Genomic DNA, 72,089 nt, shown 5'->3' on the forward strand with positions numbered 1-72,089 from the left:
CAAATGATGTCTCTGTGTTGAAACCAGAATTAGCCTGAGCAGCGAAACTAAAACTTCAGCATTTAATGTTTGTTTCTGGTCTTAAAATACAACGTCTCAGTTCACATTAAAATGAGGGTTACTGCCAAAAAGAAAAGGGAAGCATAATCTCACACTGAAATAGTGTAAATTTCCATCCATCACTTCCTGTTGGGGAAATGTGACCATTAAACCAGTTTCGCCTGAGCAGCTAGAACAAATCTAAAATTTCTTGAGCAGTCTTGAAATGATCAGCTGTATTGCACTTCTTTCTTGTTTAGATGGGTTTACATGATACCATAACTACTATCTGACAGTAAGTTAAGGTTCATCAATGAGGTCGATCAATGGAGCACAGCCCTTTTGCATAACGTCCCTAAGAAAACCAAACATTAGATGTAATGCTCTATTTGACTTCTATTACATATTCTATTTCCTGTTATTTGTCCTGTGGTGATTACTAAATTTATTATGGTGCTAAAATATAATTAATCAAACCGGACCAACATTTAAGAATGGAAATTTATTTCAACATCAGTAACAGTACATTCATTAAAAGGTTTCTAACAGTGTAGTATTGTAAAAAAAATACTCTCAACAGCACATCGTCTAGCTTGACAGTTTAAAAGTCAGAACATAGCAGTACACTTACAGTAGGATAGTCAATCACATTTTTTTTAACCAAGAGATGCAAATGGCAGGGAAAGACCACTGACCATTGATAAAATACCATACTTAATGGACTATAATGGCATCAGACACACATAACAGAAACAGGAGAAATCAATATGACAGCATTAGGACTGCAAATCTGGGTTCATACACAGGGACATCTAAAAAATGAAATGAAGGAAAAATAAGTAGATTTGAGATTAGTTGACTCTGCCAGTCCATCCATTTTTATATCAATACAAAATGGACTCAGTAGCTTCACAGTGCTTTATCACAAGAGTTTCTTTAGCTGTCTCTCTGCTTTTAACACTTCCCATCTATCACCCAGCTAAGCAAAGGTTGTTGTCACAGCTGTTAGTGGAAAGTTCATACTTGCAAAATATGTGCTGTCTGAAAATGAGAAAAGAGGAAGAGGAACTTCTTTTACTCTTCGGACTTTCTTTCTTATATTCTTCTAAGTTAGCCACATAAGAGGATTTACGTGTTTTTTTTTTTTGTTTTTTTTTAGCCAAGCAGTGACGGGCATGCCAGGACATTTAGACTGAAGTTCTTTAAGCATTAGCAGCGCAGACCATGTTTTGTTTTGCTCGAAGATGAGGAACAAAAGAGAATTCTGCAGATTTTAGTCTCTTCAGCTGGTCATACACGAGGGTGTTTGGCACTGTGAAAATGGGTTGGTAGATGTTAGAAAATGTTAGAAAATGGTTGACTTTCTAAGCCTGACTGTCAGGCTGGACAGTTTTCCACCCAGTTGCTAATAGCTGCGATATACCCTGTGCTTACATTAAAATTTCCACTCAGACCACAGCAAATATGAAGATTTTAGCTCCATGGTGACATGTGGAAAAGACTTATTCTGATAAAGAATGTCACATGTTTGTACTATTTGTATTTATTCTTTGTGCACAAATCTTTTTCATCATTTTAGACTTAATACCCTGGTGAAAATGAAACCTTTGTGGTTTACTAACCAAAACCAACAGCCACTTATATAATACTCTGCTAAACATTAAACTTCATATATAACAGCTGGTGAAAAGGGAAGTTGTAGAGCTTTACAGCCCACTGCTCTAAGAAGGAAACATGGCCTGAAAAACCTGAACTAGTTATGACCACAGGGATGTTAAAAATATAACGCGGCAGAAAATGGTGGAGTTTGGGTGAGAAAGTTGCAAATACAAAAGACTGCTACAGTGTGTAGCTCTTTTGAAAAGCACACCTTCTGTCAGAAAGGATGTTTGGTACCAGGTGCCACTTCAGCTTGCTTGACCCAATCTTAACATTAGCCAGTGTCCTATGGAAGTTGGCATACTGCTGCATCCTCACTGTCAGTCAGGGCTTTTGTGTCATGCTTAGTTAAACCCCACTCTCTGGAAACTAATGGAATGAATTCCCTTTGACAGAAGTTTTACTGTGTCTGCTGGATGTTCACAATGCCTATGTTCCTTAGGGGCAGTTGCTGCCCCCAAGTGGACAAAAACTTTAATTTACAGCTGATAAAAACAAAACAAAACAAAAGAATTTTGGCAGAAAAATTCAGTTTAATCAGCAGAAGCCCATTACCAAATAGTCTTTGACGACTGGATCACATGACTACTTGGATGAAAACAGTTGCTTACTGCAGATAATAATAACCCGATGGTGTAGATTCTGTTACTGTAGCAATCTGGAGTTTTTGTTAGAATTTAGCAAGTAAAATATTCATTTTACGGCTCACAACTGCACTGAAAATACAGTTTTGATTTGCCATTCTTATCAGTTTAATATTTAGCCACAGCAGAGAGCTGTTCTAAGGAAATGAAGATCTATACCCACAATGTACTTCCTACCACGCAGAAAGCTGTCTGTGAAAGTAACAGAGAGTTTAGCAGCTAAAGAGTCAGATATTTCCCTTAGCAATATGTGGAGAACCAGAACTAAATCAAAAACTATCCGGCTAGACTCAGAATCAGATTGGCTGATGATGGCTGCACTCTGTTTCTCCCCTCTGTAAATTATACCTGTACTGGCTTGTTGTACTTTTTACTCTGAAATGGTTAATGAAGAGTTCTTGCAAAATTACCAAGTCAGTGTGACATCCTCTTTATCTAGGGCTTTTCCTCTGATCTCATTGTGATTTTGAGCTTCCTCTCCCGATGGTTGTCTGGGGGGAACAAAAACAGAAAGCATTTCAGAGTGCTTTTTTTGTGTGAATGACAAATAACAGAATTAGAACTCAACAGAAAGTAGTAGTTCATGAGAAGGTAATAGGTTTTTAACTTAAAAAGAGGTCGGATCCTAAATCATCAAAAAAACAATCTGGATATGTTGGAAAAAATCTGCTTGTCAGACACAAGTGCAATTGAGACATGAATGTGAAACAACTGGTTGTATTTATGCCATACTCCAACAGGGCGAAAGACAAAGAAAGTAATCATTCTAACTGACATGGTGTCACAGCGGGGTGCGCCGGTGTGTTTTTTGAAACAGGACCCAAAAGCAGATGTGGACGAGGAGTTGCAGGTTTAAACAGAAAGCGATCCTTTATTTGGATGATAGCAGGAGTTAAACATGGAACCCTAAACAAACTAAAAAAAACACTAAGAAACAAATACTATTAAGTTCTATGACAATGACTAAGCCAATGGTGGAGATAACAGACAACCTGACCACGACATTCAGAAAACAGAGGACTTAAATACACACATGAGGCGATCAGGGGAAGTGGAGACACATGAGAGCACAGCTGACTCAAATGAAACATAATGACAATACAGGGGAGAGTAACACTAACTACAATGAACAAAGAACACCAGACTCTTACAAAATAAAACAGGAAACACTGAGACATAGACATGGAGATAAAACATGACATGAACTTAACATAACCACATAGACATGAAACATAGACGCAGGAACCAGGGAGACTGGGTACAAGGGGAGATGATAGAAATAACTAAGAAATAAGGTCTGAACAGCAACCTAGAAATTAACTAGATTGAAAATGAATACAAAAATACATAAAACTCAAACACTGGGTCACACGACCTAGTACCGTGACACATGGATTAAAAACTATCAACATTTTTTTCAGAAAAGTACTTTTTCTACGTTTTTTACAAAAAAAGTACATTTTTTGTTTGAAACATAGGGTTAAGCTTAAGAGCTGGGGTTGGGGCTATGCCAGGTAACGATTAAAGCAGAAGTTGTACTCTCTGGAAAGTGATAAAATGGTAGCTTACTACCACAGTCTGTTGATCTTTATGATCAAACAGGCTGCATAGTGCAGTAAACACTTATTTCAGCCACTACTACCATATTTGCCTGAGTATGTCTGCACAATTATAAAGACCAACTCTTGGACCATCGCTTTGTACCAAGCTGACCAAAGTATAAAGTTTTCCACTCTATGCCGTAGTAGTGTCTCTTTTTCTTTGTGACAGTTTTCATCACATCTCATCAAAACCCGCATAACATTTGTGGTTTGGCTTTATTCCTGATTTTTCAGGTATGATGACGCATCGGCACACTCTGTAACTGGTTAACTTGCGCTTGAATCCAAGTGTGTATAGTTTAACTCACTTAAATGGTGCATCTAGGGAAACAGCCTTCCCTGCTTTTTTCACAGACACTGCGTCAGATTTGATTTAGATTTTAGAAAACTGAACTGTCAATTCAGTATTGACTTTTCAGAACTACAGAGCTAAAATACCAGAAAAAAAGAGACATAAATGCTCTGCAATCCCTTAGACAGCAGGCGATCTGTTCGCCCTACTCTGACCAAAGTGTACTCTAGTGAAACATCCCTGTTAGATCTCTGGAGAGCTATTTCTAAGAAACCTTTGAAAAAAAGAGAAAAGTATGGCGTAGTGATTAGTATGGAGCCTTATACTGAAGGTGATACAATTTACTATCCACATTGTCTTTTTGTTGTTGTTTGGTCATTTGTTGCTGTGTGTGTTTGTAAATAGATAAAATTAAGACATAAAGGTGACAGTTGTTGAGAAGGTTTTCCATCCATGCATCCATCCATGGCCAATTTAGAATAACTAATTAAACTTTTAATTGATGTATCAATTAAAACTTCCTCCCATAGTTCAAAGATGTGGACTATGGAAAACAACCCACACAGGTACTGAGAGAACATGCAAAATGTATGTACGTCTGTATGGTGTAAGGCAGCACATACAAAACTTATGCACAGGCTGACAGACATAAAACTCTAAAAATATTTAGAAATGCAAAATGTAAACAATGACAAACAACAGCAACAATAATAAAAAAAATAATTCTGTCAATTTATTTAATATAAATTGCCAAGCCAAAGATATGGTGTAAAAAAGGCCGAAAGAACTACATTGATGATGACCTAAACTTAAACCTATCATTTTAGTTCTTTTTGACGTTACTCTCCCATTTTTTCCTAATTATCAAATGTCTTTTCATTATCAAAAGTACTTTTTCTCTGAAATGTAGGGTTAGAATTGGGGCGAGGGGCACAGAAGTCAAAATGTATGTAGACCTCATGAGGTAAAAAAAAGAAAAAAAGAAATCTGCTTAAAGCCCACACTCAAGACAGAGATAACAAAACTGAAGAAAGGAAAAAATATCTGAAAATAAACAGGTGATTACTGCTGTCTGTGTTGGAATCTCTGTCTGCATCTGTCTCCACAGATGCCCTTTTCCTTTTGGAGCCCTGATTGCTTTTGTGTCCTGACCGGTTGGCTTCCTCGTCCTGCTCATCAGAGCTGGTTTCTGGCTCATCTGTCGCCAAAGATGTCTGTTAAAAAGAAAAGGATGCACAATTGTTCACAAAAGAAAGAAGTGTATATAAACTAAAGTCAGCTGTTTTTGGTTGTTGTTGTATTTTTTCAATAAAAATTGTAATACAAAATGAGTTAATGTGCTAACAAAACCTTCACGTTCTCTGTTTTGTTTGGGCGAATTACCTTGCCATTTGATGATAAGGAATCTTGCTTTTGTAGAGCTGGGTTCAGAGTCTCCAACACCACTACTGCTACAAAAACATAATAAAAACTATTCACTTGTGCATTGTCAATTTTTAGTAACCTTGGTTTAAAAGCAATATTTGACTGAATTTCAGGAAAAATCACAGAGACATCCTACTTTACCTGGCCGTAATGATAGAGTGAGGATAGGCACCTTCTTCCCCTTGCTTTCATCTGTCTTTCCATTCACCTCCTCTTTCTGATCCTGCTCTCTGACTACCTGCAGGTAGAACATCCCCACACCATGAATTTAATTTGCCCCCTCTTTACTTCAGCCTCTTCTAATTTTATTGTAAGAAGTAGAAGACCTTAAATTACCTTGTGGTTAGGATCCTTGTCAGGTGCTTGCTCTTCTGTCGTTGCACACGATGATGAAGGAATGACAATAGATGAAGATGATGATTCTGCTATGTCTGCAGAAGAATTTGTGTTTACCTCCAATTCAGGGCTCTTTTGAACTCTTGTTCCATCTTGTAAGGCTGAGGATGAATCACTTTTTGGCACTTGACTGGATATGGACTTCCCCCGATCAGATAAGTCCAAAGGCCCATCATTTAACTCTTTTAACCCTTCTTCAGACACCCTCTCAACCTTGGGTAGCAGGTTTTCCTTTTTCTCTGTTTTCTCTGTGGGCTTTGTTTGAATCTCCACATATTCTGGCAGATTTGTCAATCGGAAAACCACAGTTGGCTCTCTGGCAGGGGGCTGAACGCTGCTCTGCTTAGGAAACGGAGGACTAAAAACCTGCCTTCTGGGGCTGGCCTGTTGCCTCATTGGGTTCAAGCTGTGAAAATGTTGTGAGTGTGGATTGGGTGAAGTTTGCACTACTGGATTGGTGCCGGCAGTAATCCAATCAGATGATTCAGATAGAGACCAGCGAAGAGAAGCAGAGTTGCTGTTGATTGCTTGAGGATGTCGGGCGACAGGAGCATGGACAACATGTCTGCCGGGTCGCACATCTCCAGCAGCTGGGACAGAAGATCTCCTAAGCAGAGAATTAGTAGGCATGGAGGAACACTGGTCGAGTCCTTCAACATTTTGAATTCTAAGGTATGAGAAAGAAAGTCAAGTCTGTAGGAAAATCTTTTGGCAGTTAAGGTTTAATTGGTAATGTGATGCAGTACTTATTTTTCTTCAGTAATGATTAGAGCAGAAGCTGCCTCTTGCCTTGTTATAGCTATAATTACTGTAAAAATGGATGAATGGATGGATGGATGGTTGGATGAGGACAGTGGTTCCTAAATGGTTTGGTGTATGAGGCTATGAGGCCGTAACATGTTGCAACAGGTGCACATCATGAATAAAATAACTAATGTGTTAAGGAGCTCCTGTAAAATGAAACCCAACTTCATTTTCACAGTTCTCAGATGGTAAGAATTAGGTTTGTGTGACACATCAATAGCCCCGACTGGGAGCACAAGTATACTGTCCCAAGCCCAAATGTGTTATCTGAGGGAAGATGTTTGCTCAGGCCAGGAAAACTAAAGAGGCCCAAATCTTGGACAACTAAAGTCCCGAATCTTAAGCAGAAGTGGAAAGATTATTTGTTGGATTGGTTGAAAGTGTCAGATAAGGCAGTGGTGGGAGGTTGGGAGGGGGGAGGTTCTATTGCAAAGTAGAATAAACCTTATAAAACAGCAGCAAGACTCTTGTTATTAAAATAAGAAAGGAAAATAAATTGAGCTTAAATTACCCCATACAGATGTTGGCATAATGACTCAATACAAGAACAAAATTGTAGTGGAGTGAATGAGGGAATGTCTGAAAGGTGATGTAGTTGTTCATTTTTGGCAAGTAAAGCATGCAAACTGTAAGTTTTGTGTTCTCCTTAACCTTTATGGATCAATACTGGTGCAGAAATGTGGGAAAGTGTAATATTCAGACTCTATATGTAGAAAAAAGTATTGACTTTGGAGCACATAATCACTAATTTGATGAATCTGCTGTTACTCACAGTACATATCCTCATACAGTGGCAGATTAGCCCATTTCGTGATTTCCTATGTCTTACCTCTTCTCTCCAGCACGAGTCACAAAGTGTTCTTTCTTCCATGACGGCAATGTGAGGGCTGACAATGGAAGAGCATCCTGTTTGAGCAGAGAAGGGCATGCAGCAAAAGAAGTCACCATATTACATTAACCAATGTTTTGTCAGTTCAGAGAACAATTTGAATTATCCTCAAACATTTTTGGTTTATCTAATTTGTAAATGCAAAATCTGTAGCTAGTTAGCTTAGCATAAAGTAAAAAAAAGAAAGAAAATAAACTAAGCTACCTAGGTAGCTGTCTTTGTACCCATCACAGAATAAATAGAATAAGACAAAATATGTTAATATTTAAGGTTGAGGAGAGCTAGGATTTCACTATTTTCAGTCTTTAGGTTACTGTGTGCACTACCTAAAGCAACATTTTGGCTCGATTTTGAGAATAATGCTTTACAGAGGAGACCAGAAAATATAATGTAATCAGTCTGATTCATAGTATTTCATGTGCTAAGCTTGTACAAGTTGCAGGTAAAAGGCAATGGGAACTTCCAGAAAGAAAGGGAACAATCATAAATCTATGATATGAGACTCAATGACGGAGTGTTGTAAAGAAGCAGTGTACATGTGTATAGGCAGCTTCTTATTTAAAGTGTCATTGTTAGTGTGAAAATGGACTAATGGACTTTTCTGTATTTGCTTTTTCATTACTGAGCTGCGTCACCAAGTACAACCTTATATTATCATAATAACCAGCCTATTGCCAAAATGTCCTTTGGAACCTGTAACTAAAATGTTAGCTAAGCTTAAGAAAAACTCCACATAGAGGGGTTAGGTACAACACAGTCTTACAAGTTCCTTCATACAGTATAATGATGGTGATATGAAAGCAACACATTTTTTGACATGTGGCTCTATCAACATCTGTAGCTCAAATGATTTGGAAAATCCACTGAAAACAGACTAATACTGACGGATAAAAAGAAACATAGCTGATCTTTCCCCTCACTCAGTCAGAGCAGATGGCTGACCAAGTGTCTGCTGAATGTCTCTTTTCATTAAAAGGGGGTTCTTCCTCCCCACTACTGCCAAGTGCTCTTTAGTATTGTAGGGGTTTTAATTTGTAATATAAAAGGCTTGAGAAAAATGTTGATGTTAACTGGTGCAGAGGAAAAAAACTAATTACCAATATAAATATAAATAATGATAAATTTAAGCATTCATCTTAATGAAAAAATAATTAAGGTGAACAATACATCTTCTTGTAGGGTTTTATATGTTCAGTGAGAGACTGAAAAGCACCACTGAACGACACAGGAAATCATTCCTGCCTGTGGCCATCTCCCTGTACAACATATCCACTTAACACACTGTTTATGGCAACAGCTACACCCTTTTTGCACATGTTCTTCCTTTTTCAGCTATTTATTAATAAGTGACCTTTATGTATATATATGCCTGTATATATTGTGCTATTCTTAGTTAGTGTATTGTCTGTCTTTGTTAATGGCTGTTTATAATGGAGCACTGTAACGAAAAAGAATTTCCCCTAGGGATCAATAAAGTATTCTGATTCTGATTCTGATTATAACCCATTCATGGTTGGTCAATGGTAAGATGAGGGATGTTTGGCAGTTCTACATCTCTTATTTATCTATCATGTATGCATAGAATCATAGATACAATAATAACACTTGAAAGCTTTTTAAGACATCTTAGAGCTAATGTTCCATCACTGGTTACTGGGTAAGTTGTTGTCACTAACAGTGTAATCGTACAAAAAACAACTTAAACATGTGTGTCTTGATTTTAGCAGAAATACATTTTGCTTCTTTTGAGCTCAAATATCATTAAATTCCGTAGAAAAACACAACAAGTTTTAGGTTGTGCCACATGCTTCTCTCATGTAATTCAAATGGCATCACTGTCCCTTAAGATGATGGAAAATAAGCATACATATTTTTCTGGTGGTAATTGTTTCCCATTTGTTCTCTTCACTTTAATATTATTTTAGATCTTATATCTTATTCTTTCATACCTATCTGCAAATTTGGATTATTTACACTTGGTGCTACAAGTTGTGATCTGAATCGTTTTGCTTAATAGAATAGTGCAACTAGCAATTAATTGAATACTGAAATTGATTATTATTCAAAACAAATGTATGATAAAAATATGAAAAAACAAACTTACAAACTGGCTTCGGTTGATTCCTCTTAACTGTCTGCCTTCAGTTTCTGTTTGATCAAAGCCAGAAACTGCATGTATTTATTAAGTAAGATGACAGAATATAATCACCACTATTGTTCATTTTTACCTTCAGTTTTCAGTTCGACATCAGGCTTTACTGAAATGTTGCCATCTGCTGGCTTGTTGCTTGGCCTGCTGGTTGTTGTATTGGACAGGATTCCAGATGCGGGTGAAAGGGCAGGGGAAGAGTTGGGCTTGACCTCTGTGGTGGTGCTACTATTAGAAGAGTTGTCACTGTGACCTTTGCTACACAAACACACACACAGGCACAGAATGACGACGGTTTTAAATTTTGTCGTGCATCAAAAAATACAAATATGCCTAAAACAATGTTCCTCATAAACAGAAAATACTAATATAAGATGTATCAGCATTAGTTTTAAATTAAAGATTAGAACAACCATATCGTTAAATAGCATCTACTCACTCAAGTGCTGCTTTTAAGTTTCTGTTTTCATCTTTAAGTTTCTTGTTCTCTTTTTTCAGGTTGTTCATCTCTCCAGCTGCAACACAAGCAAACGACATGATCAGAGTACACATCAATAGAATTGTCCTTAAACAGCATTTTTAGTAGAAAATAAACTGGGGAAACATTAATGGTGTCAAAGGTTAAAGAACAGACAGGAAATTCACTGTAAAGGAGTTTCGTAGAGATGCAAGATGGATAGATGGATTATTGAGTAAGAATAGAATACCAAGTAGAGAGATGTGCTGGAGACTCTGAATCTGGGAGGCTTCAAATTCCTGTTGTCTTCTCTTGGCTACCTCTTGAGTGACCGTACATCTGTCACACAGCCCAGCCCTAAGCCTGCGCAGGCAGGAAGAAGTCACTTAGTAGCACACCTAATAACTAGGCTGATGTGACAGTAGCTCACATTATGCAACAATTGAAATGAGTTTTTTTTCTTTGACAAAACTAAAAACAGCTGTAATTAGTCATTAGTTGGGTTAGTTGGTTTTTGAATTGCCAGTTAACCTAACCTCAAGCATGTCTTTGGATTATGGAAGTAAGCCAGCAGAAGGCACCCCTGTGGAGTGCTGGTTAGGACTGCAGCTTCATAGCAAAATGGTCATGAGTCTAAATCCAGCATGTTGCCTTTCTGTATTAATCAGTCTATATTAATCAATTTACACAAAAACTAGAGAGAACAATTTTATATAACTTACAGTTACAGGTAATTAATAAGTACCTGTTGAATTTTGATGCTAATTTTATGTTATATGTGATCTCTTTCCAATAAAAAGAAATTACCATAAACATTAGATCACTTTTTGTTAGTGAGCAAACCACTTTATTTCTAGTGTTTTATACAAGAAAAGAAAAATGCAATGTAACATTGATACCTGTTTTCCAGAACCTTAATGTTTTCGGTGAGTAATCTGTGTTGTTCTTTCATCTGTTGGTTTCTGGTAAAAAGTTCTTCCATTCTTTTTGTGTCACTATTGACGCAAAAGAACACAAGGTGGTTAGGCTTCAATACTAAAAAAATGTGTTTCAGAAAGATTGTATTTCCTCATAGTTTAAATATTATCGTAAGCTTGTATTTCCGTACCAGCCTACATAATGTTCCTCTTTCCAAGTGAAAGGTAGTTATGTTATAAATGTAAGTTGTATATGCATCATATAGGTTATTATGGAGGTGGATGAAACAATGGTCTTTCATTATGTTACATCTCTCTTTACTTGTGTTCCAGTCACTGAAGCAGTGTAGGTAGTTCATAAGAGAGGTCTGTATCTTCATTCTAAATATTTGACATTCAAGGGCGAGTAGTACTATAGGCAGAAACATGGATGTGCCATGGGGAAACATTGCAGAGCGACTGGTTCAGGATACTACCAAATAAGAAAGAGATTGTGATACAGAAATTGGATCCTTTATCATCTAGTGTAAGTGCCACCACATGGTTATGTTTTTTTTTTTGAAACTGCTGTTTTTTATAAATGATGCAGACCAAAATTGCCATTAGATTGGCTAATTTGGAGGTCCCCAAAGTGGGGGGCAGGTCCCTTTGTGGGCAGAGCCATTGCCTGGGGGGGGGGGGGTTTGCAAATATGTTTCCAAACCAACTTCCTTCCAAGCCAAAGACTACAAAATATGATGAAGCATATCTTGCCTTTGGCTTCATCTGCACAAGTGCCAAGGTAGTGATCCCCGGCAGAATTGGTTTCCCTGCGTCAGGAGCACACGCTGGGCTCTCCAAATCACAGACAAACAGTATCCCACAGTTGTTTATGTTTCTGAACCCAGTTTTTCACAGAGGGGCTTCTTTGAGGAAAAAGTATTGATGGCAATCTTGAATATTATTACACAGGAAAAAAACAGCTACACATAAACTAATTACACCATGACGCCTCTGTCTTTCTAAATGGAGGGACAGTAATTGAGTGTGTATATGTAAGCGTGTAAAAACTGCAGAGAGTAGAATTAACAGTAACAGTATTTTGTATATCCGCCGTTCTAGAAATTCATCTCATGTAAACAATAATGTGGAGCACAGCTGATGTGAAAAAAGCACACACCTTTGACATTGCATGATGAACTCCGCATTCATTGTCCACACGTAAACGCAAAAAAGAAATTTTTGAAAATCTCCAACCTGGCAGGAGTTTGAAAAAAATATATCAGTTTTCGGTGATTCGCAACGCTGGTTATGTGTGTTATGTGCGTTTTCAAAAATACCCGTGTAGGTGTGGACATAGCGTAAAAGACTTAATAGTTTATTTTATTGCTATCTGTAATTTATTGCAGTTTATATATGGGTGTGTGTGGTTGGAGAATGTGGGGAAGACCACTGGGCTAATTGATCAATAATGATGCTCACATTAAAACTAAGCAGCTGTCTTTTTAAATACTGCAGTCATATCAATACAATTTGCTGTTTCATTACATGAAGGAACCTTTCAAATACAAGCGTACTCATGCTCACAGGTGTACACGCGGGTGCTCACAGACACAAACTACACCCTTTTTGGCTCCTACCTCAAAGCACACTGTGCGCTGTCAATCCTGCATGCTGCACAATAATATTCAATATTTAGTATTTACTGTTATATTCACACAGATCATCGCGATGATGTTGTTTATTATATTGCTCTGTTTTTTTTTGCTTGTTTTCTCTTTTTTCTTTCTCAACAGGTGATCCAGGTGATTGATAAATGTATTTTTTGTCTGTTTATTTTGTTGGTTTTTATTTTTTGCCCTTTATCACCATTTCTCTTCCCCGCTGTTTTTCTTTCCCTCTTTCTCCCTTTTCTTTCCCCCAGTCATGTCTGTCCCGTGTGCAGCAAGTGAAAAAAACAAACAAAAAAAACAAACAATAAAAGCAAAGGTGAATCAAATAGACCAATACGGCAAGGCTGGGATGGTCCATTTGGTAAAGTAAATCCGTTTGGCATCTTTCTTTGCCTTTAGACAATAATTCTGATGGCAAAAGAACCAAACGAGACAGGCGAAAAAAGTACATAAATAAATAAACAAATAAAGTGGAAAGTGTTAGGCAGGGCCTTGAGTTTTTCATAATTCTGAATTTCTTTTTGTGATGCTGCATATTTAGCAATGTATTTATTAATTTGTGCAAGAAAATAACAAAAATACTTCACAGAAAAGTACATAAAGTACAGTCACATACATAGTGACATAAATTATTTTGCACATCCTGAAATAAAATGATTGCTGCACCTATCTAGAATACTGAAGGAAATCCATCTTATACAGTGTCATTGTCATGGTCTCCGCTCCTCGACAGCTGACAGCTGTCAGGTGCTTTGTTTTTGTTTCCCTTTCTCTCTCGCCCTCTTCCATTCTCTCTTTCTCCTGCCGGGGCGGAGCTCAGTATGGGCTCCTGCCCCTGGCCTACACACCTGGAGGTGATCAGCACATCTGTTGCTGATCATAAGAGATTGGAACCCTTCTTAAGAGGGCGAGTCTGCTCTACTCGTCGCTGGATCGTTGAGCCATCAGCGTCAGTCGTCCTGTATTTTGTAAAGTCAGTTTGTGAGCCTGTCTGAACCAGGAAACTAATGTTTTTTTTCTGCCTGTGTATAGATCGCCTCTGGACCTGTTCTTTCCCTGTGCATGGCGACTGAACGGAAGCAAGAGAGATAAAGGAAAGGAGAGGAGATGTGCGAGGGCTGAATGAAAACCTTCCCTTCCTGGACTCCTGCCTCTTTCACTCCTGGACCCTGGAACCCCGGCCCCTTTTCCCCTTGACATCACTATATGTATATATGAATTCCACTGTAGAGGAACACTGTAAATAAATGCACCTTTTGAAGACACGAGTGGTCTGCGCGTGAGTCCGATCTACAAAACTTGACAGTCATGTTATGATTTTCAATGACTTAAACATCAGTATGCATTGAAAGAACATTGGAAGAAGAAATAGAGGTAAACTATGATGGCTTAACTTCAAATGAGAATAAGGAGCAGAATGGAGCAAAGTAATAAACTATTTCAATACCGGTCATATTAGTGAAAGATCAGGAGATGTTTACCAAGTTAGCAGGATTGTTTAGGTTCACCACATGAAAAATCAAATTCAATAAAATTAGTGCTCTAATGTTGCATATGTTAGTTATGGCTGGGTTATACCCCCAAGCAGTCAATGCATTGATGCCAGTGCTATGTTTTTGTTATCTATAACATTTTGCAGTGTGGACCTTTCTACTTATGTTTTAGCTAACTAGAACCCTCAGCAGCTTACCAGCCACATGGAAACATTTCTTGTTTTCTTTAAATTTAACGCCTGTGTGTTTTAATGCAAAGAAACTGCAGAAACATAATTGTTCCTTGTTAATATTTGTCGTCATGTAATAACGTAGATATAGTGTTGTTTTGTGTTGCACCATGTGTTGATAGAGTACTGATTTAACATTAATAGTGTGTTGTATTTTCACTGACTGGCTCAAAAAATATATTTGAATTCTATTAAATATTCCACATGTGCACTGCATCCAACATGATCATTATTTGAAAGCCTTTGTTGGAAGACACAGTTTTGTCAACTGTGCTAATTGTGAGCTAAAATCCACAAATATTAATGATTTCTGTTTCTTTTTATTAAACGAGTCATTGTCTTTACTTTTGTTTAATGTTACTATTTACAGCTTCAGAAATGTAAGGTTGAACATTACAAAAATGTTGTATAATTTTTTTTTAATGTTGATGTGAATTTATATTTACAAACTCTTTTTATTAAGTAACCTAATGTAGATATAAGAAAATAAGAAATCCATGTGAGGCAATTCCTCCAACGCCTACTGGAAAGTAGGCTATATGTGAAGGGGGAGAAGTGTGAATTTCATGTGGACTTGGTGGCCTTTCTGGGGTACTGTCAAGGCCCAGCGGCACGAGGGAACAGAGATGGACACAGGTGCAGAAACCAACCCGGAAGCGAGACGATAAGGGAACAAAGGATTTATTTCCGCCCACAGGCAAACACAAGCAAGAAAACTACGCGCCACTAGTGTGGTGGCGTAGGATAATCTAAGATAACGGAGGGTGACCTAGACACCTCTAGGAGACGGCTGAACAGCAGAGGCAGCGGGGAGGTGGAAACAGGACTAGGTAGGGGCCGGGGCATTGGTTTCAGGGGGAGGTGACAGGTGGGGCAGAAGGCGTGGTCGTGGTCGAAGCGGTCGAGGCGTGGGGAGGCAGGCAAGTGAGTGGTGGGCCGCCAGGCCACGTCGTATCAGCAGCAAGCGGCCCAGGTCCAGGAAGGCGGGAGTGAGGGAGACAAGACCTCCACTCCAGATGCTACCTATGGGGATAGCAGATACTCAGGCGATGAATGGTTGAGAGCGCAGGTCTGATATACTGCCGGAATAATTGCTCACAGGTGGTCAGCCAGGGAGGAGCAACCGAACTCCGCCTAAAGGAGGAGGGGCCGCTGTTGGAGACCTGCAGGTACCCACCCAGACCATGACAGGTATATTATTGAGCAGGGGAACCTGAATCCTGACGCAGTAAAGATACAAGCTGTGCTTGAATGGCCCGAATCCACTAACTGCCGACAGCTCCAGCGTTTTTTCTCGTTTGCCAATTTTTGTCGCTGGTTTATAAGGGACTCTAGCAAAATCGCTCTACTAGATTCTAGTATACTTCTCCCAAAGTTTCCTTTCAGTGGGTTCAGCCTGTTCGAAAAGCCTTCTCCCATCTCAAGGAGTGGTTTCCCATGGCTCCCATTGTACGACAGCCAGATCTCAGTCCTCAAGTCATGAACTAGGTGGATGCATCAGACTGTTACAATAGAGAAACGGTAAGCTCCACCCATGGGATTTTTACGCTCATCATCTCTCCCCAGCAAGCAATTATGACATCAGAGATGGGGAGTTTCTTGCCATTAAGCTCGCCCTGGAGGAATGGAGACATTGGCTTGAAGGCACTGCACAGCCATTTAGCGTTTGAACTAACCACAAAAACATGGAGTACCAAAAGGTTTAACTCTCGACAGGCCAGGTGGGCACTGTTCTTTACCTGCTTTAATTTTTCTATCACTTACAGATCTGGCTCGTGGAATGTGAAACTGGATGCCTCCGCAGGATCTGATCCCTGATCCTGAAGCCGCCTCTTGCTCGGTTGGAGCAGTAACTTGGGAGATCGAGTCAATTATGTGGGAGGCACAAGAAACTAACCCCAACCCTGGGTCTGGCCCACACAGCACATTTTACCTGCCACCCTGGGGTCCAGCGCTACTTCTGGTAGCCCACACTGGCAAAGGACACCAGGGAATATGTGACCGCCTGCATCACCTGTGCTCCAAACAAACTTTCCAAGCAGTCTCCGTCCGGATTACTTCAGCCTCTTCCCAAGCCTGGCCGACCGTGGTCCCACATCTCTCTCGATTTCATCACTGGGCTGCCACCCTCCGCAGGTAACACCACTATTCTGACAATAATCGACTGGTTTTCCAAAGCTGCCCACTTTGTCGCCCTCCCAAAGCTCTCCACAGCCATAGAAATGGCTCAGCTGCTCACCACACACGTGTTCAGCTCCATGGCATTCCAGAGGACATCGTCTCAGACCGAGGACCCCAATTTAACTCTCGGGTATGGAGGGAGTTCTGCTCCACCCTGGGCGCAAAGGTCAGTCTATCTTCTGGTTGTCACCCCCAGAGGAGACAGAGTGGACCAATCAAGAAATGGAGGCTGCTCTATCGTCGTTTCTCAAAACCAAGCCGCCTAGAGTGAACAACTGCCGTGGCTCTTGTATGAACACAATAGCCTCCCATCTGCCACGGGGATGTCGCCCTTTGAAGCATTCCTGGGGGTCCAACCTCCCCCTGTTCTCGGAAATAGGAGCACAGGGTCACCTCTGTGCAGCATAACCTCTGCCGGTGCCGCTGCGCTTGGTGAGCCACTTGGGCCGCCTTGCTCCAGAGCAGATTCCCTGGAACCGGCCTGTAACCCCTGTTTCCCTGGATGCCTGAACGTGAGTGTGACAGTCTGGCAAAACGTGTCAATACAGAGGGGAGAGGATCTCAGGAGCACAGTGAGTGAGCAGAAAGCAGAGTGAGAGGAATGAAGCGAGTGGAACACCTTTTTCCCTGTCTACCCATGGACCCCTGGAACTATTCCCCCCACCTTGTATATATTGCACGTGGTGTTGAAAAATAAAGAACTCAGTGTGTGCCTGAGAATGACCTGCCAGTTAACAAAAATGTATGTATGAACATTATATATTTATATGTTAAAGTGTCTCAAGACAAGTAGATAGAGCATTTTAAGGGGGGAAAAAAAAGAATAAAAGTCACATTTTTGAATATATCACCACACAATCAGCCATACTTTTGAAAAATCACAAAAATAAACAAATAAACTGCATAAACAAATACATATACGAATATTTTGTTTTTTTTAAAAGAAAAAGTTCTCTTTACTTACTTTTCCACAGAAATTAAGCAAATATTTTGTGAGTCATTATCTCACAGAATAACTTGTTGCAACATGAGCTTCCTTCCAAGTTTGTGAAATGTGATGTTTGCGGGGGGCATAGGACCAGCATGCCTACCTGTCTGATTACCTGCCTGTCTAGTCAACAAAGACTTGAGGCCTACTCTGGATGAACCTTTTTATACATATTTTCAGCACTGTCTAAATGTGATTGCCCATATCACAATGACTCACCAGCCTTTCTTGTTGGACAGCTCTTGAACTTTCACCTGCCATCCTTGAAGAAAAAAATATAAAAGACCTTTTAAGGAGCACATGTGTTGGAATTATCTTATGGAACTCTTGGATACCCATTGCAATCATTTAATTTTTTTTTTATTCCACTTACCTTCTAGTTCTCGCTCGTGGACCTCCTTCAGTTTGTGGAGGAGGTCATTGAAACACTCCATTTCTACAGCAATCACCTTTGCACAGAACATGCAAGATTTTAGTTAGTTAGAGTTGTTAATTTTAGCTATTTTTTATGAATAACATAACACATTCTAAATCGAATGTTTTTAACTAAAACTTTACTAAAACAGTAAAACAAGTCAGTTGAAGTGCACAGGCGTTATAGCCGGAGGACTTTCTGTGCATGTGAGAACTGAGCATAGGACACTTTGTTGTTATTCACATGTGGGAGCAAATTCTTACTTATTTCAGGTCTGATTAAAACTAGTTCAACCGGTCCTGCGAGGCATGGGATTTAGTTCTGCAGTATGTGTTTCTAGTATATGAAAAACAGCCATGAAACTTTTGAGTGCTCATGTACTTGCAATAACTTACAGTTTTACCACTGTAAATACTTTGTAAACAACAAGTGATACTAATACATATTGCTTTTTTGGGGAACTTAATTCTTCATCATTAGGTTTTTGTAGACATTATACCATTTCGTCTTGGTTCAGTTCTGGTTCCTGAAATGCACCAAACTAAAGAAGTATGACCTCAATGACAGAGAGACTACACAAAAATATATTCCATGATTGGAAAAGAGTAGGGAAGGTCATAAACCTACATAGCTATGCCAATGAATACGTTGAATTTGTCTGTTGAGTTTACTGAGTAATCAAAGACCTATTATTAATGTAGTTCAAATACGTATGCCTCCATTTTTATGTATACTTAACTACTCACACTATAGTGTGACACTAGTGCGACATACTTTGACATAGTGTCACACTACTCACACTATAACAGTTTTGGGGTGGTGTATTTGACCCTCCTTTAATCAGAGCCATACCCTTTTTCTTTTATCATGACTATTGTGAAGGCGCATGGTAATATATACACTTGGCCTTTGAGGGTTTATCTGTAGTAAGTGTATGCTGTCAGTCCACTGTTTACCTCAGCTGTCAGTATGTGTCCACATCTATTTAGTCTTCAGGAAGCTGTAAAACTTTGTGAAAGGAGTCATTGAAGCTCACTTCTGTTCCGTGACAGTGATACTGATATTTGTTGTTTAGGACCTTCTCTTGGTAAGCACTGCTTTTCCACTGTTAGCTGCTGGTATCCAGTGTTAGTGGTGCTTTCTATGAGTGGATCAAACATAGGTGGGCTTGGACACTTAATGAATAAACTCGTATATGAAGCCATTCAGCCTGAGCTGTCCCTCTGATATACTCGTTTCTAGTACTGTCCATCCTGGTTACTACCACATGAAAACCTTAAAAAACCTTCAAGTCTGCTGCATCCAGCTCTGCTTCCTATTTTTCTTTTGTCAGTGCCAGCGTCTCTAAACCATACATCAGAGCATGACTCAGCAGTGTCTTATAAACGTTCCCTTTCACTCTCACTCCTGCGCTTCTATTGCAAATCAACACCTCTCCAGACTCTGCTCTCACCACAGATCACAATGCCATCTGCAAATATCATAGACCCCAGAAAACTCTTTCTGCCATATTGCTGCTCACTGATTGTCACCAATTTTCCTAACATAGCTTCAACAACTCTGCCCCATGGCTTCATTTCATTTAAATTTTCATGGTGCAATGTAATTTTAGCATTAGTAGCATTAGCATACTAGACTTCTCTGGAGTAGCTGTAGATTAACTTTTGTGTGAAGAATTTCGTAGTTTATAAAACTACCAAGTAATTTCCCCAACACATGAACTCAGAGATTTCTTACCTTACACATTCACTTTATATTATGAACAGTATGTGAATTATTAGATGTTAGCACTGGTTATCTCTGGTTATATTTTTGTGATAGGTTACAAAAGTTAGCTTAGCTAGATATTTAGCTTTTTATGAAACATGATAGGGAGGTCATTGTAAAAGGTTCTGAAAAAAAAAACTGACCAAGAAAAGTTACTCGGGTGGTGGGTCATAGCCTCTGTGTTTGAAGAGCATTTTTTTAATGGCCAGCAAGAATCGATGTCTTTAGTACAAAAACAGATGTCGATTATGTATTAAATTAGATTGTGATCTCAGTTACCTATTTTAAGTCTTCTTTAATATAACGTAGTATTGATTTTTGTACATGATGCTCCTATTAAGAGTATGAAACATAATAAAGCAGTTTGTGTATGCTTTAGTGCGTGGCTATGGTGGCTGTAGATCGGGAGCAGGTCATCTACTGATCGAAATGTTAGTGGTTCAATTCCTGGCTCCCCCAGTCTGCATGCCAAGTGTCCTTGGGGAAGATACTAACCCCAAGTTGCTCTCTAATGCATTAATCAGAGTATGAACGTTGCTTTTTGTACGGCTATTTCCGTCATTTCCTTGCCTAAAAATGGCGGTCTTGATTTTTGTGAAGGAATCGCTCTCATGACTCACTGAGTGAAGTCACTGCCAATTGGTGGCATGCAGTCTGTGGATGTGACTTTTTCGGATGGTCTCCGACTATTTGGAGCTGAATAGGTACTCAAAAAGTACCTTGTACCAGGTGCCACCACTTTAAAAACCAAGTCGAGCTGAGCCAAGTAGGTGGAAATGGGCTCAACTTCTTAGATTTGCTGGGTTAAAGTCAAGTTTTCTGTATCATCAAAGCTGGTTCCTTTTTTACCTGGCTAAATCACCCTGGTTTCTAATGCTGAACGCATGAACTGGTCAAAAGCTGGTTATGTTCTAAGTTTCAGTTTAAAATTGTCTGGAACTGCCATGTTTTAATTAATTATTTTTTTGTGCAGCATGTCTGAAGTTTGATTTAGTTATAGATTCCCTGCTGTAGGAGCACTTTTTAAAAATGCAACTTGATAAGCCGTACCTGATTAAAATGAGGTAAATGAAGCTCAGCTGTAATGTTACAGCTGCATACAGGAGTTTGTATGCAGTCTGTTGGTGATGCATAAAATATATAAATGATTTTAAAGTTGCAGAGGTCTAATGTACAACAACCACATTGGAAATAAATATGCAGCGTTAAAAAGTTTACAGTTTTTTATTGCTCTGTGCTCTAAATCCCAAGATAAACACATCGCTGCAACATTACTTTCTTATTTGTCAAAGTGTTGCAATTAACTATTATGTTTGTTCTTTTTATCATCATTTAATTACCATCTGATTGGCGTAGGCAGCACTTATAGGGATCATGTTGTGCAGAAGCTCTTTTTGATGTGACAGTGCCTGAAGCAAAAAGCTGAACAGTGAAACCAACAACTATGACTGCAATACCCGTTACCTCTGACTAGAGTTTTAGGCTTTGTCAAGTCATGTTATGAATGTCAGATAAGAAAGCCTGACTATGTAAATTTACTTTGTAGTAAATTTACTCAGGTCACCACTAACCTGTCTATCATAGGGTTAGGGTTAGGTAAATGTACACATCTTTTTATAGAATATTTGCCCCTTTGACCACATAAATGGAATGAAAGCTATTAACTGACAAAATGAGATGCTCATCTTTTGGCTGAAACAAAAGTCAGACTTAAACTTGAAAGGACAGAAGAGATAGCTACCTATACATACTTGTCTAGGTGGCTATCTCGTCTGTCCTTTCAAAAAAGTTTCCTGATATTTTTGATGGAATTCAAAGCTGACATGCTGCAAACTAAGTTTAAAAACAAATTTCCTTTTGCCATCAATCTGCATATCCCAACATTTTCATATAATCTTTTTATTTCCAGTATAGCACAGTTCCTTGAGGCCTAGGGCATCATTAGCAATGACCCCAATTCAAACTCCATCGGCTATTTAAATATGACATTTTCTTTCAAAAAGAAGTTCTCCTGAGTCTTGGCAACCAAGAAACAAAGAAAGCAGTCATGGCAAGTGACATAGATCAAAATCCATTTACATTAAAAAACAAACAAACAAAAATCAAACCTTTAGCTTGAGTCTAAGATCTTAAAGCATTAAAACAAAAACAAATACGTCGGTTTGGTTATCCTTGATTTGATGAAGAGTCTGTTGGTATCTTCTTCCAGTTCCTTGTAAAAATTTGGTTTGCTTTCCTCGGTTGTCTGATGATTTAAAACGGATGCATTTAAAGGACTCTGTTGTCCAGCAGACATTCGGCTCTCCCTCTGCTTATTCATTTAATAATACAAAAACCCTAGCCTTAGACCTGGGACCTTAACAAAAACCCTATTATCAAACCCATTTTTCATACCACAATTTACCTCACTGCATTTTACTGGCACAGTGAGTGTGAAAAGATTTAACATGAATCATACAAGTTTGCATATTTATGCAGATGCATAGACATGATCGCTAACAGCACAAATACTGTGATTTAGCATTTTGATCGGCGTGGATTCGGCTCTCTCAACGTGTCAGGATATGTTAGGCAACTGGCTGTTCACATCACCTCAGCAGAGCAAGAAAAGACCTGTCTGCTTTTATGTTCCTGCTCTGCTATCGGTAGATCATTATTCACTCTTACACATACACACACACACACACACACACCCCTACATGCACACACCTACGCATGCATGTAAACACACACACACACACACAAATTATTATTTATGAAATTACACTGAATTTCCAGGCTACTAGCTCTGACGAGCTAACTGCATCACACGTTTCTGACTGTTGACAGAAGTATTAGCACGTTATGTGCAAACACGTAGTTCTAGATGGCACACACCTTAAGAGAGAGATAAAGAGCACACTGGAGGCACATTTCACTACTGCAGCTTTAACACAGGGATTAAAAACACCTCCCATCAGCACAGGACATTTTCTGTTCAAAACCAGAGGTGAGCTGTGTGTGTGTGTGTGAGAGAGACAGGAAGTTTTGTGGTTCAGTCCTCAGTCACTGCTGTCGCACAATGTCAGCTGATGCTGTTCGAAACAAATAAGAGCAGGCAGGGTTTCTGCTTGCTAAGCTAGCTTTAACCGTGCATGTAATAAGACCATATACTTAGATTGAACTAATTCTGAATGATTACAGAGACATTTTAATTCAAGACCACAAAGCTTCTAAATACATATCTTTTCTCTGAACTCCTAAAATAAACCCTAGAGGTGTCCTTATGAAAGAACCCTGTGCCTTTGTATTTATTTATATTTATGGGTTGTAAATGAATACATTGTGTAACACAATGTGAAGTAAATGTGTAATTGCCCCCAAAGTAAGGTCATGATTGTTTCCTGTTCTCTGTGTTGGCTCAATCCCTGCCAAAGCTGCTCACTTGTCAGCAAGTCTATCCTCGTCCTCAGGCAACAACTCAGAGCCAAATCAATTCCCACTTACCAAAACAGCCAGTGACTGCCTCTCTCTCAGCCGCTTCTACCTTAGCCAACGCTTCTTTTCCACAGCTGGACGTAGTGAAATGCAGGCGGCGGGAGACCAAGTGTGATAAAGAAAAGAATGAGAATAGAATGAGTTGAAGGAGAACGCCCCACATACACCCTCCTCCTCTTCACACTCTGCCTCTATCTCTTCTCTCCACCCCAGAAAACCGGTCAGGGCGGTCGTCCCCTTGAGGAGCAGAAACAGAGAGGCCTGGGCAAGTTCTCCCTTGATATTCCTGTTCTGCTGAAATCCCACATAACCGGCTAAACCGGTCCCCTAAAGCCCTGTGGTAATAGAGGGACAACTAACTCGAGAACAGAAATGTCCAATGCAGACACCTGCGGTTGTATATTTAAAGCAGAAGTCAGAGACTTGAGAGTTTTTATACAAATAAACAGGAAAAAAAAGGCATGGTTCGTAAGCATAGCATAGCAGGTTGTTAGTATAGCAGAACCTGTAAATGAACTTCTTAACAGCTGTATGGAAGTTTGATCAGTCTGCAGTGTCCATTGTTCTAACTTCGATGTTGAATGGTGCCTTTGTGAATGACACATGGGCAGCTGTGTGTGTGAAGTGAGCAGCAGGGTGTGGTGGACTCATTGACAGTGGTACTGGTATGTAAATTCGATGGCAAACAACAGACAATAGCGAAGGCCCATGTGTCGTCTCGGAAACTAGATGCGATGCCACTTCCTGATTCCCAAACCAGATTCCTTATTACTGGCCTGACTGGGTTACGATGGATATCTTCATCAATGTCGTCATCATCGTCAAGTTTCTCTTCCTACAAGCTGCCACTCCTGCAGCCCCAGGTACCATAAATATCAACATGTAACACTTAACACTGATTTCTGTTGTCCGTTTTCAATAATATACACTGCAGCCACATGTGGTGGTGCCTTTAAAACTCTTGATTTTTAATCATTTCAGTGAAAGTTTTCTGGAGAAAACCACAATGCAAACCTAAATTTTAATTAAGGCCTGTAAACTTGGATGACTAATGCTGACATTTAGCTCATTCATACTCATACTGAAAACGTAACCCATCTGCATGCAGAGCAGTGTTGTCATGCTTGGTAACTGACAGAAACATTCATACTCACTGTTGTTCCATTTTTATCAAACATCAGCATGTACATCCATTCAAATCAACAGTTGGCCCAGAAGAAGGTACAAAAAGCTATCCTCAAATCTAGAGAGTCAGATAAAGAACAGCAATCTGAATGTAAAAAAAAAAAACAATGAATGAAGAATATAATTCTAGGAAGCAGTTGAGCAACCTCCAGGTATTGCCATCAAGTTTGGAACTGAGCCACATGAGCTCCTCCCATTCTGAAGAAAGATCGCACAGAAGAAAAACATGTGGAGAGAGGGAGAAGAGGCATACCAATTCTGATGTGATTATGGCTGTTATACACCAAACACAGGGTGAGTGCAGAGTTTTTATACTTTTCTTCAGACGCTAACCTAACCAAGGGACCAAACGAGTTGGTGGCTCAAGTCCTGAACCTCTCAACACTGTTGTTGATAAGTCATTCAAATAATGATTAAAAGGTTCAAACAGAAAAACAAACAAACAAACAAAAAAACCCCAACCAAACAAAGGGAAAAACTAAACAAAGATAAACAAAACTGCCACAGGGAGGGCCAATATTAGACAAACCATCTACAATGAAATGCAAATTACACACTGATGCAAAATCAGTCCAAACGTGGTCATTGTGCACCATAGTAGGTGCACAATGACCACGAAACACACAAAATAACCATAAAGAGACACAAAACTTTCAGGAAGAGATACAAAATCACAACATGATTAATTAATAATGAAGTAACACTACTTATATAAACAAAAACTGAAACCTGCTGTGGAAACCACCGTGTTGGCTGATGATTACCCTTTGACATATGGGTGTGATTATTGGCATTTGGTGCCTAAGAAGACCAGAATGGGGAAAAAGGTTTTGGACAGGAATTTTCACGTGGTAGATTTTCAGGTGAGAAATGCAGGAGATCAGACAAGGTTTATAGTCTGTGCTGAGAGTTTCACTTTAAAGCCTAAAGCAAAGAATTGTTCGGGAAGTCTGAAGTTGGCAATGTGTGTGGGGTAAGGTTGCCAACTTTTTAACTGTCAAATAAGGGACATTCTGGCATGCCAGAAGCACAATGTACAGCCATGTGAGCATAATGTAAATATACACTGTTAGTCCATATTCTTATAATAAAAATGCAGTAAATTGTTGGCATTCAGTTTAATCAATGCCTCATCCAGAACAATAAAGAAAAATACAGTAAATGATAACAGAAATCACATGGACCTTTCCTTTGAAAAATAAGCAAATATACATGTTTATTATGCTATGCAGACCAAATGGCACCTTATTTTTATGAATCATGAGTTACTCACATCTCTCACTGTCACTGATACCTGTGACTGGACACAAGAACTCCTCTGATACAAACTGCAGTCAAATGAGATTTGGTATTTGTAAGAGTGCCATCTGTTAGTCAGAAAATGGCATTGCAGGTAACTGTCAGAGATGGGCAGTACTTTTTTCAAGTAACGAGTAAAATAAGGGATTACTATTGCAAAAAAGTCATTAGATTACTGATACTTTCCTGTAAGCACGCTGCGTTACTAAACTGTGATTTTGTTTGTGAGAATGTCGAATGACAATGACGTACGAGTGTGCGACGTCCTTGGCAACAAAAGAAGTGTGCAGATCAACAATGGATAACATGGAGTGCAGGAGAGAGTACGACTATGCAGCATTTAAAGCTTGGAAGTACTGACATTATTTGAGTTTGATTCTGTAAAAAGTGACAAAAACATTAGTGTCTGCCGTACACTCTGCATGGGAAGGAAACTTTCTAGAGAAAAAAACTTCAAATCTGAGCAAGCACCTAGCACGTTGCCAGAAGAATGTGAAATTCACAGAGAAACTCACGACGGGGGACATGGACCCGTACAAAGCCGCGTCATATTACGTGCGGAGGGCGGTGAAAGAGGCGAAGCAGCGCTACGGGAGGAAACTAGAGTCACAACTCCAACAGAGAGACTCTAGGAGCCTGTGGCGGGGACTAAGGACTGTCGAGCTGCATCACTGTGTGGTTTGGAGCCTGCAATGCGTCCTGCCATAGAACCCTCCAACGCATAGTGAGAGCTGCAGAGAGGATCATTGGTGTCTCTCTCCCCTCCCTCCAGGACATTTACAGCACCCGTCTCACTAAAAAAGCCCTTTGCATAGCGGCTGATCCCACGCACCCAATGCAAAGCTTCTTCAAGCTGCTGCCGTCAGGGAGGAGACTGCGGAGTCTCCAGGCCAGGACCAGCAGACTGAAGGACAGCTTCATCCATCAGGCTGTCAGGAAGCTAAACTCCCTCCCGATTCTGCCCCCCTCTCCCCTCTTCTCCACCACGGTCTCACTGAACTCTGTCACACACACACACACACACACACACACACACACACACACACACACACACACACACACACACACACACTCACTCTCTGACGCACTCACTGGCCTGCTCCAGTCACTTTGTGGAGCATTGGACTGCCATTACCTCATAAGACTTTGTTGTTACACTATCTCTTACCGTACACTACTAAATCTCCATTTGCACTATTTGCCTATTTTGCACCACTATGCCTTCTTACTTGAATATTGTATATTGTATATTGCATAGCTTTTTTTTTTTGTTATACGTAAAATTGTATTGTATTTATTTAAATTTTTACTCTTTAATTATTTTATTTGCATTTTTCTAATCACTAGGGTTTGAGAGTAACGCAATTTCTATTCTGTGTATGTCCTCTACATGTGGCAGAATTGACAAATAAAGTTGACTTGACTTGACTTGACTTGACTTGACTAAAGCACCAACAACCGGTATGACGAACGCGGCCGTGACTCTGGCAGACGAGCTGAACACTTTCTATGCTCGCTTCGAGGCTGCAGCTAAGGACTCCAACAATGCTAGTGCTAGCGGCGCTAACGGCTGCAGACAGGAAGATACTGCCAGCACCGGAAACGTGCTCGTCATCTCCGAGCATGAAGTAAGGAGAGCCTTCAAGAGAGTGAACACCAGGAAAGCAGCAGGACCAGACGGCATCCCAGGTCGTATCCTCAGAGACTGCGCATACCAGCTAGCTCCTGTGTTCACTGAGATATTCAACATCTCTTTATCTCAGTCGGTGATCCCCACATGCTTCAAAGAGTCCATCATTGTTCCTGTCCCGAAGAAACCCCACCCTGCTTCTCTCAATGACTATCGCCCTGTAGCCCTCACCTCAGTAGTGATGAAGTGCTTTGAACGCCTGGTCAGAGACTTCATCATTTCTTCACTATTAGACACACTGGACCCACTACAGTCCGCTTACCGTCCAAATCGTTCCACAGACGATGCCATCTCTCATCTCCTCCACACATCACTCACTCACTTGGACACTAGAAGGGGGAATTATGTTAAAATGCTCTTCATAGACTACAGCTCTGCATTTAATACCATAATTCCCTCCACACTCACCACCAAGCTGGAGCATCTGGGACTCAGCTCATCTATGTGTCAGTGGATCTCCAACTTCCTAACTGGCAGACCACAGGCAGTAAGGATGGGCGGACATGTCTCAGCCTCCACCACTCTCAGCACTGGAGCCCCCCAGGGGTGTGTTCTGAGCCCCCTGCTGTACTCTTTGTACACATATGACTGTGTGGCCACTACCAGCTCCACCACCATCATCAAGTTTGCTGACGACACCGTCGTGGTGGGCCTGATCTCTGATAACAACGAGACGGCCTACCTGAAGGAGATTAGGAATCTGGAGAACTGGTGCCAGAGGAACAACCTCCTTCTAAACGTCAGTAAGACAAAGGAGCTGATAGTGGACTTCAGCACTAAGCAGGAGAGGAACTACCAGACCCCTGTCATCAACGAGTGCCCAGTGGAGAGAGTGGACAGCTTCAATTACCTCGGAGTTCACATCACGCAGGACCTGTCATGGTCCTGTCACATCAACACCGTGGTGAAAAAGGCCCGTCAGCGTCTCTACCACCTCAGACGCTTGAGAGACTTCCAACTGCCCTCCAAGGTGCTCAGGAACTTTTACTCGTGCAACATAGAGAGCATCCTGACGGGAAACATCTTAACCTGGTTCGGGAACAGCACCATGCAGGACAGACGAGCTCTACAGAGGGTTGTGCGGTCAGCTGAGCGCACCATCCGCTCCGAGCTTCCTGACCTGCACTCAATCTACAGCAGGCGGTGCTGGACCAAGGCCAGGAAGATCGTGAAGGACCTCAGCCATCCCAACAACAGACTGTTCTCTCTGCTGAGGTCAGGAAAGCGATTCCGCTCCCTGAAGACCAACACAGAGAGACTGAGGAGGAGCTTCTTCCCACAGGCGATACTGTCTCTCAATCACACCACCACACAGTACTGACCCACACATATGGTTCTTACACACACACTGGACTTTCTGGACATTGTTTTCACTTCATCACTTAAATCACTTTAAGCATATTTGCACTGCACAAGACATAATGTGGATTGCACAACACTGGTCACTACATTCTTCACTTCCAGTTAATACTTGTAGAGCTGCTGTTATTGTGTATATATTTATTAATATTTCTTCATACATTCTTATATAGTTCTATATTGTGTATTGTGTATTTTGTTGTACAGTTATTTTATTTTCAACTTTAATTTATATAATTTATCTTATTCTTTCCCAGTTAAATTTACCCTTCATTCTAATTTGTTTTGTACAGTTATTTCATTTTTAACCTTAATTTATATTTTATTCCTTCCTAGTTAAATTTACCCTTTTTAATTTTTCATATTTATTTCATATCTTATTCATAGCCTTTTCCTTTTTTGTTTTCTTTAGGTCACGAGCAGTTGTCCAAGCATTTCACTACATATCGTACTGTGTATGACTGTGTACGTGACAAATAAAATTTGAATTTGAATTTGAATTTGAAACCCCCGGATCCCCCCACTGACATGAGGGCTGCAGCAATTCAATTAAATTTACAATTCAATTTTATTTATACAGCACCAAATCACAACAACAGTCACCTCAAGGTGCTTAATATTGTAAGGTAGACCCTACAATAATACATACAGAGAAAAATTCAACAATCGTATGACCCCCTATTAACAATAGGTTGGGGAGAAAGAAGGAAGACAGGATAGAAGACATGCTGTGGAAGAGAGACAGAGATTAACAACATGTTTGATTCAATCCAGAGAGGTCTATTAACACATTGTGAGTGAAGAAGGTGACTGAAGAAGAAATAGTCAATGCATCATGGCAGCCTACACCTACTGCAGCATAACTAAGGGAGAATTCAGGGTCACCTGGTCCAGCCCTAACTATATGCTTTAGCAAAAAGGAAAGTTTGAAGCCTAATCTTAAAAGTAGAGATAGTGTCTGTCTCCCAAATCCAAATTGGAAGCTAGTTCCATAGAAGAGGGGCCTGAAAACTGAACTCTGCCTCCCACTCTACTTTTAAACACTCGAGGACCAGGCAATCCTCCACTGGCCCCACTCCTGCTACAAATTGTGGTAATGGGTTCGGAACACACAGGATGACACACTGGATGACACAGAACAAACACAGTTATGTCTGGGCAGCCTGGGATATTTGCAGTGTTGGGAAGGTTACTTTTAAAATGTATTCCATTACAGATTACAGAATACATGCCCCAAAATGTATTCTGTAACGTATTCCGTTACGTTACTCAATGAGAGTAACGTATTCTGAATACTTTGGATTACTTAATATATTATCATGCTGTTTACAACTACGTGAATGTACGATTGCTGTGATTTATTACTGTTACTGAAGGTTCGCGGCTCTGAACCGTAGTAAAGGGACCTCTGGCTAATACGTCGGGTTCCGTGTCGGGCTCGTAGCCGAAAAATAGCTTTACTTTGTTCTCTGGGTCAACTTTGCTTTCGAGAGACAGAGAGGCGTTGAAAGGCTGCTCCAACGGAACTTATTGTTTCGGAGGAAAACACGAACACAGCTTACAGTCGAGTCTTAATAGCTTACTTACAACTGGGCTCGTCAGGCACTCTTCTTTTGCTTGATTACAACTCGTACTTTTCCTTTTTCTCCCTCCCTCGCTCACAGACACATAACGTGTATGACAGTCCATTTTCCCTGCAGCACGGACTACACTGTCTATGATGCTACATTCTTTAGAGCTATGCCTGTAGCATTCTGCCTATTAGCTTAGCACAACAACAACACAGAGAGAGAGAGAGAGAGAGAGAGAGAGAGAGAGAGAGAGAGAGAGCGTCACCCTGTAACCATGGCAACCGTAACGCTGCCGCCTGAAACAACAGAACATAGCTGTCAAACAAAACTCAAACAGTCCTGACCCGCGACAATATGAAACAGGGAAGTACCGCCGTGTAATCCATTTATTTCAACAAAGTAACTGTATTCTAAATACCACCTTTTTAAACGGTAACTGTAACGGAATACAGTTACTCATATTTTGTATTTTAAATACGTAACGGCGGTACATGTATTCCGTTACTCCCCAACACTGGATATTTGCACTCTCAACTTTTCCCAACTGAAAAGTTGGCTTATAAACAGAAAACATGGACTCAATATCAGAGCAGGCAGAAAACACTTGTCCTTAAGGTCAACATTAATAAAACCTTTAGTATCAGTAATGGCTGAGCTGGAAACACAGGAAACAGCAGCTGGCTTAAAAACCTCTGACACCACTTCATTACACAGTCTTAATAACCTGAGCGATTTCATTTTAAGTTTTCTCAGAAATGCAGAATTGTTTAATTGCAAATGGCTCTGAAACATTGCACAACCCTTCTTCATGAATGGCAGATGCAAGAGCAAATCATTGTCTTTGCTTGATTAAGCTCAGGAATGAATGTCACGAATACTGAATCTTTTAAAACAGTGTTAACAGAAAGGATCTTACTCATGTGTCTGGCCAGACAGCGGGATGTCTGGGGTGCAGAATGGCAGTGGCGAGGCTGGAGAGCCGAGCGGTGATGGAGAGAAAGTAGAAGGAGAGAATCTTTCTTTCTGGCTGAGGATGGAGAGGTCTGGGAAGGCTCCTCTCTGACTTGCCAGAAAGAGAGCTGGGCCAGGAGGAGGGGAAACAGTCAGCTTGGGTAGAGACTCTTGGGAAAGAGGGTGTTGTGATGAGGAGCTACTGAAGGAATGAAGCAACTCTAGGGCTTGTAACCTCTCTCCAGCTGAAACCTAAATGAGCATACATTTTGGCAATTATTGGAAACCACCATCATCCCTCCTGATGATAGCATCCATGGCTGCCAAACCAACTGACAGTCTTTAGGTCCATAGACCCCTAATTCAGTCTCTCCATCTCCTCACTGAGCTCCATGAAAGCATCCACTTGGTCCATTCAGATCAAAGCATTAAGTCAGAGTATGCAAGGTGTGCATGCAGATGCTGGGAGGCAGGAAGAAGATAATAAACGGCCCACCTTCAGTTAAGGCTGATTGTGAAATAATACAAAAAAAAAAAACCAACCCAAAATTGAACAGGGAACTATAAAAGAAAACGTAAGCCCATTTGACAAAGGCACCTTTGCTTTGGCAAACAGCTGGGAACACAGCAGGAACAATTTTGACAAAACAGGACAGGGGGAAGTAAAACTAAACATAATGAACATGGACTACCAAAATAAAATAGTATAGCATGAACACTGAGAGTCAAAAAGGACACACAAGCTTGACACTGAGACTGTGAAAAACACAACAGCCTGGGAGACAAAGGACGAAATACAGAAGAATATGGGTACTGCTGGAAGCCAGAACGGAAGTGGACCCAAGAGCAGATGTGAACGAAAGTTTTATTTACAATACATGAAACAAATACTAGGAATGAGAACATGAACTAGAGGTATGGACATTGTTGAGACAACACCGGTCTCTGCGATTCTTTTGGTCCTGGTAGAGATCATGCTCAGATGTTTCCATGTTTTACACAATCCTTTTATTACCCATTATTCTTACAGATGCATCTGGAGATCAGCACACTGCATTCCTATGCAGTCCTATGTTAAAGGCTGATCTAAAGAACTCCACACAACAGTTACAGTTATAACCTCTGGTCTCCTCCCCCCTACAGTAAACACCCCCACAATGGAAATACACTAGTACAGTGGCCAAGGGTGCTCACACCCTGACCCCCATCTCCTTTTATGGTAGTGCCCGTTTGCCCTTTTGTTACGTCCCCACATGACAACTAGGTGAAGGGAGTGGGGGAGAGTAACAGTTGGATCCGGGTTGAAATGAAAAGGACGCCAGGCAGAGGAGTGTAACACAAAATAAATCTTTATTATAATTAATTAACCCAATAATCATATAAGCAGTAACAACAAAAAGAGACAGCAACGCTGCTTTAATGATAACTTAGACAGGCCAACCCAAAAAGATGGTGGCCGCTTCAACTAAGAAAACAACAAGGATTCAACAGAAAAAGACAGCAACGCTGCTATTAGCAATAACCAGGCAGGCCAAACCAAGAAATGGAGGCCGCCGTCACTTAAGCAAAACCACTGCCCAGTTGAGCTATTCACAACAAGCCACGCACAGTGGGGCTGGTCACGCGCGCGCGCACACACACACACACACACACACACACACACACACACACAGCAGGCCTTTTCAACACCTAGACCAGACTCACACACAGACCAGCACAGAGGAAATCCACCAGAAGCTTCTCCCACCTCCACACTGCTCTCCTCCAGGTTAAATTCACCTCTGAGGGTAATTGGTGGTAAACGAGGGCAGATGAGCAGCAGGTGTGTCCTAAAAGGAGAAGGCAGGGGCAGAGAGAGACAGGGGAGGGGCAATAAAGAAGGAGGAGGAGAGGGAGAGGACAACACAATGCCCACACACTCCCACAGCCTCACAGGATGTAACATCCCCCCCCCCTTACATTCACACAATACAAAACACAGAACAAACGCATCATTATGCGCTGTGCGAGAGTGGAACAGCCACCAGATTCTCAGTCCCTTTCTTGTGTTGGATAACCAGATCATAATCCTGCACCAGCAATGCCCAGCGCATTAGTCGCTGGTTGTGGTTGTATATACGTTGGAGGAAAGTAAGGGGATTGTGATCTGTATACACCGTTACTGGAAAGGAGCTAGAGCCCACATACACAGTGAAGTGCTGCAAGGCCATCAGCAGCGCTGGAGCTTCTTTCTCTATGGTGGAATAGTTTAGCTGATGGCGCTTGAACTTTACAGAATAGTAGCAGACTGGGTGACACACACCCTCTGCGTCGTCCTGTAACAGCACCGCACCAGCTCCGGTGGCACTGGCATCAACTTCCAGTTTGAAGGGCTGAGAGAAGTTGGGGGCTGCCAGAACTGGGGCACTGCAACGGAGAGATTTTGCAGACTCAAATGCGTGCTGGCATTCCCCTGACCACTCAAAAGGGATTTTGGGGCTACATAGCTTTGTCAAAGGGGCCACAACTACCGCAAAGTTCCTACAAAAACAGCGATAGTATCCAGTCATGCCCAGGAACCGCTTTAGCTCCCGGCTAGTGGTTGGGGCCGGGTAGCTGAGGACAGCCTCGACTTTTGCCTCCACCGGGCGAACCTGCCCAAAACCCACCTGCTTTCCCAGGTAGGTGACTGTTGCTTTGGCAAACTCGCACTTAGCAAGACTGAAAGTTAACGAGGCTTCAGCCAATCGCTGAAACACTGGTTGTAGAATGGCCACATGCTCTTCCCACGTGTCTGTGTGCGAAGACAACATCATCCAAGTACACATTACACTGAGGCACACCCCCCAACACCAGCTGCATTAAACGCTGAAATGTGGCCGGAGCATTTTTCATGCCAAACGCCATCACGGTGTACTGTATGAAATGGTCGGGTGTGACAAATGCAGAAATGTCAGAGGCTCTGGGGGTCAAAGGCAGGTGCCGATACCCTTTAAGAAGGTCCAGTTTGGAAATGAATTTGACAGGACCTATATTGTCAATGCAATCCTCCATACGAGGAAGTGGAAAAGAATCAGAGATGCATTTACCTTCCGGTAGTCGGTGCAGAAACGTGGGGTGCCATCAGACTTGGGCGTAAGCAAACACGGGGAGCTCCAAGGGCTGTGGCTGGGTCGTGCCAAACTGTTCTCTACTAGATAGCTGACTTCCTTCTTCATCACCTCGCGCTTTCCCATGGGACAGCGGTACGCATGCTGTTTGATTGGGGTTGCATCACCAACACTGATATCATGTTCACAGACACTAGTACGCGAGGGCACATCACCAAAGAGAGAAGTGTAAGAGTGCAGTAGGCTAAGCACATCTTCGCATTGTGAAGGGAACAGATGAGACAAGTGAGACAAGCTTACTTAGCCGTTACCTCGGCTAAGTAAGCTGAATTCGCCAACCGCCCACACTGTTGTCCCTCAGAAAGCATATGCAGATTGTCGTCAGCACTGGCCTATACGCTAGGGTTGCCAACTCCCTGAAAAATAAATAAGGGACACCTCGTGGCCAGGGCCGGGCGACCCAGTTGTCTTCACCCTTCCCAGTGTGGTGAATTTTCTAGCTCTTTTTTTGTGTGTGAAATTATTTTTTTAACCATTTGACTTGAAGTTGATTTAAGTACATGCATATTCTATTCTTTGTGATATGAACACATGTGAAACAAATGATCATTTAGCCATTTATTTTTAGCTCAAAATGACAACATTAACACAGTAAAACAGGTCTCTTTCTTAAACAGAAGCCTGTCATGCTTAACTTTTGAGAATATAAGTAAATCTTTCTTTAAAAGCACTCTGTCCTGCTTAACTTAAAATAATAGAAAACAATAGAAAGAAAAATATTCTTGTAACAGTGCACATATAGTGCATTTAGTGCAATTGGCTTCAGTTGAGGTATTATTTCAGCTTTTCTAATGCTAATCAGCTGCTCCTGTTTGTAAACCCGCTTGTTCCCATGATTACGCATCTTAACTCATCATCATTATTCATCTATGTATTACTTTTATGTATTAGTCATCTATTTGTTGTAATCATCTATCCTTGCAGTTGTTTATTACACAAAATAAATTATATTATCACACTTCTGGCCACATAGCGCTGATATTCACTGCACATGCCCATATTAACTTTTTCCAGCCAGGTGTTTTCCTTTTCCCATTCTTCCCTTTCTCTGAGGGGAACAAACATTGCTGCTCTAATGCTGGGCTTACACTGTACGGTTTTTGGCCCATTTTGAGCCGATTTTTGAGTGATCGGACCGATTTTGGCCTTCATCGTGCGTCGTGTAGTATACGTGGGGTAACGAGAAGTGATTAACTCCTCACGACCAGCTCCCGATCATCAATCGCTCGTGAAGGTGTCACCACAGGCGCTCACACTGCTCACGCGCAAACACGTAAACGTCGGTGAAAATGACGGAGCAGCACAGCAGTGCAGCGTGTGATCTGGACACAAGCGATGGAGGCACTACTTGTAGAACTTCGAAAAGGCTCGGATGAGCTTTCCAATGTGGCCTCACAAAATGATCACGACCACAACAACTGTGAAAATAGTTGGATTTACATTGCTGCTCAATCACAGCTGCCTGATCAATGTTTTTCATTAGCAATTTAGCAAAGTTGATGGTGGTGGTGGCGTGTCTGTGTGAGTGAAAGACAGAGAGGGAGAGGGAGAGCGACAGATTTTCTGTTATAACCTTCATTTTATGGAGGCACAGTGTGAGCACTCAGGTCGCATCAGAGCATCGGGCGGTATAGTGTGAGACCTGCATCGTGACCTACCAACTTCTAACCCCTGCGAGTCAATCGTGCAGTTTGAGCAGGAGCTGAATAACGTGACTGAAAAAATCGCACAGTGTCTGCCCAGCTTTAGGTGTACTGGTGTCCGAGACTTGCACCGCAGTGTCAGCGTTTGTTTCCCTGTTGGCCATGCTTGTTGTTGTGGTCATCTGTTGTCTTCCGGTATTTTCTCCGTAAGCGACCTTTCCTCGACCAATGAGATGAGCGGTAATCTGAATTGTCATACTCGAATTGTCATAAGTGTGGTGTCAGCTCATTGGTCACAAAGCAGGAGAGGGGCTGGGAATTATGTTTTCAAACAAAGCGTTAATTCCATTAACATTTATAGACTACTTTTGATTCTCACTGTATTACGGGACAAAGTGCGTCCCTTATTAGCTCAATACGGGACGTGTACTTTTGTTTCGAAATACGGGACGATTCCGTATTTTAAGGGACGGTTGGCAACCCTACTATACGCTCAGCACGATGGCAGAGACAGAACTGGGGGTTGCTGCGCTGGCAACAGTCTCATGGGTTTCCCTATCATGGTAGGGTTTCAACATGTTAATGTGGCACAAGGCGAGTTTTCCTCCTGCGTTCTGGGGTACTGAGGACATAATCTGTTTCAGAAACCTTCCTTACTATAACATATGGTTCAGCAACATGGGCCGAAAGAGCAGAACCGGGCAACGGTAGCAACACTAGGACTTTGTCTCCAGCCTGAAAAGGTCTTTTCACAGCCTTTCTGTCATACAAATTCTTCATGCTTGCCTGGGAGGTGGCGCTGTCACTTGGTGTTCGCTCGCTCTGCGGTAGAGTATCACTTCCTGTTCCTGCTCAAACACAGTGGTGTTTCTGAGTAGCTTATTTGCTTAGCAATTTAATTAACAACTTTTAAATACATTCTTCTTTCATAGTATAATTTTCACGTGCTTCATCCGAAGCACACTTTCTGTGTACTCACTACCTAATTTATAGCCAAAGTATTCACTCACTGTCTCTGTACTGTTTCGCTAGCTTAGCTTAGCTCGTAGCCGACTCGTTAGCACCATGGCTACTTCACCTGTCCCTCCTGCACTTTCTTGCTCATTGTGTCAGATGTTTAGTTACTCCTCGGCCTCCTTTAGCAGTAATGATATCTGTAACAAATGTAGCATATTTGCAGCTCTGGAGGCCAGGATTACTGAATTGGAGACTCGGCTTCGCACCCTTCATTCACCTGTAGCTAGCCAGGCCCCTGTAGCTGGTGCAGCCGAAGATAGCATAGGCCCCGCTAGCTGTTCCCCGGCAGACCCCAAGCAGCTGGGGAAAGAGGGCGGCTGGGTCACGGTGAGGAGGAAGCATAGTCCTAAACAGAAGCCCCAGGTACACCACCAACCCGTTTATGTGTCTAACCGTTTTTCCCCACTCGATGACACACCCGCCGGGGGTCAAACTCTGGTAATTGGTGATTCTGTTCTCAGACGTGAAGCTAGAGACACTGGCAACCATAGTCAATTGTCTTCCAGGGGCCAGAGCAGGTGACATTGAAGGAAATTTAAAACTGCTGGCTAAGGGTAAACGTAAATTCAGTAAAATCATAATTCACGTCGGCAGTAATGACACCCGGTTACGCCAATCGGAGGTGACTAAAATCAATATTGAATCGGTGTGCAACTTTGCTAAAACAGTGTCGGACTCTGTAGTTTTCTCTGGTCCCCTCCCCAATCAGACCAGGAGTGACATGTTTAGCCGCATGTTCTCCTTAAATTGCTGGCTGTCTGAGTGGTGTCCCAGAAACGATGTGGGCTTCATAGATAATTGGCAAACCTTCTGGAGGAAACCTGGTCTTGTTAGGAGAGACGGCATCCATCCCACTTTGGATGGAGCAGCTCTCATTTCTAGAAATATGGACAAATTTATTAAACCCCCCAAAATATGACTATCCAGAGTTGGGACCAGGAAGCAGAGTTGCAGTCTTACACGCCTCTCTGCAGCTTCTCTCCTCCTGCTACCCCCCCAAAAACCCATCTCCATAGAGACTGTGTCAGCTCCCAAACAGACAAAAAACAAATTAAAAACCAGCAACAAACGACTTAAACATAAACAATTACAAAGAAAGAACAATACAGTATCCACATCTGAACCAAAGAGTAAAACAGTGAAATGTGGATTATTAAATATTAGGTCTCTCTCCTCCAAGTCTCTGTTAGTACATGACTTAATAATTGATCAACAAATTGATTTACTCTGCCTTACAGAAACCTGGTTGCAGCAGGATGATTATGTTAGTTTAAATGAATCAACACCCCCGAGTCATTCTAACTACCAGAAAGCTCGAAGCACAGGCCGAGGGGGCGGTGTGGCAGCAATTTTTCACACCAGCCTATTAATTAATGAAAGACCAAGACAGACTTTTAATTCATTTGAAAGCCTGATGCTTAACATTGTCCACCCCAGCTGTGAAACTCAGAAACCAGTCTTACTTGTTATCATCTATCGTCCACCTGGGCCTTACACAGAGTTTCTGTCTGATTTCTCAGAGTTTATATCTAATTTAGTTCTGAGCTCAGATAAAATAATTATTGTGGGTGATTTTAACATCCATGTAATGCTAAAAATGACAGCCTCAACATGGCATTTAATCTGTTATTAGACTCAATTGGTTTCTCTCAAAATGTAAAAGAACCCACCCACCACTTTAATCACACTCTAGATCTTGTTTTAACATATGGCATAGAAACTGAACATTTAATAGTGTTTCCTGAAAACCCTCTCCTGTCTGATCATTTCCTGATAACATTTACATTTACAATAATTGATTACACAGCGGTGGAAAGTAGACTTTATCAAAGTAGATGTCTTTCTGAAAGCGCTGTAACTAAGTTTAAGAATATAATTCACCCACTGTTATCATCTTCAATGCCCTGTACCAACACAGAGCAGAGCAGCTATCTGAACGCTACCCCAACAGAGGTCGATTATCTTGTTAATAATTTCACCTCCTCACTACGTACGACTCTGGATACTGTAGCTCCAGTGAAAACTAAGGTCTCTAATCAGAAGTATTTGACTCCGTGGTATAATTCTCAAACACGTAGCCTAAAGCAGATGACTCGTAATCTGGAGAGGAAATGGCGTGTCACAAATTTAGAGGATCATCATTTAGCCTGGAGAAATAGTTTGCTGCTTTATAAGAAAGCCCTCCGCAAAGCCAGAACATCTTACTATTCATCACTGATTGAAGAAAATAAGAACAACCCCAGGTTTCTCTTCAGCACTGTAGCCAGGCTGACAAAAAGTCAGAGCTCTTTTGAGTCAACCATCCCTTTAACGTTAACTAGTAATGACTTCATGAACTTCTTCACAAATAAAATTTTTATCATTAGAGAAAAAATTACCAGTAATCATCCCACAGATGTAATATTATCTACAGCTACTCTTAGTACCATTGATGTTAAGTTAGACTCTTTTTCTCCAATTGATCTTTCTGAGTTAACTTCAATAATTACTTCCTCCAAACCTTCAACGTGTCTTTTAGACCCCATTCCTACAAAACTGCTCAAAGAAGTCCTGCCATTAATTAATTCTTCGATCTTAAATATGATCAACCTATCTCTAATAATCGGCTATGTACCACAGGCCTTCAAGCTGGCTGTAGTTAAACCTTTACTCAAAAAGCCATCTCTAGACCCAGCAGTCTTAGCTAATTATAGGCCAATCTCCAACCTTCCTTTCATATCAAAAATCCTTGAAAGAGTAGTTGTCAAACAGCTAACAGATCATCTGCAGAGGAATGGTTTATTTGAAGAGTTTCAGTCAGGTTTCAGAGCTCATCAGAGCACAGAAACAGCTTTAGTGAAGGTTACAAATGATCTTCTTATGGCCTCTGACAGTGGACTCATCTCTGTGCTTGTCCATCTAGACCTTAGTGCAGCATTCGATACTGTTGACCATAATATCCTATTAGAGCGATTAGAACATGCTTGTAGGTATTACAGGTACTGCACTGCAGTGGTTTGTATCATATCTATCTAATAGACTCCAATTTGTGCATGTAAATGGAGAGTCCTCTTCACACACTGAGGTTAATTATGGAGTTCCACAGGGTTCAGTGCTAGGACCAATTCTGTTTACATTATACATGCTTCCCTTAGGCAGCATCATTAGAAGACATAGCATACATTTTCACTGCTATGCCGATGACACCCAGCTCTATCTGTCCATGAAGCCAGATAACACACACCAATTAGTTAAACTGCAGGAATGTCTTAAAGACATAAAGACCTGGATGGCCGCTAACTTTTTGCTTCTTAATTCAGATAAAACTGAGGTTATTGTACTCGGCCCTGAAAATCTTAGAAATATGGTATCTAACCAGATTCTTACTCTGGATGGCATTACCTTGGCCTCCAGTAACACTGTGAGGAACCTTGGAGTCATTTTTGACCAGGACATGTCCTTCAAAGCACATATTAAACAAATATGTAAGACTGCTTTCTTCCATTTGTGCAACATCTCTAAAATTAGAAATATCCTGTCTCAGAGTGACGCTGAAAAACTAGTTCATGCATTTATTACCTCCAGGCTGGACTACTGTAATTCATTATTATCAGGATGTCCAAAAAACTCACTGAAAAGCCTTCAGCTAATCCAAAATGCTGCAGCAAGAGTACTGACAGGGACTAGAAAGAGAGAGCATATTTCTCCTGTTTTGGCTTCCCTTCATTAGCTTCCTGTTAAATCCAGAATTGAATTCAAAATCCTGCTCCTCACATACAAGGTCTTAAATAATCAGGCCCCATCTTATCTTAATGACCTTGTAGTACCATATCACCCTATTAGAGCACTTCGCTCTCGCTCTGCAGGCCTACTTGTTGTTCCTAGAGTATTTTAAAAGTAGAATGGGAGGCAGAGCCTTCAGTTTTCAGGCCCCTCTTCTGTGGAACCAGCTTCCAGTTTGGATTCGGGAGACAGACACTATCTCTACTTTCAAGATTAGGCTTAAAACTTTCCTTTTTGCTAAAGCATATAGTTAGGGCTGGACCAGGTGATCCTGAATCCTCCCTTAGTTATGCTGCAATAGACGTAGGCTGCCGGGGGATTCCCATGATGCATTGAGTTTTTCCTTTCCAGTCACCTTTCTCACTCACTATGTATTAATAGACCTCTCTGCATTGAATCATATCTGTTATTAACCTCTGTCTCTCTTCCACAGCATGTCTTTTATCCTGTCTTCCTTCTCTCACCCCAACCGGTCGCAGCAGATGGCCGCCCCTCCCTGAGCCTGGTTCTGCCGGAGGTTTCTTCCTGTTAAAAGGGAGTTTTTCCTTCCCACTGTCGCCAAAGTGCTTGCTCATAGGGGGTCATATGATTGTTGGGTTTTTCTCTGTATCTATGAAGCGCCTTGAGGCGACTTTTGTTGTGATTTGGCGCTATATAAATAAAATTGAATTGAATTGAATTGAATTGGGATGCACACAGGGCCTCTTTTGATAATGGGGTAGCATGTTGCCAGCGATCCCTACACGTCTTCACAAAATCTGCCACGTTAGTTTTTGGAACACCACCGCTAAGGAACCCCTCTTTCAACAACTTTAGTGGGCCCCACACATCACGGCCAAACACAAGGGTAGCTGGGCTGAACCCCACGGACTCCTGCTTAGCATCGCGTATCGCAAACAGCACAAAGGGGACACCCTCATCCCAACTCCTGCCCGTGTCATGGCAGCACTTTTTCAGCATCGCCTTAAGCGTCTGGTGCCAACGCTCAAGTGCACCCTGCGACTCTGGGTGGTAAGCACTGGGCACAGAGCGAGAAATGCCAAGGGATTGTAAAGTCTATTTAAATGCTCGGGATAAGAAGTTAGTTCCCTGGTCCGTTTGCACTGTTTTTGGGAGACCAAAGGTGGTAAAAAATTTGATTAGCGCCTTAGTAATGTTTGCAGTGGTGATCCTCCGCAGAGGAATTGCTTCGGGGAATCTCGTGGACAAACACATTATGGTCAATAAAAACTGATTATCTGCCCGTGTTCTTGGCAATGGACCAATACAATCCACCAAAACGTGTTCAAATGGCTCACCAACAGCAGGTATTGGACATAGTGGGGCGGGGGGCACAGTTTGGTTTGGTTTGCCCACTAGTTGACACGTGTTACAGGTATTACAATACCTTGCAACATCTGCCTTCATTGCCGGCGAGAATAAGTGCTGCAGAATACGGTCATACGTTTTAGTTATCCCCAAATGTCCTGACCAGGAATGATCATGGGCTAATTGTAGCACATGCTGACGGAGACTAGTCGGGACCACTATCGGTTGGACTACACTTCAGTCCTCCCCTGGCTTTGAGGTCCACCTGCGCATTAACAATCCATCACAAACAAAAAAATGTCTGCTTCCTGTCTCCTGTCGGACCATCACTCTCATCTATGGCGGCAAAACATTTGGCTAATGACGGGTCCTCTTTCTGAGCATCATAAGGGCCCCCCGTGTGAGGAGGGGGGGGGGGGGGCTGCGGGTTCAGGAGCAGGCTCAGCTACCTCTTGAGCCAGTTCCTTGGCATCAGGACCCACCTCCTCCTCGGAGGGCATCATATCCTTTTCCAAAATAGAGCCAGTCACCGACTCTGACAAGTCAACCACTTCTCCCTGCCGATGGGCGTGTGACCGGGTAAGAACACCTACAGGAAATACATCCGGAATGGCTAACTGAAGGCCGGACGGTCCTGATCCCCAAGGACCCCAAGAAGGGACCGGTCCCCTCCAACTACCGACCAATAACCTGCCTCAGTACTACATGGAAGCTCCTGTCAGGCATCATATCGGCTAAGATGAACAGGCACATGGGTCAATACATGAGCGGGACACAGAAAGGAATTGGCAAGAATACCAGAGGTGCAAAACACCAGCTACTGGTAGACAGAACAATCAGCCGAGACTGCAAGACCAGACTGACCAACCTGTGCACTGCCTGGATTGATTACAAGAAGGCCTATGACTCAATGCCCCACAGCTGGATACTGGAATGCCTAGAATTGTACAAGATCAATGGGACCCTAAGAGCCTTCATCAGGAACTCAATGGGGATGTGGCGTACAACACTAGAGGCCAACTCCAAGCCCATAGCACAAGTTACCATCAAGTGCGGGATCTACCAAGGAGATGCTCTGTCCCCACTGCTGTTCTGCATAGGCCTGAACCCCCTCAGTGAGATCATTAACAAGACTGGCTACGGATACCGACTACGGAACGGAGCAGTTGTCAGCCACCTCCTGTACATGGATGACATCAAGCTGTATGCCAAGAGTGAACGAGACATCGATTCACTGATCCACACTACCAGGCTATACAGCAATGACATTGGAATGTCGTTCGGACTGGAGAAGTGTAGTCGGATGGTAACAAAGAGAGGGAAGGTAGTCAGAACTGAGGGGATTGAACTACCAGAAGGCAACATTGCAGACATAGAGGACAGTTACAAGTACCTGGGGATCCCGCAGGCAAATGGGAACCATGAAGAGGCCGCTAGAAAGGCTGCAACCACCAAGTACCTGCAGAGGGTCAGGCAAGTCCTGAGGAGTCAGCTGAATGGTAAGAACAAGATCCGGGCCATCAACACGTACGCCCTGCCCGTGATCAGGTACCCTGCTGGGGTAATAGGCTGGCCAAAGGAGGAGATAGAAGCCACTGACATAAAGACAAGAAAGCTCCTGACCATGCATGGAGGGTTTCACCCCAAGTCCAGCACCCTGAGGCTGTACGCTAAGCGGAAGGAAGGGGGCCGGGGACTGGTGAGTGTCAGCACCACAGTCCAGGATGAGACAAGGAACATCCAAGAATACATTGGGAAGATGGCCCCAACTGACCGAGTGTTCAGTGAGTACCTCAGGCAGCAGAAACCCAAGAAAGAGGAGGGAGACGAGGAACCATCATGGAAGGACAGGCCCCTGCACGGTATGTACCACCGGCAGATAGAGGAGGTGGCTGATATCCAGAAATCCTACCAGTGGCTGGACAAAGCTGGACTGAAAGACAGCACAGAGGCACTAATCATGGCAGCACAAGAACAAGCTCTGAGCACAAGATCCATAGAGGCTGGGGTCTATCACACCAGGCAAGACCCCAGGTGCAGGCTGTGTAAAGATGCCCCAGAGACAATCCAGCACATAACAGCAGGGTGCAAGATGCTAGCAGGCAAGGCATACATGGAACGCCATAACCAAGTGGCCGGCATAGTGTACAGGAACATCTGTGCCGAGTATAACCTAGAAGTCCCGAGGTCAAAATGGGAGATGCCCCCAAGGGTGGTGGAGAATGACCGAGCTAAGATCCTGTGGGACTTCCAGATACAGACGGACAAAATGGTGGTGGCTAACCAACCGGACATAGTGATGGTAGACAAACAGAAGAAGACGGCCGTAGTGATCGATGTAGCGGTTCCGAATGACAGCAATATCAGGAAGAAGGAACACGAGAAGCTGGAGAAATACCAAGGGCTCAGAGAAGAGCTCGAGAGGATGTGGAGGGTGAAGGTAACGGTGGTCCCCGTGGTAATCGGAGCACTAGGTGCGGTGACTCCCAAGCTAGGCGAGTGGCTCCAGCAGATCCCGGGAATAACATCGGAGATCTCTGTCCAGAAGAGCGCAGTCCTGGGAACAGCTAAGATACTGCGCAGGACCCTCAAGCTCCCAGGCCTCTGGTAGAGGACCCGAGCTTGAAGGATAAACCGCCCGCAGGGGCGTGCTGGGTGTTTTTTTTTATTTATATATGTGTGTATATACATATGTGTGTATATACATATGTGTGTATACACACATGTGTGTATACACACATATATATATACACACATATATATATGTGTGTATATATATGTATGTATATATATGTATGTATATGTGTGTGTGTATGTATATATATGTGTGTGTGTGTGTATATATATGTATACGTGTGTGTGTGTGTATATACACACATATATGTATACATACACACATCGATGTAGCGGTTCCGAATGACAGCAATATCAGGAAGAAGGAACACGAGAAGCTGGAGAAATACCAAGGGCTCAGAGAAGAGCTTGAGAGGATGTGGAGGGTGAAGGTAACGGTGGTCCCCGTGGTAATTGGAGCACTAGGTGCGGTGACTCCCAAGCTAGGCGAGTGGCTCCAGCAGATCCCGGGAATAACATCGGAGATCTCTGTCCAGAAGAGCGCAGTCCTGGGAACAGCTAAGATACTGCGCAGGACCCTCAAGCTCCCCGGCCTCCGGTAGAGGACCCGATCTTGAAGGATAAACCGCCCGCAGGGGCGTGCTGGGTGTTTTATATATATATAATGTTCTTCCTCTACACCCCCCCCCCCCCCCCCCCCCCAATTTTTGCACATGTCGAGGAGCGTGTCAGGCTACATTTCACTGTGTGTTATACTTGTATAACTATGCATGTGACAAATAAAGAACCTTGAACCTTGGACCCTTTGTGAATATTGCAGGGTGACTTTTTCAACAGTAGGTGGCGCCAATGTCCCATTTAGCGGGATTTAACTTCAACTCTATTTAACTATGTTACATAATCAGTAACAACAAAAAGAGACTGCAACGTTGGCCGACACTGAAAGTTGGCCGAGCAGTCATTTACTAATCATAAGAATCTAACCTTTTTGAAGAATAGTAAAGGCTGAACTCTCAACAGGCACATTGGTCCTTGTGTTTTTTCAAATGTAACATATGCTTTTGCCTGGGTTCAACGGATACTATTGCCAGTTGGCTGACAACAACAATAAGATGGAGCCTAAAAAAGTCCTCCCATCAATCTGCACTGTGGGGGCACTAACCTGGGACTTGGAAAATACCATTCAATGGGCTCTCCTGGTCCAGGCACTGGCCCTCCCAACTGTCGCTAAGTCCTAGCCATAGCCTACTTGGATCAGCTGTTCCCAATACTCTTGTGTTTACTCCTCCATAAGCTCAGACCACTCAGACCTTCTTCGAGACCACCTTCTGTTACAAATCTTTGTTGTAAATAATGCTTTTGAACTCAGTCAAGCTGTCCCAATCAAGCTGGCATTTGCTACGACCTGAACGGCCCTCTCACCTGTATAAAAGACTGTGTAGATCAGGTAGGGGCTCCAAAGTTCAGCAGGAAACGGAAAGGCTACTGAAAAGTCTTATTGTCTTCTATGAGATGTCTTTGTTTATTAAACCAGGGGTTCTACATTCCTATATTGTTATACCTTTTGGTTAATGGCAACGATGTAAACTCAATTTGGGCCTCATACAGCTCACTTTGACCTTAAGTGACCCAGACCAGTGAAACTCCCGTTCCTTATAGTGTAAAGAAATCTAACCATGAGATATCTTCATATAATTCTAAGTAACCGATTACTATAATAAATTTGAGAAAGTAGTAACTCACTGTCCAGACTTTTCTGATTTTTTTCTGAGGATCAGAGACAAGTGTTAAAAATACTCCAGTAAAAGCTGAATGAACTTCGTTATTCTAATAAAAGTAAAAAGGTGCAGGCTCTGGAGTGTACTTAAAGTAAGAAGGTAAAAAGTACCTTGCACATGCACAATTCCACCATCTGTTTTTATGCAAAGGTACCTGAACCTTGTGCTTCATTAATATGATGCTAAAATGATTTGAGCATGAAAATAAATATGTTATTCCAATTTAAATTCTAATTCTAATGAATGAACACAGATTGAATCTCTTACACAGAACACAAACAGTGAAAGAGAACTGAAAAAACAAGAAAAGAAAAAAACAAAGCTTTTTTCTGAGGGTGACTTTTCCTTCACTGGCCTCCACACCTGAACAGGGAAATTAAAACAGTCAGTCGTTAAAGTAGGATTTGGCATGTGGGGGAACCCTAAAACTTGTTGTACTGGCTCAACTCACAATCATTTCTAATGTTAGCTTCAGTAGATTTTCTTTGGGTAAAACTGTAAACAGCTAACCTGCTGAAATCAATAAGATGCTTGCAGACATTTCATGAATTATCTTGGTTGATTTCCTACAGAGAAATATCTTTATTTACTGTATAGAGTATAAAGATATATATGTGACATTCAGTAAATTAGAGTCAGTCATCATTTCAACACAGTGCTTTACTTAGAATTCACTGCAGTACTGCATGCTAACCTGTTTTTCCTGTGCAAAACTACTAAGTATTTTCATGTAAAATTTGAATAACACAAAGTAGCACCTTAGTTTGTTTTGTAGGATGTCTCAAAATCTGAACATACATGAAGTGTTGCCATTTTGTTAACTTCAGATAAACAGTTTGTCAAGTGTCACTGAGCAGTCCTTACCTATAAATATAAAGTTTTCTTCCTCTCCTCTCTTGTCCTGTTTTCTTCCATCTTCCATCACCTCTGTGTAAGGTTAGCTCATTTTTTTTCCCCTCCCTGGGAAATACAGCAGCTGTACCTTTAGCTAGCAGACACTGCAGACCACATACAAACAGATTGTGCATTTGCTGAGGTTTGTTAAGCTGATAGAAACGTTGCATTTGAAATTACCTGACACTTCAAAAATGTTGCTCACTTTATGCTTGCTCTCCTTCCACCCACACTCCTTCCACGCCACTTAAACCCCCGAGTATAAATGCTATAAATAAACCTAAAGTAAGAACCTGTTTTGAAAAATGTGAAAAAGCAAAATACAAAATGTTCCATATAGAATCCAGACAATGAAACCTAATCCTATGAAACACTGACAACAGGCTGCAAACATTCTATGACACAGCAAAAGACAGAGTTGAAGACTGATACTATATCCACAGAAAACGTTAATTGTCCTGTGTACTTCTTTCATCCTTTTCTCTTCCCTCACACTCAACAGATGAATGCCCCTCCCTGAGCCTGGTTCTGCTGCAGGTTTCTTCCTGCTTTTCCTTGTCACTGTCACCAAGTGCTTTCTTATATAGGCCATTTGATTTTTAGATTTTTTCTGCATTTCTGTGGGGTCTTTACTTTACAATATAAAATGCCTTGAGGTAACTGTTGTGATTTGGCATTAAACAACTAAAACTGAATTTTCAGTTCAGTTCAATTCAATTCAGATTTATTTATACAGCACCAAATCACAACAACAGTCGCCTCAAGGCACTTTTTATTGTAAGGCAGACCCTACAATATTACATATAGAGAAAAACCCAACAATCATATGACCCCCTATGAGCAAGCACTTTGGCGACAGTGGGAAGGAAAAACTCCCTTTTAACAGGAACAGCCATCTGTCGTAACTGGTTGGGACAGATGGCAGATGGAGAGAGAAAGAAGACAGGATAGAAGACATGCTGTGAGAGAGAGCCAGAGATAGAAGAAGAATATGAGAGCATAAATGCATACATTTCAAGATGCCAAGAGATACCAAGAATAAAATTACTGACAACTGTCAGTGCTACGACAGCCTCCTAGGAGATACCGCAGAGTGGCAGCATTTTAAAATAATCTTGTGCTGGATCAACAAAGCTGACTAAAAGCTTTGCAATGCAATGTTTATTTTCACCCACAAGAGGTCCCACTTGGGTTAGGGTTAGTGTAATCACAAAGCAGAGGAAGGCTCAACATGGAGCTCATGAGAGTGACAGACTAATGCAATGTGATATAGTGTTTTTGAATTTCTATAAGCACTTTTCTGGTGCTTAAGTACTGGTAATGAAGAATGTACTGGACAGTCACAGGTGAAAGGTTAAGCCAACATTTTAATTAGTGTTGTCCCTCTTCTATCTGGACAAGCAGATAAGGTGGATTTTTAAATCACACATTGACGAATGAAATATTTGAGTTGAAAATCATAACTAATATTAATTGTGTAATAGAATAAATTAATGTAACAACAGTGACTGGAAACAGAACTTATCAGCATTTTGAATGCTGGATTCAAAATAATACAAAAGTAAAGGTAAAATTATTTATGTGTTCATTTTTTTTGTTTGTTTTTTGAGCAAGAAAACACCCTAATGCTAACTGTGTATACTTTAGTTTCCAAGTAAATGAAAAGTACAGTATTTATTTTCCATCCAGGTTTAGTCTGTGCAGCCATAAACTGATAAGGGAGAGGTTCAGTGAAGTCCAGTAAGGCTGTTCCTCGATTCAACACTGCCAATCCAAGAGCATGAGTAACATGAACAAACAGAAAGCTGCAACCACACAATCCTATCAGGACCTGTGTGGATTTTACAGGGTGAGTCTGTCTCAAGGGCTTTCTGGCACAATAATGCAAACCTCAGCAGGCTTGCTGAGCACATGGATGTGGGTGTGAGACTATGTTTACCTGTCTGAGCCTTACAGTTGAATACATTGTTCATGGGAAAACAGACCCTCCATCTGTTGGGCTTTGTCTTGTTGGCCTGAAAATTTAAATTTTTTATCAAACTGCTTCCACCTTTTCTGCCCGTCAGGCCAGAGACATAACAGGGACAGACTTGGTACTCAAAAAAAAAATCCTTAATTGAAATGTATAGGAGAAATTTGCAGCAGCATACATATTGGTAGTATTTTAAGTTGCAAGGAAGAAAACAAAACAAAACACACACACAAACATTGAAAAAACATATTTTGCATTAAGGTCAATTTAATAATATGCTGGAAAACAACTGCTAAAAAAGTGATTTGATGCATTTTGAGATGGCTGCTGAGTTGCTAAACCTGATTTGAAGTCATTTCAATTCAATTTTGGTTATATACAAAGCAAAATCAACAGTCACCCTCTGTTTTGCAAGGTAAAGCACAATAATCTCCACAGAAGACAGTGGAGATTATTGTGGACTTCAGGAAGCACACAGCCCCACTCCCCCCCATCATCCTGACTGACACCCCCATCACCTCTGTGGACTCATTCCGCTTCCTGGGTACCACCATCACCCAGGACCTGAAATGGGAGCCCACCATCACCTCCGTCATCAAGAAAGCCCAGCAGAGGATGTACTTCCTGAGGCAGCTGAAGAAATTCAACCTGCCAACACGGACGATGATGCAGTTCTACACTGCAATCATCGAGTCCATCCTCACCTCCTCCATCACCGTGTGGTACGCTGGAGCCACTATCAGGGACAAACAGAGACTGCAGCGTGTTGTGCGCTCTGCTGAGAAGGTGATTGGCTGCAGACTCCCATCTTTGCAGGACCTGTACACCTCCAGGACATTGCGGCGTGCAGCTCGGATCTCAGCTGACCCTTCTCACCCTGGACACAGTCTGTTTGACCTGCTCCCCTCAGGCAGGAGGCTCCGGTCCATTCGCACCAGAACCTCTCGCCATAAGAACAGTTTCTTCCCCTCTGCTGTTGGACACATGAACAATAACCATATGACTGTTCCCGCCACTAACACATGACCCTACGCTGTGTCACTGCATCATTCCATGTTTGGCACTGATCACCACCTGCACTCATGTATATATCTTTCTACGTAGCACTCTTAATTCTTATTCTCATGTATATATCTCATGTATATCTCATGCACATATCTTTCTACGTAGCACTTTTAATTCTTATTCCTACTTTTATTTTTTTCATGTCTATTTAAGTGCTATTTATGACACTATGTTTGCACTGAAGCACCGCAGCAATTTCCTAATGTTGTAAACCTGCTCAACATTTGGCAATAAACCCCTTTCTGATTCTGATTTCTGATTCTGATTCTGATTCTAAAGATCCTACAACAATTCAATAAGGAGAATTAATTTATTGACACATAGAACTCAATTGAGATAGTTGGCGATCAGACTCCAATGGCCCGTAACAACAGAATGGAATCCCAGCAGTGATAGAAATTATGGCAGGACCCCCTGGAGTCTTGAACGTGGTGGTGGAGATGACGACTGAGTAATGAATGAAGCCTGAATTAAATGGGAGAGGCGGAGATAGGGAGGCGGTAGATTGCACGAAGGCATCTGCAAGGGACAATGACAAATGAGCAGTAAGATTTAAAGTACACAGAATGGAGGCTGATTAGCCTAAGGAAGGTGGGCAGAAAGATGATTGGACTACAGTGATGTCAGCAATGAGCTTGACAGCGTGGGAAAGTGGAAGTGATGTAAAGCATAGATTAGCCAACAAATACCTGGGAGGCAGACAGATGTGTGACTATAGATCTTCCTGAATATAAACATGGGCTTCATTACAGTGTAAAACACAGCAATCATATGACTGCCTATGAGCAAACACTTGGTGACAGTGAGAAGAAAAACTTCCTTTTAACAGGAAGAGACGTCAGACAGAACTAGGCTCCTGGAGAGCCAACCATATAGGGGTGGAGGGGAGGAAGACAGGACAAAGACACACTGTGGTAGAGAGCCAAAGATTAATAACGACTAATTAATACATGCAAAGTGGTGCATAAGGAGCAAAAAAGAAGTGAAGAAGAGACGCAAAAGTCATATGGTATTTTCATTTAAAGATAAAGAAATGATCAATCTCATACTAACAACTAGTTTGTGCTGTGCAGCTTGTTTTGAAAAAGTGCATAAATTGTTATTTAGTAAACAGACACATTACAAGTAAGCTACATTTTAACCTGACATAGTTGGACCTAGAAAAGTTTGGTTATATAGTTAAGATGTTGAAGATAAACAGATGGTACCATTTAATCTCCATTTTTATGTCACTGTAAAACTAGTCAAACTATGACATCAAAATCAAAATCACAATGGGAATATGATATTTCTCTTTCTAATGCCATCTTTTGGACCTCAACCATTTTGAACTTTAGTTTTGTAAATTCTTGTCTCTTTTGTATTTTGCTATCAACTATTCCACTAAGAGATGGCGCTATAGGGTATATAGTCTCAGATGTTTCCAACGAAGTGTGAAGAACCTATTGCCAATTCACCCACTAACCACTTTCAAAGCTCTTTTTTTGGGTCACCACATGCTGCTGCAAGTTACCACATGTGCGGGCTGTGGGAATTTGAACCTGTCGTTAGACTTGTTATGATGTTCTTCCGCACTCTCTCACTTGTTGCCCCCACCCTCCTTCTTCTCTTCCTCCTCTTCTCTCCTGTGCCTTATATTTATGATCATTACCTTGACCTGCACCAGCCATCACTAAAACACTCACAGGCTTGTAAATCACTACTCGCTCGCTCTCTTTCTTTCTCTGTTGCTCTTTGAGGGGCGCTAATCAGACAGACACTGCCATTTTCTCTCTGGGAATACTAAGAAAATGTTTGGATACTTTAGTTTGTTTTCACTGAACCAATTTATCTGTTTCCCATCTAAGAGACTATAACATCAATGCTTGAAGTTTCTGTGGTTTTCGGTGGAAACGCTCCCACAGGGACAATGTGTCTCACTAAAACTTTCGGTTATTGTATTGACTCAGGGCCTCGACACAGTTGCTAGCTTGTTCTTACTCCGTTGGCTGAAGGTTAAATCACAGTTAAGCTGGACATGCATAAATCACAGTCAAACTTTTTTGTTAGCATGTAGGGGATTCTGTGTATTGCTCAAGAGCACTCCAACAGGGTGAATTACTGCTGATAAATGCTGGTAAACACATAAACAAATATTTTTATAAAATGCTAAAAGCAAAAATTCTATATGTAAAACAGTAAATATAAATATGTATTTATAATTATCATTATTTCAAAAATACACTGCCCCCTCATATTCCTCACAAATGGTTTGATCCACTCCCTACCATTCCCTAACCTCTTTAATTCGTGCATGTGTGAGACATTTGTCCTTTCCCTTTGCCATTCAGTAATTGGTGCAACCAGAATGGGTTTTAGCATTCAGCAACTGAATGCTGTACTTCGTTGCGGGTCATGTCTGTGGATTAAACTGTTCCTGTTCCTTACTGCCACAGATTTATAAAATACTTGAAGTGGCTGTCAGGGCACCTGAAAGGATTATAATAAAGGAATCTATTTGTCAGAAAATGACATCCATCCATCCATCCATCCATCCATCCATTCGCTTCCGCTTATCCTTTTCAGGGTCGCGGGGGGCGCTGGAGCCTATCCCAGCTGTCATAGGGCGAGAGGCAGGGTACACCCTGGACAGGTCGCCAGTCTGTCGCAGGGCTAACACATAGGGACAGACAACCATTCACACTCACATTCACACCTAGTGGCAATTTGGATTATCCAATTAACCTATCCCCACAAGTTGCATGTCTTTGGACGGTGGGAGGAAGCCGGAGTACCCGGAGAGAACCCACGCAAACACGGGGAGAACATGCAAACTCCACACAGAAAGACCCCGGCCTGATGGTGGAATTGAACTCAGGACCTTCTTGCTGTGCGGCACAGAAAATGACAATAACTGTGATATTTAAAATAATAAAAAATATACAGGAAATGGTTGTTTTCACTCATGAGAGATGGCTGTTATTAGACATGGGATTAAATAAGACTTGAAATGATTCGTTTTTGATTCTCTTATTAATCCTCAATGGCTTCTCGATGACTCATTTGAGAGTAACCACCATCTCTAAGCAGCATGTCAAAAACATTACATTCATGTAATTTATTTGCTTACTGTGTGGTCAATGTTTGTGCATGTTGGAGGTATTTCCTCTGTTTGTTGTGATTAGTGTTGGGTCTGTAAAGAAAGTAATTATTGCACATATTACATAGGTTACTTAATTACTGCCAGGATAAATTAAATTTGTTATGATACTCCTTACATTAGTTTATTGTTCCTTAGTGTTAGCAGGTAGGTGCTAGCAAAGAACCAAAGTTGTGTTAGCTGCATAATGCAGTTGGGTCAGCCCTGGATACAGTTTCCACTTTAACACTGCACTCCATCCTTTTGTGCACTAAAAAAACAGTAAAGTCCATATCCACATACTGTGCCACTATTTTCCTCCTCCAGCACATGAACTGAAATTAGCTTATTGTTGCACAAGTACAACTGGAACCAATAAATGGGATGGATTGTTCACATCCCTAGCTGTTATATTTTAATCATCTTGTAGACAAATATTATTTCAGCTTTTTTAAATATTGGTTATAGATTTTGTAAAATTCTAAAGTGATTAGATGTGAGTGTTAAGAAATACTCATAAAATACAGATATTTCTAAATATACAACAATAGTTAGAAACACACACACACACACACGCACGCACGCACGCACGCACGCACGCACACACACACACACACACACGCACACACAGATAAGACATCAAAGCAGCGGGCAGATTTACAAGACACTGCAGAGGGCCTTTAAAAATACTACTGCATAAATGTTTATGGAGCTCTCTCTATGTCAGGCACTAGGGGGAGAAGAGCGTGACCGAGCAGTGCAGGACCAGGCACTTTGGAAATTAACAACTGCCGTGAATCTGATGGAGAGTTTGCATTTCTGTGAGGGAGTCACTGTAATGGCTTTAAATGGTTGATGGTGTAAATCTGTCCTCCTTAGTGAGGCCCCAGCTCATCTGACAGGTGCACTGTGAAAGTACTTTAATACAGAGGTGATAGTGAATAGGGGTGTGAAGTTTACAGGACACATGAGAGCCCGCCTATACACTAACCCCCTTTGTTTAAGTCAGTCTTACATATATTTAATGCTAGAAAAATGTTGTGTAAACATCTGAATAACATACAGAGATATTCTTTCTCTCTACTCCTAAAGCCCATACTATTTACTCTTGAAAAATCTCTGAAAAATATGACACATGCATTGAACCTATTACTGCATTAGTACAGTACAACACAGTATAAATGAACATAAATGGCCAGCAATATACAGCTGTAATAAATGACCTCATGAAACGAGGGTGCCAAGAGCTTTTCTGCCAAGCAGGCAGCCAGTCCCTGTGCTGATCTCCAGATAAGGTTGCATGGATTATCTCCAGTTCATTGACCTTCATACTTCCCACCCTCTGCGTGTGTTTGTAAGCTTGTTTTGGTGCGCACATGGCAGCAAACCTCGGTCATTGGACTCAACCAGAGCGAGGATGGGTGTAGGAAGCTAAAACACTGCTTTGATGAGAGGGAGGGGCCACTGCTACAGTAGATCCATGCCTTTGTTTAGATATAAACTGTAGGGTATCCCAGGTGACATGTGCACGTTGGAAGAACCAAAGGTACAACATTTCACCTCTGAACACCAAAGCAGTAACAATACTGCAGCACTAAAGCAGGGACTGGGTGTAGTACTAAAAATATATGGAGTATGATTTTCTGTATTATTAATTCGTTTGGTCTTTTCTGAATGAATTTTAAAATATAAAATGCAGAATGTACATCAACTGAGCCACTTGAGGGCAGTGGAAACAAACTTGATCTCATAGTGTGATAATGAACAACAACAGCTGGTTCCTTCAAATCAACCCCAGTACCTCAAACTTTGTTTGTAATGTGGGAGATGATCTATCAGTGAGACCTGTGAATCTATATGAAGAACTGTCTCTTTTACAGTTATTTTTTTAAGAGCATGGCCTCAAATGGTCACCCAAAATTTAATTAAAAAAAAACAACGTTAATTTGTGGCCCAAATATACATTAATATAAAACTTTCTGCTGATGGCAAGCATAGTGAGGTGAAAGAACACAATAAAGAACAGAAGCTAATGAGCATGATTTTTTTTTTCAGAATCTTGAGAAGAACAGCACGGCAAAACGAAATCTGAATCTCAGGGTACTTTTTGGGGGAAAATACTTTTTAATCGAAAATTGTCTGCACATCTAAAATTATGAATTAAAGGTCACTCCTGTAACATATACATGTGCCATAAATGCTACTAATATGCAAGACATGCGTCTGTCAATAAACAGCATTTCTTCTTTTTCTTTAATTTGTAAGAAACTTGATAATTACACACATTAAATAGCTTAAAATTTGTAGCTTAAATTAAAAAAAATCACCCAATGCTTTAATAATGTAATTATGTTTAATCATAATTAAATCATTATAATAGATCAACAGTCACTTGGTAATGTTCTATTGTTCTTTCCCCTCACCCCAGCTGATCCAACTTTGTTCTGCTGGAGACTTTTTTGTGTTAAAAGGGAGCTTTTTCCTCCCCACTTTTGCCAGGCACTTCTTCATTGTTGCTGTTGGAGTTTTGACTTTAAAACTGTAGAGTCGTTATTCTACAACATAAAGTGCTTTGAAGTGGCTGTTGTTTTGAATCAGTGTTATATAAATAAAACTGAACTGAACTCAATAACCATGATGATTTACACTCTTTTGCTAATTTCCTTAGATTTTAATCAGTAGATGGCAAAACTGGGCCCATCTAAATGCTAACTAAGCCTTAACAATTTCCTAACTATGAAAGCTAATGTAACACACCTCACTGATGGCTTGCCTACTTCCTGGTTTATTTTGAGAAAAAAATAATTGCTGTTCACCACTATTCTAAGTAGTGAAAATACTTACTCTTGTGCTTCTTATTTTTAGGTAAGCCATGGCAGTGCTACTTACTTACAACATGATTCCACATTTATATTCATTATTTCACTTATTTCACCTTCCACAGTCATTATATACCTTCTTTCACCATTTGAGCAGCAACATCCACCCTCCTGACCATTTGAGAGCACATGACAAATGCAAATGTCACATGCAATTTCATTCCCCTTGTATTGCCTGCTGAGATATAAAAAGCACTGTTGTAAGTATACATATTACTGTGAATGTGAATAATGTAGTCCTCTCTATAGTTGAGCCAGTGAGGATCAGGAGCTGTCAGCATAGTCCAGGCCACCCAGTGCGATGAATAAACCTAGGATGTCAAACAAGAAGCAAGGTAGGATAAATATGCCAAAGCCAAGTTGGACGGAAGAAGAAGAGAGCCCGAACAGGCTGTGGTGAGAAGGACAGTGTGTAATAACAAGAACAAAGAATAAAAGAAGTGAATTAGGGGAGAAAATGTGAGTTTCTGTGTGGTGAACCTTTTTATAAATACGTGTGAGTGTATGGCTGTGTGTATTTTAGAGGGTGTCTCCAGGGTTTTATGGCACAATACCACAGGTGTTGACATGCCATTCACTATGTCGGTGCGCATATTTGTTTATGTGTGTCTGAGGCTGATATTTGTTTTTATCATATCTAGCTATCAGGTTCTGTGTATACAGTAGAAATACAGGAAAGAACCAAAGAGTTTGAGGATGTCTCAAGGTCTCTCCTTGTGCTCCATCTATTTAACACACACACACAAACACACACAGACTTGTGCCAGCAGTCTAAAGGCTGGTTTATGGTTACCAATTGGTAACCTTTTGCGTAGCTCATTGCTTGTGCTTTCACATTGTAAAGGATTAGGGACAATATATATAGAGAGAAAACCTTTCACCTCAGCAAGACCCATAGACTGATATAGACTGTATATAAAAGATGCACGTCACCAATTATTTCCTATACTTTGCACTTTCAAGACTATGTATCAACATTTTGCCCATGGGATAACCTTAAAATGGTTGTTATCAACATTGCAACTAGCTATAGAGACTAAAAGTATTTCATTGGTATGTTCATGTTTTTTCATGGGTGTAGTTCGGCATTTTAACCGAAGATGGGAGTGTGTGGGGACTTGTGTGCAGTTTTTGACAATTCCTTGTGAGCTTAACTTTTCAGCACTAGAGGTGTTACTGCTAGGCATGGACCAATGTTGAGGTACGCACTATAAATAAATCTGTAAATAAATCAGAGTTGTTTATTCAGTGTTACCTGTATGATCTGTACTGTACATATACTGTTTGTGTGTCAGGAGCTTAGACTTGTTTAGTTCAGAGCTGTTTCAGGACTGTGTGAACCTGGTTGTTGTGTTGCTGCTAACTTCCTTTCTGTACCAGCCTGTTTCCTGTATGCTTCTATGACAGGACGCCTACGAGCTTCCTCCCCTGGATTAGTGTGTGGCTCTGCTGATAAAATGGTACTGTCCAAGTCTATTTCTGTTTTCCATGTTCTCGTAATGCAGTTTTTAGGACATACTAGCACATTGATGTCAATAAAATGCTTTGAAATCGATGGCTCTTGGAACATATACAATCTTCACATCTATCTTCATTGAAGTTGATAGAGATGGACAGAGGACAGAGGGCCTGAGAGATATATACACTGTTAGACATTTTATTGTATTTTTACAGTAACTTACTGGCAACACTATTGCCAGTAAGTTACTGTAATTACTGATCTACAGTATCTTTACTGTTGTGATGTTTTACAGTTCAACCACTTTACTGTAAACATATATTACAGTATAACAGCTTTACTGTAAACATATATTACAGTATAACAGCTTTACTGTAAACATATATTACAGTATAACAGCTTTACTGTAAACGTGGTTTACAGTTAGAAAGACTTACCGTGATTAAGTTTTATAGTATCACTGTACTGCAAATGTGGTTTATGGTATAACACTGTAATTGTGTACAGTATAATTTGTTTAGACTGTAATTGTGTTTTACAGCATATAAAATAATATTAACATTCATATTCAATATAAGAACATTTACAAAAAACAATATAATTCAATAAAGTAGTCTCAGAATAGTGAATTAAACCAACATTTATTGTTGATATTTTTTTTAACAAGAAAAACATTTTTCAACTGAATAAAAACAATGCCAATAACCAAAATAAATAGAAGCGTACATGAAAACTACACAGTCCTTCACCTTTCTGTGTCTGATTTTTTTAAGGAAAACAGTTTTTCATTCCACTAAAAACAGGACAAACCCACCAGCATGAACATTAAATAAACTATTACAATTGTAAAACAAAACTCATTTACAAAATGTAATAATTATCAGTGGGTCCCAGGAAATAGAATGTGACATGGGATTTAGATTTCCGTTACCAGGATGGTCGGGTTCAGCGTAGTCTACATCACCACCTGTCAAAGACACATAATCAATATTCATGTTTGCTCAGGTTATTCACTTGTTCACATCTGTCTGAGATCATTCATACTGTTGTATGGATGTGTGTACAGTATGTATATAATTATCAGCTATGTAAAAGATATTATCATCTCTGTTCTTACCTAGTTGGAAGTCCTCCATTCAAACTCAGAGAGCCGCTGGAGGAAGGTGGTGATCCGAGGGCAGATGCTTGTAACTTTCCTCTTTACGACACGACCTGTCTTGCGGCTTGTACCAAGTTTTGCAGGGCATTTTGTTCCCATGTCTGGATTGATCCTCACAAAGAACCTTTTAACAGAAAAAAGGCTGCTTTAATTTCAAAATTAAAACATACGTTACAGCAATCACCTATATGTTTCTGCAACTGTAGTCAAGCTATCACATATATTTCATTCTTAAATGGTGTAAAGTATTTACCTCTGTATCATCTCCAGTGTGATGGACGCTGACTCCTGATACTCAAGGTTGAAAACGTAGTATGACGCAAAGAAGACAGCAAGGGTGCTGGCAAAGTCATGCATCTGCTCAGGCTCATAAAATACCTTGCCCTCCAAACTGATCATCCAGCGGCTTGCAGACATGAAATTATTCCCTAAAAACAGACAAGAGTCCAATAAGACAATGTGCTCACCCTTACAAATAAGGTTTCCACAAGAATGCTGGATAGCAGGCCTCACACTGTACAAAAATAGAATGCACACGGTTTGCTGCTATTTCTCTTATTATTTATTATCTAATGAAAATTATGATCAATTACAGGAAAAAACTGCCTTATGTCTTTGCATTTTGGCCTGTGCTGAAGTGTTAGGCTGTTTTTTCCTGTTGGTCATTGTGTATAATAAATAATAAGAGAAACAGCAGCAAACTGTGTGTATTCTATTTTTATACAATATAAAACAGACAAACCCCTGTTAAGTAAGTTGTTGTGGGTACAAATACCACAATAATTACATAGATTTTTTACAAAAATATTACAACAGGATTGAAACTATTTACTTACCAAGCGCTATTACCCTTGGTGTGATGGGTAAGGTCATCTCTCTCTCAACAGACATCTTGGTGGAAAAAGCCTTTAAAACACAAAATGAACTGATTTGAATGATGATACCCAAAATCATTGAAATATTTTCCTTTGTTTATGTTGACAGTATTGAGAGTGCATGTGTAAAATTTTAAATATAATTACGTCAGCCAAGATGAAGATTGAGTCCTCTTTTTCTTGGAAGTACTTCATCAGAAGGAGGATGGCTGCTGTGGCGATCTGGTTGTGGTTCAGCTTTGCACTGTCGCACTCACGTAGCAGATGTTCAATCTCCTTGTTCCACTGAAGTCTCTGGCTTTGAAAGAAGTTCAAAATTCTCCTTCCTTTCGTAAGAAGGGCTTCACTGAGACGTGTCTCTACCTCAATATCTGTGAGTGTGTGGAAGTGAGTGCAGAGGCCTCTTTTAGTAAAAAGAAATGGCCAATGCTCTTGAACCTCACATAAGGTGGGGGCAGGCCAAGAATTAAGCATGTGCCTCTGGTAAATATAAGTCAAAGACATATAAGTATTTACATCTGTTGTTTCAATTGCTTGAGGACCTGCTGATCTGAAGACAGTTGACATAGTCTGTCTTTTTGTCTCCAAAGTTTCACTCGTTTCTCCTTCTGGTAGGGTTGTGGGTTGCCAGTTGATGCAACCATAGCTATCAAGTTCAGATCTCCCCCTTTTGATGGCAACATCACCCTCATTGTTTTCCCTGGTAGACCTTTTCCTTGGCTGCCGGATTCTGCTGCTGACATTGTCTCTATTTACATGTTCAACTCTTGTTTTAAGCTGTTTGAGTAGGGAATAATAACCACAGCCTAATTGCTCACCTTCTGCAGTCTTATCTGCAAAGGTAGCGGGATACTTAGATACAATAGCTCTAGCTACCTCCCCACAAGCAGCTCTGTTAGGGTTGGGGCAGTGTACTCGCATTCCTTCTACAACAGTCCTAATCATTATTCTCCTGTCTTCTGGGTGAGCCATTCCACCAGTTGCCAAGGCCTGTGAAAGTCTTGTTGGCATCTTCTCCCAGGGAACTGAAAAATTGCTGATCCAGGAGGTGTTGCTTACATTTGGTTGTGTGGAAGGGAGTTGACCTGATGCTTGTGCAGAACAGAGTGAATTACCCTGTAGTGGCATTTGCACAGTTGTTGAGCAGGTGGTTTCAGGTTCCTTTGGGTTGTTTGAAGAGCCAGACTCCACTTGGTCGTCGATATTCACACACACACATAAACACAGCAGAACAATTCCACATTAACTATGTACAGATGGGTTTTTTGGAGTATTTATTGAGTAATACTCTTATATAAGACACAAAAGCAAGAGTGTTGGAGAAATAATACCAATGGCAATGAAAGCTAGTTTTAGTTTTGAAAGCTATAACAATTTCAAAATAACTCTCAAAATAACTAATTTACAACTATTTTCAAGATAGGACTGCAACCATTTATGACATTAATGCATTCTCACCTTTTCTGAATACTTGAACAAGTCTTCGACTTTGAATTGGTGTCAAGAAAGGCTTGATATCATCAGGCTCAACAAACAGGAGATCTTCTCTGTTTCTAACACCAATAATGTCTGTCAGGTGCTCAATAACTGCCCTCTTTGTCTCTTCATGCAGGTCAGGTAATGCCAGGTTAATTTCATGATGTAGGCTGCCACTGTCCATATCTGCAATGAATTAAGAGGATGATATTGAATGATGCAAAGATACAACGGTTAAACCTGAAGCGATATACACTGGCAGAGGGTAGTAATCAAACAAACTGTCTGCTTGAACACATATGAATCTTTTTTCAGAATTGTGTAGACAGTGAAGTCCAAGGTTGATCAGTATCACAGATTGAAGGATGTCCAAAACAAAGTGTACTTGTTTGTGACTGATGAGGATCACTGAGATTTTTCCAAAGATGTGGCCACATTCATCATGACCCATAGCAACAACAAGCCCTTTGCAATATTTTGTTCCTTTGTAAACTACTGCTGATACCTCTGACGTTGTTTCTTTCATCAAGCCAGCTGTCCTGACAGACTCCTGAATTAGACCATTGTACAACTGCTCATCATATTCACTAGTTTCACCAACTGCTTGAACTGCTGGAGCAAACAATGGTCCACTGCTGAGGTACGCCTGAAGCAGCTGGTGCCTTTCTGCCAGTGTTTTACAAAGGTGAACAAAGTTGTGCAGTTTCCGGGCGCATTCCTTGAAATACGAATGCTTACTCTCGAACCGGAGAGTCCACAAGCGAATAAGAGGCCCAAAGTGCAAAAAGAGGTCACTATAGTGCAGTAAATAGTGATGCTTGGGCTTGAGTGGGTGATTAGGGAAAATTGTGTGTCTTGAATGAACATACTCCTCTGTTATTATCTTAAGGTATGCAATCTGGTCATGATGGATCTTGGGAGCACATATGAGCTCAACCATTTCCTTGAGCTGTAGATACAGTTGCCAGACCTGACTGTCCTCAGGATTTTTTATCCTGTCACCAACCAACAATGGCAACAGTCGCAACAGACACCAGTTCTGTGCTGCAGAACCAGAAAGTTTTTTGCCACACTCCTTAACCTCACATGGTTTACTGAGACTATCATTCCCTGAGTATTTAAACTGTGTGATCGACCTGTTTAGTTGTGCATAAGTGAAATGCTTTTCCTGTTTCACTAAATGACTGATGTACAATGCCAAGTCATTAGAGACTACACCTTCAAATAAATCATGACCCAAACATGGGGGAAGCCCAGTACAGACATGAAAATATTTCAGAGAATTGAAAGGTGAGTCAAACTTTACCCCCTGTACCATGTCTTGGTCAGTGGTGGATAGCTGTTGTACACTCTCCTTGTGACCAGTGATGGTTCTTTTTGGACCAAGCTTTAGTGGTGTCTTTTCAAAGTCTGTCCTTTCAATCAAGCAGTATCTACAAAAATGCGTACTACAACTGAAGTTTTCAGTGAAACCACCTAAGCAGTGTGAACCAAGATTATCTCCACAAATGGAAATCAAGGCCGCTTTGAGGGTATTTCCATCATCTGTCTCAATCCCTGTATCTTCTAGATCTTTAAGGTCTGTGATAATACTTGAGAAAACTTTCTCCTGACCAAATGTCTTGAAGTCCCTTTCTCTGCACAGCATCACCAACTGCATGGGATCAACTGAAGAGCGATTGTGTGGCTGGACCTCACCAAGACTCATGTAAACCCCCAAAACTTTATGTTTTTTCTTCCCTGACCCAAGAGGATTCACAACCTCAAATCCATCCTGGTAAAGGATGATGGACAATGAAGAAGGATTGTCTTTTAACAGAGCATTTTCTTTCACATTTCTTCCATCTGCCACATCCTCTACAACCATGTTGGAAGAGGTATGATTTTTGGATTGGTGATATTGCTCTTTAACACTTGACTGTCTAAGGAGTGATTTTAATGTCTCTTTGATGGAAATGTACTGGCAAAAGCATTCCTTTCCAGCAGCATCACTTCCCAGATAAATCTGGGTGGGTTCAACATAGTCAAAATACTGCTTGTAAAATGTTCTCCTTGTTTTGTCAGATCTGAGTATTCCTTTGTTGTATATTGTGAAGACATCCTCTTTAGAGAGATTTTGAATAATCATTTCTATCTCAGTTTGTGGTATGTCTAGCTCAGAAAGCTTGCCCTTCAACTTGTCAAAAACATCTGCCATAGAAGTGCTATGGACATGCAGAAATCCATCAAGAATACATTGTATTGTGCTCGCTGGCAACAGCATCTTGGCTTGCATTTTCAGGTAGAAAAGAGCCAAATTATGTAAAAATGTCTCTTGTTGATTATCACACTCCTCTAGATGATCACATGGAGTTGGAGTCAGAGTCTCCTCAGAAGGCTGAGTACAGTCTATATTTTCGGGGAGAGTTGACACCTGAGTTGTTATCACCGGCTTATGTTTCCTGGATAAATGTGTGGCAAAAGATGAGCGCACTCTGAAATGTTTGTGGCAGTCATCATAAGGACAGACAACTTTCTTGCCATCTTTAATATGAAATCTCAAATGAGTGCATAATGCTGAAAAATTCTCTGCCACATAGAAACATGCCTCAACTCCACAAGCAAGATTTCCTTTAAAATGGGTGTGTTTAGTCTGAGCCCTGCGATAGCGGTGGTTCCTGTGCATATGGGATCTGAATGCAGAAAATGTTCGATAGGAAGAAGGACATTGCTCTATTCCACATGTGAATCGATAATTAGCTGTGTGCTGATGTTTCTTCGTATGATAACAAAATTGTCTTAATTCTGAACAAAAAACACCACAAAATTTACACCTGTACATGGCTGCATGTGTCTGAATTTGAATTTCCAAAAAAATGTTGTCTACCTTTATTCTCACTAAATATGTCTTTTTACCTGCTGTTTTGTCTTGTCTGTCAAAGAACTGAGGCTACATCACACTGTCAGCGCGGCCAGCAAGGGCAGGAGGACAGCAATGCACCACACTGGGCGGGAAAAGACAGAGAGACAACTGTTAATTTAATGTTGCATTTATTTAACCCTTGAAAAATATATTTACATAAGTAAAAAAAAGAAAAAAAACACACAACCCATCTTTTCCAGAATAATTCAACTAATTCCCTTTTGACCAACCTAACACAGACGTTACATGGTTTTCATATGAAAAAGACCCTGGAAGACGTTGTATTAAAGGAAAAAAAACATGCTCCCCTTCCCACTTAAAAAAATAATAAATATTAAACTTAGGTTGGAGTTCCTCGCGCCACCAACCTAACGTTATATTAACTTTTTAATGTTGTGCACTGCAGCTCACACAAAATTAAATAAAGCAGGCTAACCTACATGAGCAAGCTCAAAACTGGATAAGATTGTTTTAGCAGTCTCTAAATTTCCAAAAAAAAAAAAGTTGTCTTACATTATTCTCATTAAATGTGTATTTTTACCTGCTGCTTTAGCTGAAGCTAAATGTCCCACTGTTAGCATGGCCAGCTTCTCAATAGTCATAGAACAGAAGCGCAGGAGGACAATGCACCACACTCGGCGGGAAAAAGACAAAGACTGTCGTTGCGCCTGTGTTCCTCGCCCCTCCCCATGGAAAATATATATCTAAATATTTATTTGAATAAGAAAAGAAAAAAACACATACAACCTATTTTTTCCAGAATAATTCAGCTAATGTGCTATTTCGACCAAGCTAACACCGAATTTAAGCCCCCCCTCCCCCCCCCCACACACAAAAAATATATATGCTCTTAAAAATTAATAAACGAGTATGTTAGGTAGGAGAGTCCTTTGCATTACCTTATGACGTCCCGTTTGCAGTTTCCACACAGAGGTCCAACAATAACGAGGTGCAAAATCTTTTGTCCTCTCGAGCATATCATAACGAAGAGTTAGCAAAGTTGGCCTGTCTTTCCTCTCCTGTCAATCACTGGATCACAGGTCATGTCAGTCAGGATATGGAGTGGTGGTTGGTAGAGATAAGTTGGTGGGCGGGGCCAGCATGCATTCAGTGTGTGTTTCACTAAGTTGGGTTGACTAGTTCCCAGAAGAGTTCTGTACATGTAAATGAGCAATTCAGTTACTGCTCGACTGAGAAGCCTCCACCAAATTATTACAATATTCTCCACTGACTGAAGTTCGCCTTTGGCAACGCAGTGGCAAGCACACATTTGCAGCAGCTGTGCATGTGCATACAACTGCATGCAGCAGATTAGATGATCAGAATTCTTGAACCTTACACACAGGCAAGTCCCCTAAAAAGTCAAAACCATAATACTTTCACTGGTATCATACTGACAAATGGCATAGGTTGGAGGAAAATCTGGAAATGGTTGGCAGTGAAAGAGTTAAAATGTAATGCACTATTGCAACCAACCACTGAAAGAGTAAAAATACACAAACAGTATGATGAACCATTCAAATCACATAATACAGTAGCACTACTGCTAATGTGTTAACGGTAGGTATAACTACTACCGCAATTTTAAAAAATACAGTAAGTAAATGTAAAAAACCTTAATATACCCATAATGCAAAGCAAATTACAGTAATTAACTGTAGAAATGTTTTCAGGTAAGTTACTGGGCATTTTGTGGTATTTTACTGTGAAAAATACAGCAAAGGTTAACAGTGTAGGACATCTATAACAGCAGCTGACAAGTGGACTGAAGATTGATTGGCTCAGAAGGAGGGGGCATAAAGGATGGTTTTGAGAATAATAGGCATGCTTTTGTCAAATTTTTCTTCCACTTGATACAGAAGACACCTCTATCACCCAGGCCTCTCTGCCTCTGCAGACAGATTGCTTGGCCTTGGATGGAGTGAGCGTGCTTGAGTAGTGGGAGCGTTGGAGGAGAGAAGCAAAGACTTTTACCCTGATTCATGCTCTGTTTCTAGGCCACGGCCTTCATCTACAACCATACAGCTTCTAATCTCCCTGTTGTCTGTGAAGTCATTTTTACTTAAAATGCCCTAAACCATATGAATCGTCTCATATGTTTCTACATCAAATTTTGTATGCAAATAGTTAAAATCTTGCGGATTGCAGAGATTAATGATTAACCATTGTGTGACTCAGTTACAATTCCAAACACCTTTAGGTCTCCTGGGAACCCAAACTAGAAACATTACTTGGAATTCCCAACAAAGAGATCCCTGCGTGTCCCTGACTCCAGAAATATGCTGTTTACTCTCTCACTCACCCTTCTCACCCTGCTTTGGCCCCATTGGCTGTCAGCGGGGCCATTCATACTGGGAGAAGCCAATGAGCAATAGGCTCAGACTCTGAGTTAAGCCAATCACACAGCACAAAGCGGTGACATTGAGGGAGATGCTGGGAATAGCTGGACTGTGTTTATGGGCTCCTGCCTGGCTGACAGAAAGCAGAACCCCTTGAAGGGAGGAAAAAAAAGCAATTAGGCAATTACACCATCTAGTCCTATAAGGATCCCACATCACACTGTTTTCTTAGCCTCTTTGAGAGCCGATAAGAGACGGCCGCAGTCAAGGCACAGAGGATGGCAGAGAAGAAGAATGGGAAGAGAAGGATAGAGAAAGGCTGGATGATAGAGAGCTTTAAGAGAATTAAAAAGGACAAACGCGAAAGAAGAGGGGAGAAGTATTAAAAAGAAAGGAAAATGAGTGCTAGAGTTCAGAGAGGGTGTGACAGGGTAAAGTAACCGGAGTAGAAGGGACAGAATGAAAGGTTAAATGCTAAAGGCCTGATGTAGTTTTGCTTTCTGAGGGTTATTAGCAACTTACTGTACATACTACTATTTTCTTATGGAAGTTGAATTATGGTGGTTGAACACTATGGAAGGTAATCCAGATCCTGGTCTCCCCAGCAGTCTTTTCCAGCCGCTCCAGTTGGATTCAGTTGAGATGTAAAGGCTTTTTATGGACAAACCTCATAAAACAATACTCTGTCATTGTGGGGACCCTGCAGTGCCCAGGATGTATCCTGATGAAGTTCCCAAGCCAAGTCAATATAGACCCTTTGTGAAACAAAGGAGAAGTGGCTTTACTGCAAGTGTATTTCAAACACACTGCCAGGTGTAAACAGTTCTTAGTTCTTATAAATACTTTAGTTGAATCATTGGCATTGACTGTCAGCTTTAGTGATTCCTATGCAAACAACTGCAACTGCAAAATTAAAATAAGGGGAAGAAAGAAGATAAAACTGCAAGATTTCATTCAGATAGCTGAAAACAAGGCACTGTGGCAGGGCTCCACATGCTGATTTTGTTAATTGAAGGTTGCTGTAGAAATCACATAATTCAGTGTAGGAAAATGAATAGAAAGCATGCCTCTTTATGAAGGAGCAAATGCATGTCATTCATCTGATTTGAAGTTTTTATATGCAGTGTCACGGTTCTATACGCTGACTCACAGGAGAAAATCTGAAGTCGGCAGTGAACCAAAAATCATTCATCTGACTGCAGTGAGGAGCCTGGGTGGTCTGCAGGCATCTCTCTCACTCATTCTCTCCTTGTATGTCTTTCTTTTCCTCTTCTGCTGTTCATCAGTGCTTCTCTCTTTCACACTCTTCCACTGCTTTCTCTCTATTCTCTCTTCTCCTGCTCTCTGTGCCTCACATTTTGCTATTTCTTTGAGAAACGTGCCTCTCCAGCTAGCAAACCTCAACTGAAGAATCAAGATAAAAGTCGTAAACAGTTTTCTTCATTTTTTTTTGCCTCCCCACCACTTCCTATCTTTTGACTTTCTTTGTTTCAAAGCCAGTTATTCTCTCTTAAAATATGCCATTGAGAGACACATATGGCCCTCAAAGACCATTTCAAATCTAATAAACAATTGTCAAGTGAGAGGGAAAGCAGAGTGAGTATGGACCACTTTGAAAGCACATCAAAGGCCACAGAAAGGAGAGGCATGAGGATGGGGAAAGGTGGATGGTAGAAGATACACACACGTGCAGATATAAACTGAAAATCACAAGCATGTGAAATGCATCAAAGATAGTCAGCACTTTTGCATTATATGTACATTAATAATGATCTCTTAATGAGTTGATTTTATTGGTAGAGGCGTGTTTTATTCAGATTGGCTCTCTAAAGACAAGTGAGTTTTATCTCAGTGATATCAGCGTCAGTGTTTACTGTTCACACTCTGCAGCCATATCAGCTATATTCATTACTGGTAGTGGAATTTTTACTACTGCCATTGTTTCATATTAGAAAGTTAGTTAAACTGATGAAAAACAGGGAAGCTTTTATTGTGAAAAAGCCAAATTATAATGTATTTGGAACCAGAGTCAATGCTGAGGGGATGGATATGTTGAAAGTTAATGATGGAACACTGAATATTACTTCTCATACTTTTTTAAAACCATTGTTTCTGACAAAGGAACTTCTCAGTGAGTTCTGCTGCAGTACTCAATTACACCTGCTGTTAGCAAACTAACCACAAATTTCGCCAGACTCACTTTGAAAAGAAGAGCATGTGAAAGTTTTTAAGGTAACAGAGCACCACAAGTTCATCATAGTAGTGTGAGAAAAAACCCCCATTTCCCTTTCATTTCCTATAAACATGGAAAAGAGAAGGCACCATGTACTGAGGAGGTAACTAATATATTCAACCAAAAATATCAGACACTAAATTATTGAATAGTATCAAATAATAACACATGGTAAATGGCCTGATTCTTGGATAGCACTTCTCTACTCTTCTGGAGTACTGAAAGCCAAATCCCCTTTTCAGTGTTTCCTGACAGACATTCATTCTCCGATGGATGCATCTTTTGGTTAACGTCCTACCCAAGGATACCTAGCATGCAAACTGGAGAAGCCAGGGATCGAACCACTAACCTTCCGATCAGTAGATGCCCTGTTCTATCTCCTGAGCTACAGCCACCTCAGCCACATCTGTGTAATACTAAAAGTCATTCAACAAAGACATTTATTGACTTAAGGGACCCACATGGTTGTGTGCTATGTAGAGTGTTACCTACATAGACACAACTCATCAGCCTTATAATCAAGAAAACTGAGAAGCTTTAAACATGCTTTGGCTGTTAGCTTTCACCAGGGGGTAGTCTCACAATCAAATGTTGAACTGAAGAAGCTTCTGAGATAAGAGGTGAAACGTCTTCAAGCAACTTAAAGAAGTCCAGACGCTTTTCTTTGCAAGCTCCTTTGACTACGATGACCTGGATGACTGAGAACCTTCACAGACACGTTGATATATATGTTTTTGTGCTTCTCCCTCTTCATGATAAAGCCCACTGTTGCTCTCTCCCCTGTTCAAGCCTACTTTACTTTTCAACTAGCCAGCATTCAACCTATCCTCATCGGGCTAAAAGCTGTCCCTGTGCAAATGATGCAAACAGTCATTTGCAGGACTGAGTAATTGACATACTGTGAGGATCTAACTAATCAGCAACGTCCTGGCCTGACAAATGCACACATGTTAGTGCCAAAAAACTTCAGTTCTTCTATGGCCACTTGAGGCCACTGCAAGAATGAGTCAGAGCCTACAGACTCCCACATCAAAATGGCCAAGATTAAAAAACATGTTTGCAGCCTGGTAAAAAAAGTTTGGCCTCCAAGGATAGTTTTCATAACATTATGAAAGTATCCAGTATCCAAAGAGGTGAAGTCACCACTTTGCATTGTGGTAAGGCTTAAAGTTAAAGGTGTGGCTTCTTTGACTGAAAGGTGTGTTCTATCTCAGGCAGGTGTTGCTCTTCACCCCACATCATTCTTTGTATCAGGCTGTAAAAGTTCTAATGATGGCACCAATAGTGTTATTTATATTGTCTGCTGGAGATAAATAATGTTTTTTTTCCTCCACACTATAAGTATTGTAACTATTTTGCAAATTTTCAGGCACAAACTCATAAGCCTAATAACAGAAAATGGAGTGTAATGAATAACATGTGACTGACATTGTGATAAAGTGAATTTGAACCCTACGTACTTTCCTAAATATAACTAACTAAACAATAACTTAAGCCAAAGACTAAAACAGAAGTAACTAAACATTACGACAAAAAGCACTAAGGCCTGCCAATATGACATAGGTGAACTTTCAGAAAAAATGTCATACCACTAGATAATATAGCTACTGATTAAGGAAAACGTTTTTTTCCTATGTAACATAATTAAGAATACAGTACACTTGTATAGAAATACAAAGACATCACCTTGGGATGGCTGTGGACCAGGCGGAAGAGCGGGTCATCACCAGTCTGGAGTTATCCTCAATGAATCCATCAGAGAGTGTGTTTGTGTGTGTGTTTAAGCGAATGTCGGATACAGTTTCTTAGGTATACATAACAGCAGTGTATGGGTGAATGAGATTTGTAGAAGAAAGTGCTTTGATGAATACTAGTCCATTTACTATTACCTAGAACTTATATAGTGCAGTGTGAAAATTTAAGGATTACCCACCCAACTGTTCATATAATTTATATGCAAATGTTCTTTCAGAATGCTTTTCTTTTGCTCTTTTAGTGAAAGTCATCTGCAGACTTGACCTGTTTTTGACACAGAAAACAATATACTTGCACCGAGTGCCCATATAGATCCTAATTTAGGTGACAGGTGGTTGCTAGGGAGGGAATTTTTCTTTCACACCTCCACTAACCCCCCCCCCCCCCCCCCCCCCACACACACACACACACACACACACACACAGGGAAAAAACTCCTCCCAGTCTCTGTTAGAGGAGCCAGACTGGCTGAGACAGAGGGAGCCAAGTCTCTGTAGGGTGGAGGAGATGAGGAGGGTGGAGAGGGGGAGGGGACGAGAACAGGGGAGAGGTAGGGAGATAAGTCAACATCACTGCCTGTGGCATAAATCACATCAAGACATGACAGTAGGACATTGACCAGAACCACTGATAAAACCCAGCAGGGAGGGAGAGAGCGGGAGAGACAGACATACAGAGAGTGCAAAGTAAAAAGCAGAGGAGGAGGAGAAGAAGAAGAGGAGGCCCTTTCAGGTTATTATTACCCCTACACACTCCCAATCTCCAGCAAACAGTGACCACTAATGAGTGAGTCTGTAAAAGTTCTACAGTGAGTGGGTGGCATTGTTTAATACAGCTGTCTGCTGTTGCTGTCTTCCATTGTAACAAAGAGTTGGTTTTAGTGTTGTGTAAGGGTTGGGAACCTCATGAACTCATATTCTAAAAGAAATATTGTCTGTTAGGTGAACTGATAGTTTTGGGAGATCAGTGTCAATTGGTGCAGATGGTTTGCATAATTGGGATGGACAACCAAGGCTTCTTGGCCGGTGTCATGTTTCAGTAACAGTCCCTTTATACGTCTTCATAATATATATGAAACTCATTTTCTTGCAAGGCAAGAACTAAATACTGAACTGCTAGGTTGGCGAACCAACATGTACATGCTAGTCTTTGTAAAGCTTTCTGGGTTTACACCCTTTTCACCTTTATCTTCTAAGAAATAGA

The 72,089-nt window shown here is 41.1% G+C and overlaps 2 protein-coding genes across 9 annotated transcripts; both read right to left on the reverse strand.

The window, feature by feature from the left end:
• Positions 1-526: 526 nt before the first annotated feature.
• rbbp8l (retinoblastoma binding protein 8-like) lies at positions 527-33,295 on the reverse strand. 6 transcript variants are annotated; one of them, XM_026154368.1, is made up of 15 exons: positions 23,485-23,615; positions 18,190-18,265; positions 18,036-18,078; positions 11,255-11,350; positions 10,606-10,718; positions 10,338-10,413; positions 9,978-10,156; positions 9,854-9,897; positions 7,690-7,766; positions 5,997-6,723; positions 5,802-5,898; positions 5,619-5,686; positions 5,302-5,449; positions 2,753-2,833; positions 527-851 (listed from the first exon to the last, which is right to left on the reverse strand). In XM_026154368.1, exons 2-14 carry the CDS (start codon positions 18,248-18,250, stop codon positions 2,778-2,780), a joined length of 1,785 nt encoding a protein of 594 aa, XP_026010153.1. In that variant the 5' UTR covers positions 18,251-18,265; positions 23,485-23,615; the 3' UTR covers positions 527-851; positions 2,753-2,777. The 6 variants fall into 6 exon arrangements, with proteins under 6 accessions (XP_026010153.1, XP_026010152.1, XP_026010151.1 ...); XM_026154367.1 differs by lacking the exon at positions 527-851 and adding an exon at positions 1,205-1,351; XM_026154366.1 differs by lacking the exons at positions 527-851; positions 23,485-23,615 and adding an exon at positions 33,278-33,295 and having other exon boundaries at positions 1,205-2,833.
• A 25,535-nt stretch (positions 33,296-58,830) lies between these two features.
• On the reverse strand, positions 58,831-66,288 carry LOC113013937 (uncharacterized). 3 transcript variants are annotated; one of them, XM_026155181.1, is made up of 8 exons: positions 65,460-66,288; positions 64,554-64,642; positions 61,641-61,844; positions 60,330-61,372; positions 60,144-60,213; positions 59,561-59,735; positions 59,266-59,431; positions 58,831-59,115 (listed from the first exon to the last, which is right to left on the reverse strand). In XM_026155181.1, the coding sequence occupies exons 3-7, from the start codon at positions 61,840-61,842 to the stop codon at positions 59,266-59,268; spliced, it is 1,656 nt and encodes a 551-aa protein (XP_026010966.1). In that variant the 5' UTR covers positions 61,843-61,844; positions 64,554-64,642; positions 65,460-66,288; the 3' UTR covers positions 58,831-59,115. The 3 variants fall into 3 exon arrangements, with proteins under 3 accessions (XP_026010966.1, XP_026010967.1, XP_026010965.1); XM_026155182.1 differs by lacking the exons at positions 58,831-59,115; positions 59,266-59,431 and having other exon boundaries at positions 59,673-59,735; positions 60,157-60,213; XM_026155180.1 differs by lacking the exons at positions 58,831-59,115; positions 59,266-59,431; positions 59,561-59,735; ... (1 more) ...; positions 60,330-61,372; positions 61,641-61,844 and having other exon boundaries at positions 61,851-64,642.
• Positions 66,289-72,089: the final 5,801 nt, after the last annotated feature.

The sequence above is a fragment of the Astatotilapia calliptera genome, chromosome 20 (genome assembly GCF_900246225.1).
Source record: "Astatotilapia calliptera chromosome 20, fAstCal1.2, whole genome shotgun sequence".
Lineage (NCBI taxonomy): Eukaryota > Metazoa > Chordata > Actinopteri > Cichliformes > Cichlidae > Astatotilapia > Astatotilapia calliptera.

Coding starts and splice junctions, on each gene's coding strand:
- rbbp8l (XM_026154368.1), bottom strand. CDS start 18,250: ATGGAGTGTTTCAATGACCTCCTCCACAAACTGAAGGAGGTCCACGAG. Junction 10,719..11,254: donor ATTAAGGTTCTGGAAAACAG/GTATCAATGTTA, acceptor CTGCCTGCGCAG/GCTTAGGGCTGGGCTGTGTG. Junction 10,414..10,605: donor CCAGCACATCTCTCTACTTG/GTATTCTATTCT, acceptor CTTGTGTTGCAG/CTGGAGAGATGAACAACCTG.
- LOC113013937 (XM_026155180.1), bottom strand. CDS start 64,479: ATGTACAGGTGTAAATTTTGTGGTGTTTTTTGTTCAGAATTAAGACAA.